A 72,089-nucleotide genomic window follows, 5' to 3' on the forward strand; every position below is an offset into this window, starting at 1 on the left:
ACTCGTGACAGCTTAACTCGACCACGGAGACCCGACCCCCAAGTGCTGCACCAAGTGGAGTGGAGCTTGCCTCCCGTTGACAGCTTATTAAAAATCGATCCATTCCGGGCACGTCGCAGATTGACTTTTTACCACAGTCACACCAACACGTGCGTGCGGGTGGTTGTATGCCATCCATCCACGTCACGTGGTGGTGGTGGTGTTAAGCGGATCAAGCCCCGATACACGAGCAAAGTGACAACACACGACACACAAGACTCTCCTGATAAGCCTCCCGCCCTCGTCAGGGTGGCGAAGATCTGGACCGAGACCGAGGCATCTATGGAGCTGTTCCGGGCCCGGCAAAGCCGGTGTCGGGGCTGACGGGGCTACTTGACACATTTGTCGACTCTCCATCGAAGGCGTTAGTCCGGATACACACTGCACACACAGCCGTCACAGCCATCGGCCATCTTGGCGGGGCGGACGGACGGGTGTGTCGAGCTCTTTTCTTTCGGCCCTCTCCGTAAGCGGGCTTAATTACTCGTACGGCACTAAACTTTCGCCGGCAAAGTCCGGCGCAGGTCCCTCGACCTCGTTAGCTGCAGATGTGACAGTTTGTGGCGCAGGCCGACTTCACTCTGCCAAGTCGACGGCCATCATGAGCCTTCGGACGGACCGTTTTGTCACACGTCGTCGGAGTGGCCTCTATTCGTGCACAGTTACACATAATTATAGCTCACCGTATTTATGATGCCATCCCGACAAGGCCAACGCCTTCGACGCAGTTCATGACATGCCCATTACATTAACCGTGTCCCGGTGGCCCCCCCACAGCCTACAGTGCCAACGGCCACTCGAGTTTTATTGCCGTTTGTCCCACATTGATGGCCAGCTGCAAAACTTTTGATTCAATTGGAATGCCGTTCCCACCTAGCCCCAGCGAATGGATGAGTTCCGGGTCGGGTGGGGACCATTTGGCCGTGTCAAAAAGTTCGTCTCTCCGATTTTGAACCTGCTCCGACCGACCCCGGGGGTTCCCGGGCAAACTTGGGGGCAAACTTGACTGTCCGCCCGTGTGTGCGTTACGATAAACGGCAGATAAAGCGACCGTTTCTAAGGATAAATGGTGGATACGGCCAGCGGGGCCAGCCTGATAGGCGCAAAGTTTGTTTTCCGTTTCGGTCTTTGTCTCTCGGGGTGAAAAAGAAAGTCCACACAAACCGTCACTCGCCGAGTGGACGTTCGTTTCGAGTGGTGACCAGATAAGGACATTACGCGGGGACTAGATTTAGATTATTCCATCAATTGAATCACTTTAGGCAAGCGCCAGGCAACGACCGGAGGGAACCGGGACCGGGACCCGGGGTTCGGGGTATGAAAATCAAACCACATTCCGGAAGCTTGCGCCTTTGATGCGAAACCACATCGAGTGTGAGTGATACAGCTTTCCCGGAAGCCCGCCTCGATCGAGGTCTTTGTCCCGGTAAGGCTTTTCTGCCATGCCCAGGGCTTGCATGACTCTCGGGTGGAGCAATAATGGAGCGAATTGTGGAATGTTTCCTATCGAGCCATCGGGCGCTTTGTTGCTACGAAGCGACGGCATCACAAAGATAGGTTCTGTAAAAGTAACAGGAGAACATGCGCTCGTCAATAATAGGCTAAATTGAGCCTCCTATCAAGCAGCTTTACGCCTGATTATCCCCCCCTCCAACCATGAAACTCAATCACTTGGCTACTCAAACTTGAATGGCAAACTCAACTCACGCTCCTCCAACTCAACGCAAGCTCCGAAGCTAAAAGCTTAAACGTGAAAGCTTGTCAAAGCTCTTTGAGTACGAACTGTCATTCTGGTGCATTTTGTAAGCATCTCTTCCTATTATATTTCTGAAATCTTGAGGATGATTTCCGCGTACTACGTTTCCGATAGCGACAGTGACGGTGAAGGAACTGAAAGGAACAATCACTGTATTTTATATCACTATCTTAATTTTATATCACAAAAATATCACTATCTTGGCACGGCGAATGCCATGAGAACTCGATCAATCGACAGAAAGAGTTCATCCAGCTCGAGTGAACGTTTGAGTGATCGTTTGAGTCCCGTTGATTGGCCCGTAGCCCTCCGCTGCGTGTGACTTTTAGGACGATTGAACGCGAATCAAATCCAGGGGGTCCTGAGTCGGTGGCGTTGATTAGAAGTCGATTAGATAAAAGTGCACCGATTGCCGTGAACCCCGTCATGCCTTTTACCATAAATTACAATCAGTTGGCGCTAATGACACCGCCAGCCCCCAGTGCAAAGTTTCAAAGACCCCTCACAAGCTGTCAGCTGACATAACAGTTCGTTAAGGAGCGAGGAGCAAGTTTTAATATGTTTGGCTGCCTGCCGGAGACGGACCGACTGCTGATTGCTGCGACGTTCTTGACGTTCCGCTAGCACCAGCACGGCTAACGGCCAACCATCTATCTTATGATTAGTGTGTGTGTGTTGGGTGCGCCGACGACCGACCGAACCTCTTCCGCGACTGCCCGAGGTCACAGCCTGAGCTACCGAGCAGGCAGGAACGTCGTCGAGGTTTTGTCGAGGGCGAAAACTACTTATCGTTAACTGATGCACTTGTGGTGTGCCTGCCCGTGTGCTTGTGTGTGCGCAATGTTGGCATGTTCCGTCCCATGCTTTTTGTGCCCACAGCGCGCGCGTTGATCAACTTCCGTGTTCCGGGTCGAGTTTGTTCGCTGCCGACTTCCCGGACTTCCGGCCCGGCGTCCGGGGGTTTTGCTGATCCATCGGCGAAAGTTTTCCACCGAGCGAGCGAGAGATTGAGAGTCTTCGAACTAGGGAGAGTGACTTCGTTTGACTTTCTGGTGGTCTGCGCTTTTTCTGCCGGGGGGGGTCCCATTATGGGGTGGCTTTTATGTGGCGCACTTCATCGTTTATGGGACTTGCTGTAGTTGTCGGCGTGGTGCCCTCCATTACTTTTTGTAGGTGCCAATATCGTGCACACCGAAATGGCAATAAATATAAATTGAACACCAACCCGACACAGAGAGAGAGAGAGAGAGAGAGAGAGAGAGAGATGGGGAGAGAGAGAGAGAGAGAGAGAGAGAGAGATGGGGAGAGGGTTCCGGTAGAGTGACGCTAGGCAAAGGCAGTTAGTTAACAACATGCCGATTAAATTCGGATTACGTACCGTCATTTGTTTCTGTGCCCCGGTTCCGGTTCTTGGGCCAACGGGACAGAGAGACAGACTGAGAGAGAGAGATAGTGGCCCGTTTTAAGCAGGGTCTTTGAAGGAAATCCTCCCACAAATTGAGAAAAAGGACATCACCCCGCCGTCCGACTGTCCTTCCGAAGAAAACGGAGCCTTTGAAGCGACAGAGAACCGGGGAAAAAAAAACCTGGGTTAATAAATTGCGTTACGGTAGACGGCGGTCAGTGACAGAAGGGGGGGCCACGGGTCACAAAATAACGACGCGAATCGGAAAATAACAACCCTCCCGGGCCTGGGATACGGAGATTTTCCGGGGCCATCCTCGGAGAAGAGGATCGTTCGCCATCGTTACGGGTCATCGAATGGAGGGATTAAAGGGGAAGCGGGCTGGCCCGGACGGCCTGGGGTGACGAAGAAAGGAATGCAAATGGATCCCCATTTCTGTCGGATAGCCGGCGGGGGGCATTTATTCTTTTCCTTCGCCCCTTTGCAAAGCTCTCCCCTTCACGGGGTCACACTAGCCACCGATCCAGCAGCTCAGGTGACAAGAACCGCACCCGCATGTGTGTCTCTGTATGTGTGGGGTCCCAAGGCCGGGGGAGGGGGGTGGAATAGTTTCCCATCGTGGGAAACCTCACTTTTCACAATCCGTGTATGTGTTTGTCTACAAACCTTGGGCGTGTTTGGCGCTGACAGGTTGAATGGGTTTACACCTCGCGCCGCTTCGTTCCAGGGGCGAAATGGGTTAAATGTCAGGTTCGGTGTGGAGCTAGGTCCTGTCCACAGGCTATTTATAGGTGTCACCGTGGCCGTCGTCAGTGCCATCGCTGCGCGGAAATGGAACTTCTTCGCTTTATCACTCTTCTCCCGGGCATCGTCCCCGGCAACCGACGACTGATCAGCCCCGACGGCCATCAAAGCAAAGCTCCAGGGCGTAAATTTTATGATTTAGATCAGCCGTGTGTTATGTATGCGCCATCACCATTTGCTTCACACAAGCCCCAAGCACCAGGACACCATCGCCAGAGGAAAACTAATCGCGAACCATTTTTCTCTCCTTCCGGATCTCTTCCGTCCAGCTATTTCCTCGACATACAGCGCCGGGGACACCAGCACCTTGCCCGGGAGTCAGCCAGTCAATATTATTATTATCCAGCGCGCGCGCGCGCCCCTGCAGCGATCATAAACTAATAGCCGATAGCTTGTTGTGTCGGTTTTTTGGCCATCGGACGGTCGGTGAGTTGTCGACGCATAAAATGGCCTCGTCTGCCAAACTACATTACCACCACCGTCATCATCATCATCAATCGTTAATGAACTTGTTTTTCTTTCTTTCCCTCCCCCAGGCGAATCCCCAGAAGTATTAAGGAACGCGGCGGAAACCGCCGAAACTCCTCCATCAAACTGGTGTAATTCTGCATAAAAAATTAGCCCGCCTGCCTTCCGGGGATCGGGGAATTCCGAATCGGGCCGAAAAAAGACGCAGAAAGTTTACCATCTTCTTCAAAAACCGATCATCGGCAACTTTTGGGCCAACCACCGTAACGGCAAACGGAACCAGAGCACAGGCCGCAGAACTTCTGGAGGGCAACATAGGGAAACAACAGGCAAAGCATAGACAACAACAACGCTACAACAAAACAAACAACGGTAAGTCAAAATATTAAGTGTTCAATTTGAGGATGAGTTTAGGATGACTCAGAGCGGGGTCCGGGGACGCTGGGGTCTGGCAGGCGGGCAACATAATGTTATCTCGCGGGACGCTCGCGAAACTTTCTAATGAATTTAACATGAAAGGAAATCAAGTCAACTGTCTCCCGGCTCCGGCGACGGGGGCTGGGCCTCGAGAAACTGGCCGGGCGAGTCGCGCCGTCCCACGTGCTAGGATGGGGCCTTATTTTCCGTTTTCCATTTCTTAATTCATTTTCCAGCGGCACTATGGGTGCCCGAGCTGTTCGACGTAAACTCTTGATTCATTTACTTTTTAGGGGGACCGCTTTTATTTATTTATTACATAAACGGATCCTAATACAATATGAACTTAAAATTATTAGCACAACTAATCTAATTTTACGAGAGAACAGCAAAAGAAGGTATGGAAACTGACAAACGACTACGAACAGTGAACATGAAGGCATGAAAGTATGAACATTATGACACTGATTGAAGGACATCTTAATATATAGAGAATCAACGGCAGACTGACTGTCTGTTTCTGACTCACTGCTTTCAGGGACTATTCCCTCAGTTACATCCTGTGTTTGTGGTTCATCTTCGATTCATGGCCCATGTGCTTCCCTTGCTCTATTTATGGCCTTCGTGGTTCCTCGGTGGATTTGGAATTATGTCGTGTTTGTAACGCTACATTGTTGCACCGAGGCACACCACCGATCTTCGTGCGTCTTTGTTTTCTTACAATGTTGCTGTTAGTTGCTGTGGTTGGGTTCTTTCACAAAAAGCCACAGCAACGCTGGAAAGCAATAGGAAAAAGTCCCCAAGAATTAGTTGATAAGAGTTGATCATTGTTTAACTTGCTCAGTCACTCATCCAAAGCGTGAGTTTAATGAAAGTTCGTGTGGTGGATTCAACCTCGGCTTAAGTTATACAATGTATCCGAGGAGAAGGCGGACCCGAGAAACAATGTAGCAGCGCGCGAACGCTGTCCTTAGAAAAGACAGGCGTTTGGGTAAACAATAAGAACTAATACCGACTGGAACTGAACTGGAACCCGAACTGCATCTTGTGGGTGCCGTGGGTGCACGGCAGAAATTAATGTAAACATTGGGCTCAGCATAAACGGGATCACGCCACCCGGTCGTCGATCGATCGATGCTGAGCATAGCAGAAAGGGTCACGTATGTCAACATAGTTAGGTTAGTTCAGATTCTTCACTCTTCGCATAGCGCTCGATAGGTGCTTGAGTGCTCACGATTGGTATAAGTGAAAAGTTTAACAGAGCAAAAAATATGGAACAAATATTGAACAGAAGCCCTCCAAAGCGACATTCACTTTATAGTTCGGTTCGAATTTAATGTTTTTAATTTGAGCTAAGCTATGCACAATTTTAAGTAGTTCCTAACACTACCGTAAATTGTACCCAACAACCATTCGAGTTGTGTACATTTCACTCAAACTTTCTGCATATTTTTAGACCAAAAACAAATAATGAATAAAGCTTAGTAAAGATTCATAAGATCAGGGTTGAAGCTTTCGAGCACTTCCAGCACTCTACTGAGGCGACCTCTGCGTTTCTGACGAAATTGAAGTAAATTAACTGTCCTTAAATTAAAGTAAAACTATCCAACAACGACCAGTCTGGTCCCTTTTGGCCAACGCTGGCACCATAGTGACAGAGCACCCGCCCACCGAAGCATAATTATTTTAACGTTTTATTTCATGCCACCCACCATCCACCCACCCACCGCCAACACACACACACACCGACACAGACACAGAAATGCGTTTTTGGCAATCGGCTGCGACGATTATGCGGCTTGTTTTCAATTTCTTTCAAATTAGAATTTCGTGCGACAAATTCCGCGTTCGGAGTGGCAGTCGGGAGACCGCGGGATGCGGGCTAATCCTACTTTAAATGGCTTCCCTCAAGTGCAAGTTTAAGCGACGGCCGCCCGACTCCTTTCAAAAATAAAACAATGTAAAATGCGGCCCCAGGACGGCGTATGTACATTAATCCGTGTGGCACCTTCCGCAGTTCGCGGAAGATAAGACGTTTCGCGGAATAAGCGGGAGCCCATTAGGCCCCCTGGTGTGGCACGTGGCACGGATGCGGTGGTCGAGTGAACGAGAACGAGGTCGGCCCAGGACGCTTCCCAGGGACACCTTCCACCGTGGTGGGGTGGTGGGCCCTTCGCTCGTTATCTCCATCGGCGCCCGGCCTGGCACGAAAAGCTTTCTTTTCCGAGAGAAAGGGTTTCTGAGTCTGCCATTTTGTTTCGTGGATTTTTTCGGTCACCATTTCGCCGCCCTTCCCGTGGCGTGAGGGAGGTTTGGGGGAACACGGGAATAAAGATGACAATTTTACAGCACACGGCACGGCACGGCACAGCACGGCACGGTGGCGCCCGGGAGGTTGTGTCTCCATCACCTTTTGCTTAAAAAATGAATATTTATATTCTCGCTTGCCACTTACCGAAACCGGACCACCCCCCCCGGACCGGACAGGTGGACCTCGGCGCGCCCGTGTAGGTGCAATGTTTATTGTCTCTCGTCGGAGTTAAAGTTTCGGGGGCTGAAGACCAAAGGAGGACCAAAAGATGGACTCCTTTCTCTCTCTCTCTCTTTCTGCCGAAACTTGCTGGGCCGGAACTTTAACCAGGGGCCCGAGCACGGCCACTAGGTGTACTTTTTGGGCAAAGTTTTGAATAAATATTGCTATTTTTCATTCCCATGTCCGGGGGCCCCCGCTGGGTGTGTGCGTTTGTGTGGCCGGTGTCCTACCTTTCGCTGTTTGCTTGGTGCTTCTTATTTTCCCCGGTTCTTCTTCCTGTTGCGGGTCTGCTGTTTGTTGCTCCAACGCGCGTAACGACCGGGGCGGAAAGGAGAGAAAAAGAGACCAAATTTATTTTGGTTGGTCCTTTGGGATGTTGTTTTTCGGGCCACTTTTTTGAGTTGTGTACTTTTGTGGGCCGCGCGAACTTTTGGGCGCTGGCCGTACGGGTCGCCGTACACGGCCGGTCGAAAGTGTTCGGACGCGGAGACGCAAAGTAAAGTCGGTTGAAAGTCGTAGATGAAGTGAATTTCCAGGAACTGACATCGCCAACATGTTACAAAGGTGAAAGGGCCTTTGGACCTGAATTTTATTGGACCGGTCGGAACAGATAAATTCCCACTCGGGAGATTGTACGACTCTGTTGATGGAAAAATCAAATGGCCTCTTCCAAGATTTCAATTCTTTACTTTGAGACATTATCGAGTGGAATTATCACACCAAAGGGCTTTTGGGTCCAAATATCAATAGAACCATTTTTTCCTTAAGATTCTTTCTTCTCTGAGCCGCGGAAGGGTATTGAAATGTTAGATTAACTAGGTTTTAAGCTGTGCACATTGGGTAAAAATGAATGTTGCTGTTAAACAAACAAATCCAAACTATGAGAAAACTGGGCCAGTTTTTTCGCTGTGCTGGTGTCCACACTAGCAGCTTCTGGGCGCAAAATCCGTGCGCTCCAGCTGAGTGAAATGACAGTTCGTTTGTTTTTGCTTTGATTTTTCAGTTTCCTTTCCTTCTCCTTCTATGGCCGCCTTTGTCATAATCTGGTTCGCTGTCGAAAAACTGTCCCTTTTTTGGATAGCCAAAAAATCTGGCCGAAATTAGGCTCCAACGGACAAATTGAATAAAATGCGTGAAATATTTCACAAACAGAAGGAGCTCAACAGCAACTCAAAGTAGCTCACGGCACTTCAGAAACAGAGTCACAGTTTCCCAACTATATACGTTACAATTATTGGGTTAATGTTTCGAATGGAATGGTTATCTGCTCAGCTTAATCGTCTGGGAGAAGATTCTAAGATGTTTGTGTGGTGGAACCAGCAGGGTATGGTGTACCATGCGCTACTAAAACAAGGTGAAACGGTGAATACAGATCGCTACCAACAACAAATGATTGATTTAAACTTTGTATGCATGGAAAATACACCAGAATGGGGCCAAAGCCACAGTAAATTGATATTACAGCACGACAAAGCACCGCTGGGGCAGGGAACGATCCTATTTTAATGTTGGTAATGTGGAACCAAATATTGACGCAACAAATAACGGGGAACCGTCCTCAAAGGCCTACGAAAGCCGAACCGAGCTCACGAAGCACCGGCTCCCGGTCCAATACTTTCACCGGGACTTGCCGCATGTGTCATCTTCCAATGTGCCCGGAAGGTGTGCCACGCGTTCCTTTTGGTGTTTGCCATCCTGGGCCCTCACGCGCGGGTGTGAGTCCGTGTCCGCCACGCGTACGGTGCAACGAATTATTAAAACGTACCACCGTACCACGTGTCCCGCCACGACGACGAGGACGAAGATATACGACCTACAACAACATCATCATCATCAAGGCGGTCGCACTGGCGGTCGGGCTCTGTGACCAAAAACGTTGCCTGGCCAAACAACGCATTTTTACGAAACCCTTTCCTTCGAGCTTCGGTTTTTTTTCCTGCTCGTCTTTTTTGATTATTTTCCCCCCACCGGGTCCACGGGGTCACGATACCTGGCACCTGCCACCTTCGTGGCCCTTCCCGGGTCACTTCCGCTCTAGCGCGCGCACGTCCCGAGCGCAAAGAAAAATGGGCCCGCCACGGAAAAACAGGAAACCAAAATGAGGCACCACCGGGGAGCCGCCTGGCCATTATAATCCATCGTTCCAACGCCGCTCGCCACCCCGCCACTCCGGGAGCGGCGAAAAGCGCTTTTCATTTGATTATAATTTATGGGTGGCAAAAGTTTTCTGAAATTGCTTTCGCTCATAAATTGCGCAAAATTACTTTAGAGAGGAGCGCCACGCCACACGATGGAAAGCGAGAGGCCAGGGAACCGTTGGCAAAAAATCTGGCCTCACCTGGCCCTGGGAATAGTGTTTAGAACCGAGAGCGAGAGAGAGGGCAGCCCGAAAAAACCCTTCAAAGTGGCACGCCAAAAATGGCTCAAATAAGAACGCGTCGCCAGCGCCAGCGAGGGAAAAAGGGAAAATCATTTCCTCGCGCAAAGGGGACTCGGGCCGCTCGTTACTCATCATCTGATGAGCGAGCGGCCAAAACACCGAAAAAAGGTGGAAGGAAAACCGAATCAAAAAATGGCCATCGCCGCCAAGTTTGCCGGCGCCGGACCCTCTTCGACGACGCAAAAGGACCTCACGAGGGCGGCGGAGGACGCGCGGACCAGTTAGTTTTGGTCTCGTTTGTGGTACATTGATTACGTTTTGGGGCCGGGAAGAAAACCCGGGGCCACGGGCCCGGCCCGGCTCGTGGAAGATGACAAATGAGGGTGGTAAAAAGTTAAAGTTTTTCACCAACGTCACCGGCGACGGTCCCGGTTCGGACCAACCCCCTTTTGTTCGGGTCCTTCGGCCCTTGATGTGCTGGGTTTGTGCCTTCGTCATGTTCGAGAAGGCTCCCTGGCCACTTGCCCCGCTATCTCTCCTCCGCTATCTATCCCCAGTCCTGTGAGGTCCTTCTTTTTTCTGCTGCTTTTCGGCAAATGTTTGAACGTCTTTTAAGCGAGCGAGCCAGGCCAGCGTCTCGAGTGGCCTTACGATCCTTGCGTGTCCACCGTGGTCCGTTGGCACAAACATTTCCTCTAATTCGATACCGAAGTTTGGCTCCGGACGGTGATGCCCTGGGACCGAAGGACCTGCCGGTCTGCCGCTTATCGAAAGCCAAATAATGAACTTATATGAATTTTTATCCACCGTAAACGCCCGCACACATACACGCACGCACACGCACACAATAGAAAGTTGTGCGGGCGTAAAATTGGTTTTCTGGCTGACCGGCCCCAAAGGACAACCGGGGGCAGGATGGCCCGCACTCTCCAGAGACAGATCGGTTGGGTTGGGCGACAGTTTTCACTTTTGCATAATCAAACTCGGACCCCGGGCCGAGGGTCCTACTTGTGCGTTTGGTTTAAATTGGCGAGCATTATGTTGTGGGTCGTTATCTGTCAGGCGGTCGGTGAGGCGACTTCGGTGTCCTTTCCTCCGTGATCGGCGCTGGGATGCCAAAGATCGATTGGCTCCGGTCCTTGGAGGGCGTGTTGTGGGTCACCTTCTTCAGCTAAATTTGATGACGGGACGAAGACGGGTGTTCCGACGGCACCGAGAGTCGGCAATCTGCCGTAAAGTCCTTTCCGAGTCCTTTCCGAGAGAGGCCGAGCGTCTTCGGCCCAAAAGTGCCGTCGAAGCAATTAGTCCACAGTCCACAGTGTATCTGTCCTGTGTGTTTGGTCAGTCCTTCCTGAATTTTAATTTGCCACCCATCGCCCACCGGGGTGGGGCCGCTCCGGGAGTACCGTTAATGAGGCGGCAGGAATTCTTGTAATTTGTGGGTCGGTTCGGTGTTCCGGTGAAAATGCGCCCACGTCATCACTCCGGCTCTCTCTCTCTTTCTCTGTGTCAATTACGGTCCTGGCCGCGTCATGGCCGAAGCAGACTTTCGGGCGACCCCACCAGCAGGAGTCGAAGCCCAGCGAAGCGAACAACGCGTCCGGGGGTTGGTGCGATTTGGTGAGGAAAATGGAAAACTTCTTCCGTTTCCGACGGTCCTTGGTGCCGGCCAAACACAAAAGAATGGCCAACACAAAGATTCTGGCCAACCGATAGCACCGATAATTCGTGTGGCTGGTCGCCGCCAAGGCTCAGTGAAGCATGGCGCGCACCGGGCGGACTGATGCGTGTCCTTCCGCCCGGACCCCCGACTCGGGGTGGGGTTGCATTTTTCCGACCCCCACCCTGAGATGGGAAGATGGGAATTTGCCAGATCGGGTGCAGTGGGCCGTAAAACCGGCTTACCAGGTCCACCGGTTTGGCCAGGTCCTGGAGCGGGCATCCCAAGCAACCCACCGCCCCAGGCTGGCTGGCTGGTGACGATGACGGTGACAGCGGACGGTCCGGACGCCGGAGTGTCACGGCGCTTTGTTGGATGGTGCCCGGATGGTTATGGTTAGATAACACCTATTCTCTTTATCACTTACAAGCGGCCACCCAGCAGCCCCACGGCGGGTCTTCCTTGGGGCCCTGGGAAATAAAGAAAAGCCCGTCCGCCCGCCGTAGGCTCGGCCGCACTTTGCAAATGTCGTAAGATTTAATCGTGAGCATCTGTTTCGAAGTTCCTCAATCGAGAGTCCGGAGCCGGGTTTCCTTGCATAAGACGTCCAATTCTCGGCTTCGGACTTTTTCCTGGTCTCGGTCTTCCGGCCGCGGCCACGGCCACGGCCTCCGGCTCCCTCTGCTGGCCAAATTATGCCATTTTGCATGAGCCATCAGCTGCCTGCCTGGGGGCCTCGCCGGGGTGGGATTGGAAATTGGATTGGATTTTCTTTCTCCCGCGGCGCAATCGGGCGATTTGGAACTCGGCCAACTGTGTAATCGGGTTGGGCACCAGAGTTTCGTGGCAAGAAGTCCTTCGTGGCTCTATCGGGGGAGGTTTATCTGCAACCGACATGACGGGGACCGCCAGCCCTTGGGAGGTGTCCCACCCACCAGGCCGACCGGAAGTGTCGCTTTCGCAATCGGGACCGGGAAACCGGTGGGGCTCGAAACCAATCCTTCTCGGGCTGCATCTGGGCAAAAGTTATTCCATCGCTCCGGACCATAAAGAGCGGACCAGAGACCTGGCCACTGCTTGATGCGAATAAATTGCGCCTGTGAGTAATATTTATTTCATTTCTTTCTCTCTCTCTCCCGTTCTGTTTGCTTCTTTCTCGAATAAATCCAGGTTTTTGCGCTCTTCTATGAATTGCGGCACGTCGGAACGGCGCACCGTAGCAGTAGTCGCAGCAGCAGCAGCAGCAGCACGAAGGCAACCCCGAAGATGTCCGCTCTGAAGGAACGCAACAAAATGTGCCACTCTAATTTAATATTCATTGTGCTCTTCATTTGTACTGGTAAGTGTCGGGCGTTCCTATTCGTGTCACATGCTGCCGGTGAAAATACAAAACTCAAACTTTTACTAGTAAACTTCGCTCCATCCGGGCATCTGTCCCTCACTCACGCTGAACACGCGGTCCCCTTAGAAATGTCAGTGAAAAGTTAGAAGAAAAGACGAGAAACTTGAAACTGGTTACACTTTGAGCATAATGAGAGGGATGTTCTCATCCGTGAGGGAATTGGACTGCTCACTTCAGCCTAACCATCGTTCGGTCAATGCGTCTACGAACCTAGAAATAGTCTCTGACAGCAACATTGTGATGATTATATAAGACGCTAAGAAACGGGTTCTAATTTGCCATATCTCGGGCAGAATGCTATAGGAACGGGCCACAAACAAAAGATGTACTAAAAATGGTAGGTTGTACTAAAAAGTCCAACGAGAGCAACATTGAATTGCGAACTGTCTTTGTTCCACTAAACTCAAATGATATGGACAAAATGAGCTACTTTAGCATCAATTAAATGTTTTAATCAGATTTTCGATGATTGTAGCAAACTCTTAAAAAAAAAAACATTGTTTTTTGTTCATATCCAACCATCTATAGCGTGATCCATCAAGCGTATTGATTTAATTCTATCAATTTCTTGACTATTAAAACATCAAACTTTATTCTGGAAATCGTTAACATTTAGTAAACGCTTTGAAATTTTCGAACAGGGACATCACGCGTTTGCAGAAAATCAGGAAATATTCAAAACTTATTTCCAAAGTATTGAGTCTTCAACTTAAACTGAAAGAAGTACGTCGTGCAAGAGAAGCCAATGCAACCGCAGCAATTAATTGTTTGGTGTGGATTTTGATCCAATTTGAAGTTTTCGATTTTGCACATCATTTTGCTCGACAATACAGAAACTAGAGCCGATTCGGTTATTTATGAGTAGTGAATGGCGTAATGTTTTATGTATCTTAATACTCCAAAACGTCGAATTAAGGCGTGGAAACGGACGATGAAGAATTCACAAGGCATACTGATAAACCGAACCGAGAGAGAAAGACTAAATGGTGCCAACCATGTGAATGGTGAAAGAATCAATGATATTCGGCAAAAGCGTCCCGTTTATCCTATTAAAGCCCGTCGACGTCGAGCAAATCAACACAAGAGTTGATACCCGTAACATCTCGCCTACAAATCCGCTCTTGCCATCTGCCAAAACTATTCAACAAACCCTTCAATCAATCATCAATCATCACAAGTGCCTGCCATCGGACGTGTAGTCTGCAGGGTGCTAGCAAATCTGGGCCGTTGTTTTCAAAGTTTCCTAACTCTGGTAAGCCAATCTCACTAAAAGGGATGCCATTTTACGATCGTCGCATCGTCTGGAATCTTCCCCGTAGATTCTCGGTAGAGGTGCTCTGGAGTGATAGGTTGTTCGGTAAGACTCCACTAGAGTTATGAAGAGTTGAACTTGCCTCCTCCAGGCAGGTGCTACTTCACCTTCAGGAATCAAACTACAAAGGCGCATTAACGGTCTGCCATTTTCGTTCCACGAAACTCTCCAGCTAGGGACTTTCCACCGGGTCGTGTTGACTCTCGTGAAGGCAAGAAGGACATAGTTACACAACCCAACCCGACGGGTATCATTCCTGGAGACCGCCACACCTTTTCCAACTGAATGGCCATAAAAATCCGGAACGGATTCCTTTCTGGGGCGCCCCCTAATTAAAGCCACAATGTCTCGCCGGAATCGCTGAGCCGGGCCCGTTCCGCTGAAGATGCTAAAATGCGTTTTGCCGAAAGAGGTCCTTCGGGGGTTCTGCGGGGTCGCAGCGTACCGGGAAGTAATTTATCGCTTCAAAAAAGCGCTCGCGCGCGGTTAGACCAACGCGCGGTGATAAGACCGACGGCATTCCAATATTAATTAGGCCCCCGTCCCGGTGCTGCCTTCTGCATCCGACAGCACATTCCTGCCCGATGTCGACTCGATTCGCCGTTGCCAATAATGTCCCGGGACCCCCGAGCGCTCTGTGTGTGGGCGCCAGAGGTTTTCGACACAATATTCGATCTCCGCCTCACCCACCCTCCCCGCCCCCCGGGGGTGACCGCTTCCCACGCCGACTGTCGACGTGGGTTTCGGGGGAGATTCGAACGCAATAATGGAAATATTTTGCCGTGGAAAGTATTTTCCATTAGACTGCGCCGTTGTTTCTGTGTGGCTGTTGGGAGACCTGGGACGGTCTGACGGAGAGAATCAAATATTTGAAAATATAGTTCCCGCGTAGGGGGAGGCGGGTCCCGCCCCCGTAGGGACCCCGTGGTGGTCCACATGCATCGCACGCACGTACGCACGCAGTAACTTTGGCGCGCGTGAAACTTTTGATTTATGTCGTTGGTCTGGCGTCTGGCAGGAGACCTTTCACCTCACACAGGACGACGCACGCTCGCAATTGTGTCCGTGTGCTGGTGGTGTGTAGGTTGAGGTTAGTTCCAGGTCCTTGTTTTTCGCCGAACTTACTCCACCGGTTGAGGCCCAGGCCAGCGGGAGAGAGAGAGAGAGAGCGAGAGAGGCAAAGTCCACCGTCCACCGCCGTGCGCTATCTTCGATAATAACAGCTCATCAGTTTCATCTTCGTCTTCGTCGCCCGGCCTCCCCACGCTCCCTGGTGGCCTGCCCGTGGCCTGCCCGTAAATCATAAATTATGCGAGCCAGGAACGGCCTCGCCGCGAAGCCCGTGGAGTAGTACCTCAAGCGATCCACTCCAGCACCGAGCCAAGGTTCCCGGTGGCCAAGTGTTATTAAAACCAGCCGCTCCCCGTCCCCGTTCCGGCCATGCCGGTGTGTGTGTTGGTGGAATTAGATCAATACAGCGATTCGCGACAGGCGGAGTAAATCAAGTGGGGCGCCCTCGGGAAGGATCGTCCACCCGCGGCCCAGTCCAAATTGAAGTTGTCGTGTCGTGTTGGGCGAGTTACTTTTGGTCCTTCGGCGGCTGCTGCTGTTGCTGGCCTGGAAATAAATCAATACGCGCGAGAACGGTTACTCCGGGAATGCGTTTTGTGTGTTGCGCCTTTTTTCCTGATTCCGCTTTCCGTTGCTGCTCGGCCCCACGCGACGGCGCTGAAAGGTCGACGAAAGGTAAACCCAAGTTTTTCCCGGGTTGTTTGCCAACTTCTTTCGTTCGGCTGCCGGGACCACATCAGTGACGCTAAATGTTTGTCCGATGGGGCGCCCGATCGCTAATGCCTTTGCGTTGCTGGGGCCGAGCCGAAGGAAAAACCTACCGGTTCCGTGGACCCTTTTTTCCCACCGTGCCGTGGGAGTTTCAAATTATTCCTCCTTTTTGTCGGTGTTTAGAGAGTTGGCATTTCCCTTGCGTGAATCACTCACTTGCGTTGAGGGCCGGGGCCACAAGTCCATCAATTCCGTACGATTTTCTTGTTTCATTCTTGGAATTCATTTGAGTTTTTTGATGTTCGTGAGGAATTCGTTTCGCTTTGTCGGGGGGAGGGCCCATCCCGCTGGGATTTGCCGGTTGATCTACTCTAAACTGCGTCCGGTGCGTGCTATCTGTCCAATCTGACGTCCAAATCTCATTACGAACATCATCGGGGCCAGATAGTTTCCAGCTCGGATTATGATCAAATTATTTGTCGATTAGGTACAGAACTCCGTTGCTCCGTCGTTTGTGTTTTATTTTTCTTGTTGCGCACGATGATTGGGTCACGGAACTCACTTCAAAGGGAATTATTAAAATTACCTCATATCTTCGTCGATAACGTGCGCAAAAAAATTTGATGGAATAATTGACTTTTTGTGCACTTTGGTGGGGCAAGAAAAAGTTGCACAGAAAATAGGGACCCCAGGGCGGGGAATCGATCAACGAATCGTTGGCTTCGTAATCTGCTAACTGCTAAAAAAATTATGATTCGATTCGATGGAAATTGTAGCTAATCTGAAACATTTCCCTAAACATGCTAGTCAAATATGATTGAAGGGACCCCAATTTCTAGAACTAAGCAAAATAAATACTGTGTAAGTTATTAAAGGTTTCTACGAAACGAATTCAAACGAATCTCGACAGCAAAGTTACATTAATAAGGCGGGGCTTTCGATTCCAGGTTCTCTCCGCCAAGAGTGACAAGTCTTCCACCCTGGCAATTACCGTCGCCCTCCAGGTTTACAAATTTGGGTCCGAATGTATTTTAGCAAAGTTATCGTTTATTATCCTCATCTACCGTTCCGGAAGTTCCCCGCGTAGAAACCCACCTTTACCGCCTCTGCACTAGCTACCGGCACATTGGACCGAACCGAAAGTGGTCGTTGGGATTGGTCCAATTTTCCAACCTTTAACGGGGCCGGTCTGGGCATTCGATAAGGCGACCTCCGGGTCGCCCTTCACGGTGAAGCCGGTACCACCACGCAGGACAATTTAAAGTTCGGGCGCAAATTATCTTGCACACTGCAGCTAATCAAATATGGCCGACGGCAGCGCCCCGGAGCCCGGGGTCTATCCGGTTCCGGCCGTGGCGAAAATGGCAACATCAGCAGGGAAGCAGTGCCAGGGCCGGGTCCTTTTGATCACGATGCTAATCATACGTATGAATGGGACACGACGACGACAACGGCGTTGCTGGGCGCCGGCGGACCCTTTTGTTGGGCAAATAATGCAAATGAATGTAAATATGTGCTTCCCCGGGCTTTTCGGAGCTTTGGTGGGCTTTTTCGGGAGCAACAACAACAACGTTGATGACCAAACACCGTCGTCGTCGTCGTCGTCATCGTGGTCAGCTGGTTGGCTGACTGACCACTCACCGGAGTGTCCGGTCACAAGAAACCATCGAGGAGGGGAATGCATTCCGTCCCAGGGAAGCCCAGCTGGCAAACACTCCCCCCGCTGGTTCCGCCATCTCCCCCCCCCCCCCCCCCCCCGGGGGGTGTAATTCAATTCGATTAGCTCGACGCCTGACCACAGAAACCATCGAACTGAAATTGCAAAACCTCGACGTCGTCGTCGTCGTCGTCCTGCCGGGGCTCCCGGACCGGAACTGCAGGACGACGAAATCCCGCAAAAGGAAAACGGCACCACGGAAATGACCTCCGGACCACGACGGGGGGGAGGGGGGAGAAGGACGTCACCAGATAATCTAATTAATTTGATGGCAAGCCGGTTGCGGCTGCGGCCGACGGAGATGTGGTCGACGGAGTTGCGGTGATGAAGCGTATAATGAATAAAAGGACACATGACAGTTCATGTGGGCCCCCCTCCCTCTAGCGGTGAGGTTTCTTGATGTCCTCACGTCCCACTCGGTCCAGGGATTAGCTGGGGCTCGCGTGCGCCAGAGCCCTAATGGTGTCCCCGGTCCCCGGAAGTGATGGTTAACGGGAGCATGGAACAATCGAAACGCGCGCGATCCAATCGGCCAACTTGTTGACTATCGATTAAATCAAGATCATGACATCGAGATACGAGCATAATGCTGCTCGCTGCTGCTACTCCCTCGGGTGCCTCTCTGGCTGGCGCGGCCGGCTGCCGACGTTAATGGTGGCGACACACTGCGATGCCCGTGCCGTGAGGACCCTCGGGGAGTGTTATCCTGGGCACGCTCCTAGATAAAGGCCAAGGTCGGGCAGTAAAAAAGCTCTCAGATTATTGGCTTTCGTGTGGGTATTCGCCAAGCTGAGGATGCAATTGAAAAGCACGCTGTCAGCTCGGGAAGAACTTGGTGGAACTTGACCACTTTGTATTTGGGCGTAAAATATGTAGAGTTTTAATATGTAGAGAGTGAATATTTAGAGTTTCAACAAAGAAAAAAATGATTTATGTATGTTTTATGCGTGGTAGAGAGCGTTCAATGCTATCGTTCTCAGTTCGAAGTTAATCGTTCAACTCGGCTAAAGAGAAATCCATTATTATCTCAGTGGATGGCTGTAGTTATCGATATCTCGTAACGTATCGATCAAACAGCTTTTAATTTATGCTCGTTCTAAAGATATTTCACACTAAAAACCATTCTGTTTATATTTGTTCCATTCAGTTGTGAGTTACAAGGTGTTAACAATGGAAGAGATAAAAATCGGTACATTTTACAGTTTTTCTTTGATGAAGGCGAAAATGCAAGCCAAGCCTCTGAAATTGTGCATGGCGTTTATGGTGCCGATACTATAACAGTTAGCTACGTGTAATTCTGGTTTCGTAGAACCGTTTCACTTATTTTTGATGTTGAAGATGCACCTCACCCAGGCAGACCCATCATCGAAATTATCGATATAATCAGAAATAATCTTTACGACTATCAGAATTTGTATTACAGAAATAATCAAAGTTAAACGGCTTGTTAGAAGTATGTTATCGGTATGCCCAGGAGCTAAAGGTCAACCATCAAACAGTTTTATGCCATTTGCGCAAAGCTGGATCGAATTTCTATCGGCAAAGTGTTGGCCAAACGGTATGAAATCGATCCATTTCTTAAACGGATGGTGACTGCAGCTCAAATGGTGTCCAAGCCAGGACTAACCAGGCCAGGAAGGTTCTACTGGGTATACGGTGGGAATTGAATGGAATCATTTATTATAAGTTGCTTTTGTAAGGACAAACACGAAATTCAGATCTGTACTGTCAACAATTGGATTGTTTGAAACTGAAGCTTGTTTGGGAGATTTTAATGCATCTACCGTACAGTACGGATCTTGCACCAAGCGATTATCACATTTTTCGCCCATTGCAGTTTCTTTTGTGATAAGGAATTGAGATCAAAAAGGATTGTGAAAATGGATTGCTGAATGCTGAATGAATCAAGGCTTCTAAAAGAGAGGGATTATGAAGTTTAAAATAGCAACAAATTATACAAAAAATGGGATCAAATGGAACCATCGGAAACATCTTAAGTAAAGTCTTGAATTTCACACAAAAATAATGCATTCCTCTTTAGCCAAACTTATACCTCTTGCTATTTTTAGCTCTTCCACTGATAATGTGTTTCCTCCTATTCCGTACGGTAATGCTTATACTTTTCTCATTTCTCACCGTTACCGACACGACAAACGTTTGAAATGGCTGTTCGCCTTTCGAAAAAGCGCCCACCATTTCGACACTTTTAATGTGCGGTTTTGGGTGCGCTTCGAAAGTTTCCTTCGGCATTCGAAAACAGCTCACGACAAGTCACGACACACGACCCACGACGTCCGTTGGCAGTCATTTGTCATTCGCTTGGCTCACGACTCACGGGCGCTCGTGTGAACTTTGTTAGATCACAAAGTCCACCGACGACGAAGCCGAATTCCGTGTTTTGGCCCCGACCGGCGTGTTTTATGGACCGGCCCACTAATTAAGACTCCGCGCGCCTTTCCGTAGATTGGGTTCCGTGTTTTTTTTTCGCCGGAACTTTGTTTTTCCTCCCTTTGAGAACCCCTAAATAGAGCTCACCCTTTCCCGGTCGGCTCGCCAATGTAAATAATTTGGTCGAAATTTTCTGTCGCTCCTAATCAGATCGGAACGGCCGGCCCGCCGGCCGGCCGGTGTCGTTTCGGGGTCCATAAAAGGCACGCGCATTCGTGTGTGCACCGCGATGACCGTGCTCGGGCCATTTCACGAGCGTCACCGACATACACATGGTGGCCGAAAGCGCGAAATGGCTTTCGAAAACAGCTCAATCAAAAAACCCATTCGACGGGCCCAGTCGGCCCGAATCCGAATCCACTAGTTACGCCACCTTTCCTGGCCAGCCAGCAGGGCCACTGGCGTTGCAAAATGGTGGCCACACCCCGCGGATCCTGATTGCCACTAAGGAAAAACTGTATTTAATTAGGTGGCTCATTAACTTCCGGACCAGTCGGGGGGGGTGAAGCCTGGGCGATGTTTCTACTTTTTTACGACTTTTTTACGAACCAACGTATCGCGCGCGCGCGTCCCACTGGCGGATGGGGCAAATTTGGCGCCTTCGATGCGCCTTCGATAACCTCTAGGGGGGGGAAAGGGGCCATAGCCATAACTTTCCCAACTAGCGTTCTAGTCGCGAACCAACGGCGAACACGTCGTCGGCGAAGGATTTTTACGATGTCTCCCGGAGTCCAGCACACACAGTCGGCGACGCCGTTTCCTTTGGCGACATGTTTTATGATGATGTACTAACAACAACGCGGCAGCTCATCAATAGCGCGAGACGAGCAATCCGAAGCCAGCATAACACGGTGGTCCGTCTGGAATGTCGTCCAAGCTTCAATTTCGCCGAGAAACCAATCAGCCCACATTTATCGGTTCCTTCTTCATTTTCGACGACAAATGGGTCGATGATGCCAGGGCCAGGACAAAATCCACATCAAACAGTCACTCGTTGTGGGGTGTATTGGCTTCCCTTGCACGACGCACTTTTTTCAGATTGAATTGAAGACTTCGAAAATAAGTTTTTAATATTTTTCTATTTTTCTCAAGCGCTTTAACGTTCCATTTCGTTAATGTCAAAGTTTTTACTAAAACTTTACTATTTCCAGAATATAGTTTGACGTTCTAAAAGTCAAGCAATCGTTAGTTTAAAATCCAAACAGTTGATGCATCACCCTATAGAAAACATATACCGGGGCCGACCCGCTTCTAACGCTGTCCGTCTCTGTTGCTCTCCCCCATTTCCGGTTCTGATTTGCAGATTACGTAATGGGCGATACGTTAGCCTTAAAAGCGTTGAACTCCGGTGCAACATTTTTCGCTGGACCATACCTAGACGGGAGCGGCGTTAGCAATGTAACTACACAAATCGGAACACATGCATATCTGCCGTGTAAGGTAAGGTGGCCCCCCTCCGGCAGGATACCTGCCACGTCATCGCCGCCTGCGGGAGGTGTTGAATGGTTTGTCGCTAATGTCCTCTTCTCTCCCTTTCTCTCTCTCTCTCAGGTGAAACAGCTAGGGAACAAATCTGTTTCGTGGGTACGAGTACGGGATGATCACATCCTGACGGTCGACAGGTGAGTACGGTGAGGCGCCCGGCCCCGGTCACACCGACCGGCCAATGATTGATGCGTTTATAATTAGCCCGCAGCGAGCACGGCCGAAAGTGTGTGCGGCATCCCGCAATAGCAATCTTTGCGCCGAGAGCAGCATCCTTTTGTGACACTTCCAAAAATGGCCAAAAGACGCTTCCCCTCTCGAGGACAATTAGCCCAACCCGGCCGCCCGCCGAAATAAGGCTCAAAAATGGGTCCGGGTGTGCGCCAGGATTATTGCCAACGTGTCGCGTAATGTGCGCACGGCACTGTCGCCGCATTCCAACTTCAAAGCACGGTGAAGGCGACGACGACACTCGAGGGGACAGTAGTAATGTTTAGGGAGTGTGGGGCGCGGCGTTCGGGGATAAAGTCGTGCTGTGCGCTCATTAGGGCCACACCGGAGGGCCCATTCTACCCGCTGCACTCTACCACCACAAGCCGACAATTACGGAGGGCCGCGCGTGCGCCGGAACGAGAGGACCTCCCCAGGTGCGAGGAAATGCGGGGCGGTGCGGGTCGGCTCCGCCTCGGTTCAAGTGCACATTATTAGCGACTTGTTGTGTACGGGACGCATTAACGGAATTATCTAACATCAGTTTTAACAACAATGGCCTCAAAGCACCACACCGAGCGCACAGACAGAGGCTAACCCCCGTTCCGTTCGTTACTTCCGACCCGGCTCCCGGGGGTTCTCTAGGCACCCGAACGTAAATTACCTTTCGAGATTGTGTCCCTTGCCGACCGGCCGATCTAGGGTCCTCTAGGGCGATGGTGGGCACCCTCATTAAAGCGTTCGTTCGATTGAGCCCCCATTGAGAGGCGAGTTGAGGTGAGAAACGGCGGAGTCGGAAATACTTTTGGTCAATTTATTTAACGGCTCCAATTCGCGCGGCGGGGGCCGTGGTGACAGTGTAATTTACGAAATTTAAACACGGCAACGGGTTGGCGTCGGGGAAGGTCTCGTTGCGTTTCGCGTGCATTTGGTGCGTTGAGTTGGGACCTCCTTTTCGCGACTGTCAATCGGATTATTCTGAATATCTGTTTCTTTGTGCATGGTTGTTTAGTCTATAGTTTGGATTAACATTTATATGTCTTACTCATGAAACGTTTCGTGCAGCAAACGTGAATCCGTTTGCTTAAGTTTGCCATTTGCTTTGATGAGTTGGTTCGTTCATGGCTCTGCCATTGCCAGTTTGTGATGAAAGCTCTTTCCTTTCCTTTTAATCCTTTAATAATCGTCTTTTTATTTTCAACACTGTGCATCATCTTTTGTTAACTTGATGCTTACATATTTCTTTTTGCAAATAAACTTCGTTTCACAATTTTATTTGTTTCTCAATTTGACCTTTTTGTTACACTTTTTCACCATTCTCTAGTATTTCTTTTTATGCGTTAATGTTTTACTGATTTGAGTCCTTTTCAATCCATTACCAATATTTAAATGCTCTTTTATATCGATTGGGATCCGATTACCGTTACTGCTTTGTTTGCATTTTATTTCACCGATTCGTCTGGCGTTTCTAATTTGTTTTTTAACATCACACTCTGTTTGTATTATAGTGTCAATTCAGTTTATCAATTGGTGTGCCCTTTCAATTTAATTTAATAGTTAATTTGTAACTCTAGGGAATTTTCCCCCTATCTACGTTTCTATGAAACACACACAAAAAAAATCCAATAATTACCGATCGTGGCAAATAATAGATTGTTTTCGATGAACTACATACAAATAAATTCCGATGGCTTAGCAAACACCCCCCCAACCGAACCGCCGTCACCCACAACGAATCCTTTACGAAGGACACATTCCTGCCCTTCCGGGACCGGATCCGGGGACGCCTGCGTGTAACGGAAGTAACGCCGGCGGGCTCGGGGCAATTTTCAATCAGGTTTGCATTGAAATTCAGTTTTAATTGAATTGATAGTTTTTCGAGTGTCATCATCATCATCGTTGTCGTCGTCGTCGTCGTCGTCGCCGCCATCGTGTGTTGTGGTGTTCTGTGGGACTTCCGGACTTCCGGTGGCACTGGATTCTAGTTCCACTCCTACACACACTGTTTGCTTGCCGCATATTAATTCGATTGATGATTTTTACATTTCGTTTCATTGCGCTCCATGTTGGCCGACCCGATCCGATACCGACCCGACCCAACACCGACGACACCTGTTTGCCTGCTGCTGACTCATCCCCACCCTGGGGGATCAATCGCCCGGATTGGTGCGCGCTGTTGACATCATCTCCTGGGGGGCGACGGCCCCGGTGAATGTTATGTTTCTAATGCGAATGCCGGGCCACCCGGGACGTGATCGCCCCCCCTGTGGGACCAACACCACCACACGGGATGGACGGAAACCAATCGACGCGGGCGCCCTGTGGACGAGCAGAATGACATTTATAGCCGACGAGCGCTTTCAATCATTCTACGTCGAGAGCAGCGGCGTCTGGACGCTGCAGATCAAATACGTGCAGGCTCGTGACGCCGGCATCTACGAGTGTCAGGTGTCGACGGAACCGAAAATCAGCGCCCGAGTCCATCTGCATGTCGTTGGTGAGTATACCGGGGGGCAGGGTTGGGTTTTTCCCCTGTTGCGGACACGACAGCGACACGACAGCTCCTGGAGGTGTTGTTGCTGGGTGGCCAACAATGCTACCTCGGGGCGATTAGGATTGACGGTGGGCCGATAAGTTCATTGAAGCAGCGGCAGCTGTTGAGTTGCTGTTTATGGGCTCTGCGTGAGCTCCATTTCTGGGTTTTGTAATTTGGAAAGTAGTGGCCGAGTTCGTAGAAGGTTACGTCCACTGCATTCATATTTGCCCAATTAAAACCTGGAGTGGAGTCCATCTAATTGTATGGGATTGTCCCATCGGTTCCATCCAATTTACCGCATCATCTCCATCCTGATCCCGGCCCTCGGGGATTCTCTCGGTGCTACACAAAGGTATTAATTATTTTTCTTTTCGAAAAATCTGGAAACCTGGTCCCCGGTCCGTTTGCTGCCGCAAACTAATCAATCTCTACCGCCTGCGAGATCCTCGTCTGATCGATGGCAAATATTGGTCCTGTCCCGGTGCTGGACCACCGGAAACGATGTTTGTTTCTCCGGGGGTGTCGCCTCACCTGGCCGGACACACCGCAACACTGGCACTCACGTGCCCACTGGCTTACTGGATTTAATTAAATTTGGTGTCCATAGCCGATCCGGGCAGTGCGACCGACCGGAGTTGTCTCTTCAAATTTCATTTTCTTGCAGCTTGATTACTTTCAATTCGCAAACAACTTTTGCATTAATCTCTCACTCTCTCTCGCTCTCGCTCTCTCTGGTGGTCTACCACACGGGACCAGAGACCGGTCCGGATGCACGGGAAGTTGATTGGACGATTGATCTGTGCAAACATCTTGGTCGGTTGTCCGACTCCCAGTCTTCGTATGTAGATATTTGTCCAACTCCTTACCGGGATGCGATGTGGCCCGTGAGCCACTCCGGACTCGATTTCGCTGAAGTCGCTCCGGGCCGTATCTGGCCTTTAACTCTGGAAACTCTGCGCGGTTCTCTATATCCCGGTCTCGGTAGTGCGTGGATTTTTCCGACAGGCCTGGTCCGCGAAAGGTTCATTGGCTTCGCGCGTACTGGCCGGGAGGCCCGCCTATCCAATATTCATCGTCCTACACACGCGGGACCAACAAAGACAGGATCGGATGCTCCCAGGACGGTCGGTCGGTCGGTCGGGGTGCACTCGTCAAAAAGTAATACGGTACGCTGTCCAAAACAGTTACGGGCAACTTTTCCCCCGGATGCACACACGGGGCCCCGGCACGTGCACGGACGAGATTACGGGACGAGCCGGCGCCCGGTTCCCGGAGCGTTCTGCATCGGTCCCGCCGTCGGTTCAAACCCCCTTAATCCGCCGGTACGTGGCTAAATGTTCCGTACAATCTGCCGGTCTGGACTGGGCAGTAAAGCAGTCTAATCGACATTTGAAGCCAGCATGATATACGGGCCAGCGTACCTGACCGTGGCTCTACAATGTCCGTTCGTCCGTGTCCCGACTGGTCCCGATGATGGTGCCCAGGAATGCCGGGAGAAGGTTATAAATCGATCCGGGGTACTCGTCGTGTGCTTCATAATGGGGACCCCCATTGCTGCGGCTGCGGCCCATGATTAGCAGCACTGCGGTCGGGATCCGTATCCGGATCCGCCTTCCTTTTGCCTGTTGACCGGCGGCGCTCCCAAATACCTACACGCCGCTCGACGGCGATAACTTTTATTTTCGGCCGGCGGTACAAAACTTCCCGGCCCGGCTCTTAATTAAATGCCAACAGTTGCAGGCCGGTGGCCCGTGGGGTGAAAGGTCCGTGGGGGCTCCACATGGAAACCCCTTTCCGCGCGGCGCTGCGGGCTGCGGGATCCGGATCTTATGTTCTGATTTCTCCTGTGACCATCATTAGTGATTCGAGGCACGAAGTAAATAACTACCGTACTGGCCGGCCGGATGTGCACCACCATTCGGGGCGGCCTTCATGGCGAATTCATGCCCATCTTTCCCTCCCGGGGTGGCTTACACCGGTGGCCGGTACGTGGTTTCGGGCCCTCGGTCCCGGGTTTTCGGTGCTCATCCAACGTGCTGGTGGTGGACGGAAAAAAGCTCTCCAATGGCACGGCAGCCGCATGATGGTCTTCCCTGGTGGCCTCATCTTCTCTTCATCGTTGCGTCGGTGCGCCGGGCGCTCGAGCATCGATCCGGTGTCCGGAGTTATGGCAGTTATTAGACCGATCGGTTCCTGGCCGGCCTGTCGATGATTGTCCGGCCAGCGCCATCCGGCAGCTTCCTAAGGCTTCTGCTGCTGCTGCCGACATTAAGCCACAAATTATTGACCCAATGTTCGCCGGGCACACCACCGCGGAATGCCAGGCCGGGGCCGTGGCACCCGGGGAAAGCAATAAACATGAGTTTTCTTTGTCCCAATCATCCACGCGGGAGACTTTCCGGGCCCGGACCCGGACGGAAGCGCACGTTCGTTCGCCTGGCACCACAAAAAACCTCGAGCCTCGGAGCTCGGAAGGATTTTCGGAGGACGACCGTCCTCCGGATGTTGGCGAAATTTGCAAAGCCCACACGCACGGTCTGTGTTGTAATCCGTTCGCCATCGGTATCCGAGTGGCCATCGTCGGCTCCGGCCATTTAAGTGTACGAGGAGTTCCATTTGTAGGTTCGAATGTCAGAGCAAAACTGCAATCACAATAAGCCGCTAAGGTCCTGCGAGTTTGAATCAGAGCTGTGAGAGCTACGTGTTGAACCTATAAGTTCAAATTATTAATTACGTAATTTATACTCTCTAATCGCAGCGGATTAAACTAATTGGCGAACTGCTCGATTAACGCCTCCACAGGTCTCCAATTAACGCGTGCTTTAAGTAATCCGATATCCTTGAACCGTACAAGAAACTCATCCTGCACCGCGCGTCCGGTCCATCCCGCTTTCGATTGAGTTTGGCCGAATTTAAACAAATCGCGATCAATTTCGCCAAAAGGGGGGGCCGGAAGTTTCGTTGCAGTCGCCCTTTTTTCCGTGCAAGACTCCCGCGAAAAACTCCGGGAGAACGTCCCGGCCAAAACCAATTACCTCGGCGCAACAAAGGGCGAAATTCGGGCGTGCTTTGAAGACTCGACACGCGAGTGGCCGGCCGGCCGGCGCAACTTGCTCGGGCATTTATCGGAAGTGCCGGGCGCGCCGAAAGTTTAGCTTTATTCAAATTCAAACGTTGCGCCGGAATAATTTCGCTCTCTCTCGCTCGGTCTGCGGGTCGGTCTCTAAGTACGTCAAAACTCGAAAATTGTTCCCGGAACCTTCAGCCGAAACTTCAAAAGCCCAACCAAGGGCCGAGTGTTCCGCGCGGAATTCCACGGGCCACCGCCCGTCCGAACTTTACAATCTTCCGCTGCTGCTCCCGGCTGGGCAGGGAGTAACTTTCGGGCTTACGGGCTAAAGTTTCGTGGGCATGGCGATTGGCGGCCAAAGTTTCCGGCCAAACCCGTGGCCGGTTCCGGTGGGCTGCCATGGTTACCGCACGGGGCTGCTGCATGCACACGACGGGCTTTATGTGGCCCCTTTTTGGTGTTGATGTACGCTTTCGTGACTTCCTGACAACGGGCCCAGCCGGGTTCCCTTTTTTTATTCGCCCCACGGAAGCTGGTTTGGTCAAGTATTCATCATAATGTTGGTATCCTCTCGTTAACCAGGAGCGCAGTGCAGCGTTGGTTGGTATCCGTTTTTTCATTGGCGAGGGAATTTTGAATTACAACACGGCGCAAAAGGCGCACATTCGAACAATGTTTGAAGAATTATTATACTTTCGACCGCTCAACTTAGCGGTCGGCACTCGCTTCGTTGTTTAAAATTTCGAGAAACTTTTGCTTTTGGATTGTGTTCCTTTCCCATTCCCAGGCGCGTCGGGCAGTTAAAAGTTCTGCATTCGAGCAGTTTCGAGCAGTTTCGAGCAGTTTCGAGCAGTGTTACAGATCAATTCGCCTTTGCATTCGAACACCATTTGGCTCTTCTTTTCTGATTTCGGCCATCATTTCGAGTGGCCATTGTTGGTCGCTGTTAAATATTAAGCACATGAATATTACTTTCTAATTTCGCAACCCGCGCACGGCAATGGCGAAAAACCAATTAAAATCCGTAACCCAAAGCCGAACGATGCCAGCGGCGCCAGAATGGGAATCGTACAGTTAAATGGATATTATGTTCTCTCTCTCTCTCAACATGATGTTTTATGTTTGTAAATGGGCCGCGCTGAGCATCCTTATTGGAGCCGTGGAATGCGTCCGGCCATATGCATATTCGGTGGAGAAATCACCAGTAAACCGGGAATGGGTGGCCCAAACAGCCTCTAGATCCTTGACGGCCCTCGCCGATTCCATCGGCAAAACCGGCCAGCGCTCCGAATCCGTAGTTGGCAGTGGAATAAAACAATTTCGCCGCTCTTACCCCGCGGACATCCCAGGACCCCCGGATCGAAGAGTGCCCGATTATGCTAAGTTGTCCGTCCGTGTCGTTATGAGAGGCTTACATCGGACCGGCCCGGCCTCATCCCGACTCATTTATGTTATTTTTCGCGCGCGTGTTTTTACTTCCCGCTTCAGTGTGTGCGTGGAAGTGGCCACGCAAAAGGGCTCATAAAAGGGATCCACACTGTGCTGGGCGAACGATGTGATAAAAGCGTGATTTTTTCGTGTTGTTGTGCCCCGGGACTTGGGAGAAGGGCCCTTCCGGTGGGGTTCGAATTCGCGCGATAATTTGCTGAACGTGGACGCGTTTCGCCGTTTCCGCTTTGCATATCGTGAAGGGTGCCGACCGGGTATCTCTCGGACGCCGCCCGTCGATGTCGACCAGCCGACTTCCGACTGGCTGGTCCGTTCTTTTCGTTCGGCACTGAAGAGGCGCCGCTCGTGAACGCGTAAAACAGGCGCTTAAATGGATGTAAAATCCACTCGGGAGGGTCTCTTCTCGACCAGGCACCACTTTACAGCAACGACGACGACGACAACGATTGCTGCAACTTTTACGAGCCGCTAGGCCAGCGCAGTCACGCTGCGGCCGCGAGAATCGCCGTGCTTCGGGTGGATGATTTATTCAGGTAGATTATGCTGTGTATTAATGGCCACGAGGTACCGCATTTACTGCTTTTCGACCGGATCGCGAATCGGATTGGTACACGGCCCGGGCCCGGATGCCGTGCCCCGAATAACAAATCGAAGCGGAGCCCGAACCTGTTGTTGCCGCATCGATGCGGCCGCGCCGCCGATTGACGATAAATAAAAGTGTCCGGGCAATCCGGGATCCGGGTCTCTCTCGCTCTCTCTCGCTCGCTCTCTGTCCGGGATTAGCGGAGGCTTTTACAGTAAATTTAGAGCCATTAAACAGGACAAGCGTGCTCCGACCCGTGGAGAACACACGGAAAGGCTTGAACACGGTCGACCGAAGGACTCTCGGGGAGAAGTCACGAAGGAGTTTCAGAGAGAGAAAGAGCGGGAACTGGTGGCAAAAACAATGCCATGCGAGGACACGACGTCCTCGGCGACGGTGACGACGAAGTTGAGGTTATGGTTCAACGCCATGCGCTGTCGATCGGTGGGGTGGTCGTAACGGCAAACGGCTCGAGACTGGCTTAAAAGTGCCATAAATTTCGAAGCCAACAGTCAGTTTTATTTCGCCATTCGCCGGAGCGCTCCCCTGGCCTGGCCGGGCCACCGTTTTTTCTTCACGTGTTCGGGTATGTCTTTTTCCCGGTTAAGCTCCGTGATCCGAGACGGAAAGGCACGGGAAGGTTAAGCCGCGCCGCGCGGCGTGGCAATTTCGGGGTCGGAAAATTTGTCGAAAATTGACACAACTTTGGATCGGGCCTCGGAATTGAGTGGAATGAAAATTTACTGCCCCGTGCCATGTGGCCAGGATATTAGTTGTGTGTAGTTTTTCTGCTACTCTTCGCCGGACGGTCCGGTCGTTTTGGGCGAGTCGTTTGTCGTCGATCGAGCGATACCCACTTCCGGTTATGTGACTTAATTTGTCGCCGATGCCGATAACGCTCGATTTCTTCTCGTTCGCTCTCTTCGGTCCAGTGCCAAGAACCGAGCTTATAGGGGACTCCGATCGCTACGTCAAGGCGGGCAGTGCCGTCATCCTGCGGTGCGTGGTCCGCGGGGCCCTCGAGCCACCGTCCTACATCATCTGGTACCACGGTACGCAGCAGATCTTCACCGAGAGCCGGCGCGGCTGGAAGACGCAGCTAGACCGCGGCGCCCCGGACCTGGACGGTGACATCCACAGCACGGTAAGCCGAACCCCCCGTCGGATCCTTTCTTTCTTCCTTTTTTGTTTAGCGACGATAATAAATCCATTGCCCGCATTGAACCGACGTCGCTTCTATCTACCCCCCCAGATTGGTTCGCTGATCATCGAATCGACGCGAAAGAAGGATTCCGGAAATTACTCCTGCAGCCCCTCCAACAGTCCACCGATCACCGTCTCGCTGCACGTCATCAACGGTAAGTATCCTGGCGTCCTCTCCCCGAAACCGATATCTGACCCGGATCTGTTATTTGCGATTTCGTTCCGTTCGCCTTCCCTCGCCGGGCCCTCCAGGAGAGTCGTCTGCATCCGCTGTCACGTCATCGGCACGATCGCTGTTTGATGGTAAGCATAATCGAATTCTCATTACACCGCCAGCCGCCAGCTCGCCAGCCGTGCCGCATGGCTCTGGCGCTTACAGGGGAATTAATCATGGCGCACTGACTCTGGCACTGCCATTGACAGACAGCTTGGCGGCTGGCAGCTGCTGTTGTCGACTGCACAGCGAACTGCATTATTGCTGGTCGGCCGGCCGGGCGGGAGCGGGAGTTCCGATCCGATAACCGACGACACATCAACTCATTCCTCGGACATTCCACGGGTTTGGTGTGTTCAGAATTGACGTGTAAAATATTTAACCATCATTCCAGGGGCAATTGGTTCTCTAGCGGCTTATCGATCGATCGCAGTTCGGGTGTGAATGACACACCAGAGATGTGTCTGGGGGGGGGCCAGAGCCCGGGCGGCCATTTTGTCTGCAAACATATGGCACCAGGGCTAGTGGCCCAACTTGGAGCCTCAGGCAAGGGAATAAAAAAATTATGAGACGGGGACACGCCATGACGTTCAACTTAACTCTCCGGCCAACTCTTTATTTTCGCGTTCCTCATTTATGCTAAAATGCCGATTTCGATCCACGAACTCTTATAATCCAGCATTTGCCTCCTTTTTACCATCCTTTGCCCGTTATTCGTCTCCGCCGTAATGTGGAAAGTTCGGCCATTTTTCGAGTCTTTCTTGTACCAGGTCCAAAACGTAAAAGCGATTTTTTTTTCAAAGAAATCAAATATTTATTACATTGAAGCGAAAAATTCGCTAGCTATACATTTCTCATTGAAGCAAACCAATTAGTCATCCAATTTCGACTTCCTCGTAGGAATCGGATGCATGTCCCATCGATGAAAATGAATTATAATCTAAAAGAACCGAGTCTGGTGAATGATCATTTGATCATTTGCTGGCGCTAGCGATCACTATTAACGGTTTCAACAGGTTTTAAGGAGCTTGTGACACGCCACACCTTTCTAGTCCCATCAGAAAGTCCTTTATGGAAGCTTCTTGAAGTCCTCAAAAAAATAATGATCCTCGGGAAACACCAACACCAAGTTCAGATTTTCAACGGGAAACCCTTGCAAAGATCGATTGCAAACTACATTAATTTTTTTTTCGAGCCGAAATCCTTTGGCTTTGGCATCCTTTTGTCAAAACAAGGTAATGTAGCCGAAAAAGCTGAATGAGGAGAACAAAATTGAAAGGTAGAGCACTCAGTTTACAATTTCGAGTTTTAGAACTGCTATTTCGACTCATTTCCGTGTATGGATTTTCCAACAGAACAAGCCGCCTTCGATAGCCTTCGTTGCATATGTTTTTATTGCAACCCATGGCTTTGAGCAACCCATGGCAACCCATGGCCTGTTGCTATCTGATATCGTTTTCCTTTCGAGGAGAAGGCGGTTTTTACCGGACTTCGTTCTCATACTGCCCCATACTTTGTCCTGTTCGTGGTTTGTGCAAGCCCGATGGTCTCTGCGCCTTTTTGGGGCTTCAAGTTAAAACAAATTGAATATAACATCAGTCATTCAGCCCTCGTATATCGCTTTCTGTTCCCTCTTTTCTCTCCACAGACAGCATATCGATGTTCAAAAAGCGTAACCTACAGATTCTGCTCCGGCATAGGACATTTGTTATGCTACTTGTATTGGTTATCTACGGTCAGCTAAGCTGTCTTGTGAACTATAGACTTTAAGTATAAAATTAGTGCATAAAGTATCGAGAGCGAGAGCGAGAGAGAGCAAGGGAGAGAAAGAGAGAGCAAACACACGCCCCAGCGAGCAGGCGGCAGATAAAGGAGTAAAGTAAACCCAAAAACTTATCCAGTTTGAAAACAAACAAACAACAAAGTAAAAGCAGCGTAACATTCTACACACAAAAATCAAAAAGGGCGTGCGCCTGCGGCACGTATACCGCGCGCGCGCAACACGCGCAACTAAGATGGGTAAGACAAACCCGCAAAAAAAACAAAGAAAAACACGAAAGTAAAACGCGCATAATGAAAATAATTCGAAAATCATCCACGTCCATTATTCTATCGCTAAAAACAACAGACGCGCACATACACGTAAACGCGGAAACACAAACACATTGAACTAAACGGGGGTTTGCCCCGGGAAATAAGGGTACCGGGGCGAGGCGAGGCCAACAAAAACAGTCGCAAAAAAGAAGGTACTAAAATACTTGCTCATCTACAAACAAAACACGAAACAAACACAAACAAACACAGAACACACTGATAACAACGACGTACCTTTTGCGATAAATGAAAACATAACACGAGGCTCACTCACCGACTGATAGAAAGATGAGATGGGAAAAAAGACAAGCGAAGAGCACAACACGCGAACAAAAAAGGGCTGGCAAAGTAAAGAAACGCCAAAGTTTTCGGTAAAGTTTAGTTCGCTTGTGGGTCGTTTTGTGTGTATGTGTGTTTTTTTGGCCTCCCTTTTCTCGACTCCTTGCCGTCGCCACGGGTCCGAGCCGTAGGAAAAAACGAACTCGTTAGGACTGAACAGTTAAACACACATTCCTAGCAGGGGCCGCTGCTGGACCTGCTGCTGGACCCGAGGTTCCGAGCCGAGCCGGGCCCGCTGAAGACGATGTTAAGTAGGTGGCCTGCCAGCCGCTTCGAGCAGGTTTTTATGGTCCGGCCCCACTAGTTGGCCCACTGTTGTCCTTCTGCTCGTATTGCGTTGCGTGCCTTTTCGTTAACCGAATGTATTAACCGACTATATAGAGCGATGGCCGAGGCTCCACATCACCACACCAAAAACACACCTGAAATCCTTTTACCTGGCCCGACAACGACACCGGTCCCCAGGGCTGGTTCCCTCCAATTTCGTTAAACGAGTCACTGAACTTTTACTCCATCAATGTCAGGTTTGGCTCCACGGCAGTTCGCGGAGACGTTTTTGCTGGCCACTTGGTTGCTGGTTGCTTTGTGTTGATTATTGATCACGGCTCGGCCGCTCGGTTGGTTGGCTGGCCAACAAAAACGCCCAAGGACGCTCCGAGCTCGCACTGGAGCTGGAACAACATTTCGGGCCGAGTTTGTGATTCAGTTTCAGGTTTTTGTTTTAGTGCCCACTGCTCATACGTGTGTTTTGCTGGCAAAAAGCACCAGAAATTCGGTCCGTGATTGGGGCTTGGTGTGATTCGTTGATTCGTTGTGCGAGAAAAAAAAGTCGAATCGAATCAGAAGCCAGCGGGAACAGTAACAGGTTGATAAGATCACCTTTACCGGTTGCCGGTGCTGTGCGAAACGAAAACGATTGCGTCCTGCCAATGTGAAGAGAGAAACTATCGAACGGTAGCCCCCCCAGAGAGCAACAATATGACACTCGGAGTAGCCACTAGACTTGCCTAAGCAAAGTGAAACCGAGAACACAGAACAAAGCAAACAGAAACCAATCATCCGCCAGACACACACTCACGTTCCCATTTCATATAAATAATCATTTTATTGGAGAAAAGAAACAAACAAACCCGAAACCCGAAAGCAAACAAAAAACAAGCAAAGCAAAACGGAAAACGGTGGCAAATCAACGAAACCGGTAAAAGAATTGGGCAAGAAGGAGAAAACAATCTAAATTAAGAAGCAAACAGACAGCAAACCGAGTGGGTGAAGGAAAAAAAACACAACCAAACAGAAAGCAGAAACCTACATCACTCAAGTTAGTCACTCTACGGGAGCGAGCGAGGTCGCGGCACTGTTGGCGCGATAACAGTAATAAAAGTTTAATTGAAAGAGATAAAAAGGAAGCGCGGGAGCGGGAGGAGACCCGACGCAGAAACCAAAAACAAATAAGCATACAAGCAAAACTTATCCATACCAACCACGACGGCGAGCGACGGCGCGACGTTCTCGCTCATCGAATGTAAAATGTTATAACTTTACTTATACTACTACACGCGACAGCCGGGGGGCCGGTGAGAGAATGGACGAGGCGCTTGCAGTTTACAGACACCCGCACACACTGGACACTGGACACTGGAACACAACAGATAGGGCCAGAGGCGGTCAAAGGATGAAGCAATCAATTTCAATCCCCGAGCCCGATCGAGCGGCCGTCCGAAGGCGAGTTGATGCAGTTCGAGCGCACGGAACGAAAAGGACATTCTTCCCAGAAAACGGCCCAAAATCCCGGGTTGTAATTAAAGTAAAAGCTCGGACTACCGAAAAAGCAGGACACACAATTAGCCGACCGACAGAAACACATCACGCAAGCAGCAGGAACGCCACGGGACGCGGGCACCGGCACCGGCACGGGATCGGGATAAAGCGAGCGAAAAGCGTGACCGGCGCCGGCGGCCACGGGAAGACAGTGAAGGAGAGGGAGGGAAAAAGATATTGTAGTTATATATTAGTTAGGTAATTCATGAAAAATTATATTGTACATATTTTTATATTTTAATCCTCAGTTGAATAAAACAAACCAAACATATTTTTTTTAATGAAAACCGACCGACCGACCAACCGAAGCGCGGTGGCTTTTCGGCGTCCTCGACACGCCGTCGGAGACACGCCGCCTAAGAGGTGTGAAGAAAGAAAACGCTGTGGAGGAATCGACCGGTGGCCAGTCAGAGAGCGGTGGTAAGTGTGAATGGTCCATATTTGCATGCTTATAATTATGTCCGCGTGGGGGATACGGTTTAGGCACACGATGCTGTAATTATTTATTGTTATGCCCCGGTGTCCTGCACGTTGTCCGATCGCTCCGGTTTCTTGAGGTCCGCCCCGGCCCTCGAGCTCGGTTGATTTGCACTAATTGCCAGCTGTGCGACGCGCAACGCCGTAAAGAGACCCCAAAAGTGGAGGCTGCTGATTTATGTTTCTCTGCAGCGGGCTCATGCGAAAAGTGAGTGCATCGTGGCCGCTGCTGCTTGGCGTGAGTGATGGTCGTGCAAAAATCGAGAAACCCGTGACCATTTCCTTTTCCGCCGCAGCGGCCACAATTTTCGGGGCGTCATTTGCTTTCTCGCAATGTACTAGGCTGTTCAATAAGTTTTGCGGTTCGATAGGAAAAACACATTTTATGGTCTCAAAATTTGCTTTATTATTCATTGTGGTTTCCCTGAACATCAATACACCGCGTTCCAAGGAGATTCCTATTTATGAATTCCACAGCTGTTAAGACCTCATCGTTTGAGGAAAAACGCTTTCCACGTATAGATTTTCTGGAAACGGATAAACGGATGGAAATCACAATTCGAATTTTAGTTCATGGTTTTTTGCCATAATCCAATTGCCTTCAGCCCATTGTCCTGAAGAAAAAGGACTGTTTTCTTTTCCAAGCCGGGATTTTTTCACGAATTTTCGTTTTCAATTTGTCTAAAAGGCCACAATAATATTTATCTTTTATTGTTCTACCAGTTTGCAAGAAGTCGCTGAAAAAATACATTTCGCATCCCAAAAACTGTACATTTTTTGAACATTTTCTTGGCAGATTTCTGGCCACGAACTAGTTTTGGAACTGAAGAACAAGGTTCTCTTGTATTGATTCAGGATCATGGTGATAGACCCAAGTCTCGACCATATTGATGATTCGATGCACCAAATCCAATTTATCCTTTCGAAAAAGCTGAAAATGTTGACGAGAAAGTTGCATTCGAATGTATCTGTATTTTTTCTACGTTTTCAGGTGTTGTTGCTACTTTTGGACATCCTTGGCGTGGATCGTCTCCATCGTTCTACTGTACTAATTGAAGACAAATAGTCCTTATTCATAGCTCTTATTCAAGACCTCTGTTATTGAACCGCACAACTTATTGATCAACCCAGCAAAGCTCCCCGTTTTTTTTCTCGTCGCTCTCGCAATACGACAGCATCTTTTTTGCGCCTCGGCAGTGCCCGGGAAGGCACCGGAAGTTGACACACTTTTTGTTGTCGCTGGGCCACTTTTCATCCGACTTTTCCAGCCATTACACGGTGTGCGGTGTTTTGCGCAGCATTCAGTCGCAAAAAAGCGGTGCGTCACCGCAAGGATAAAGGACACACAAAACAGGGTCCATCCCCGCCGTCCCCGGGTGCTTCATAATTATCGCGCGCGACAACTCGGTCACTCAACATATTCGAAATGATTCTTCCATTTGGCGGGTTTTTGCTCGTCCCGAAGCGAGGACAGGCAGGCAAATGTGTCCAGGAAGGCGAGAGAATAAAAATAAGCGACATTGCCCGGCTGGCCGCCGGCCCCGGGCCCGGCCGGTCCGGGCCGGGCTGTGTCTTCGTTTCCGCCCGGGACAATTTGTTCTCGTAAATGAACCACCCAATGGGAGGCCCGGGAGTTGATGCGCGTTGTTGACGTTGACTCCCATTTCGGTGCTTTTGGGAGGCCCAACATGGCCCCGTTCACCGCGCTTATTTATGGTATCATTTACCTCGAGCCGAGCCGCGTCCCGTTGGACGGCACTTCGGCTTCTATTGTGTCGCTGGCAGCGCCGCCATTGAAGTGTTTTCAATTTTTCTTCACTCACTTTCGTGACACTCGGAGGGCGAAAGAGTGTCAAAGTTGGGCGCGCCGCATTTTGCGTCACGACAAACGACACTTGGATGACGGGAACACCCCGTGGCCGCTTTGGCGCGGGAAAGGATCTTCTTCGAACACACAATAAACTCGGGGTGGGGGGGGCAGGAATGATAAACTGGAGTAATCTGGCAGAGATTACTTCCTATTTGATTTCGCTCATCCGGGTTGTCACACGCGGGTCTTACAAAATCTCGGGCTGCTCACGTAACGGCTCCTCGGGGACGGGATTTAACGTTAATTGAAGCAAAGTGTGGCGCAAGAAGCGCCTAACCTGGGGCCCTGATGAATGCGATCCTTAAGTGGCCGCACTTCCTGTGACCACTTTTTCTTTCGTGGCTCCTTGTTCGGGAAGAGATTAAACGTTTGGCCAAAGCGGCGTGCTGGTTTTAAAATAATTATTTTACCGCGTCGTTGATCGGAAGGAAGGGACGAAAGCGTATTCGTATCGGGTTCGTGGAAGTGGAACCAATCAACGCATCAATCATTGGCCTGACACATCCAATCAAAGACGCGCCTCGTAAGGCCCTCGTTTTGAGGCGGCGAAATCGGTGGCCCCTCTTCAGTCTCTGTCTCGTCAGCTTTGTGCGTGCCTTGCCGTCGATCGTTAATTTCACCCAAAACATCCTTAGAAACAGCTGTTTGAAGGAATGTAACAAAAAGGAAATCTATTGTTGTCTCGTCATTCTCATGACATGACCAGCACACCGGCGCCTGGCGAGGTGTATACGCCGTACGACAGTGGGGCCATCGTACAGCGCGTAAGGTCGCCGTTGTAGCGGTTTCTGCAGCTTCAAACATTTGACGGACAAACAATCATTTTCTTATGTATAGATGAAAGAATACAAGGTGCGTTAGCGTCTAAATCTTTTCGACATTTTCAATAGGGCTGCATGCAGTACTGCGGAGATAGCCTAAATTTCGTTGACTAGCACGAGAACTGGTTGTCCTCCAGCTCCACAGCTGGAGCAGCGCTCGAAAAACCGGACGACGAGTATCGAGAGCCTAGATTCCGGATGAATACTCCGGCAGTCGCTCGCTTCAACCGGCAGCGAATGTGCACTTTCCCTGCGAGATAATGTCCTACGAGAGAAGAAGAGAATGAGAAAAGAGATAAGAGAAAAGAGAAAAGAGAAACAAGCCAAGAGAAATGAGAAAAAAGAACAGAAAAAAATTAAAATAGAAAATAGAAAAAGGGAAATGAAACACATGGAAAATGGAAAATAGCAAAAAGAAAAACGAAAATAGAAAATGAAAGGAAAAGGAGAGAAAAGGAATAGAAGGAAGGAAAACAGAAAGGATTTAAACCATAAAATTGAGTTTTTCTTGTTGAGGCTTGAAACTTATTGAACAACCTAGCACGGATAGATAATATGGCAAGGTCAACATAAATGAAAAATGCAGATGATGAGAGCTTCCATCAGTCACACAGCGAGCTCGATCACCAATCAGAACCCAGGACATTAAGGCTCCCTTAAGCCCCCTTACAATCAGCCTCCGAGTACCAAGTAGCAGTGTGCTACATTACTTTCGGATCAACCCAATCGTTTTGCAATCTCGCCACTTTCCGATCAATAATCAATTTCAGTTGTGTTTCCGAGCGTTTCCACTAAACTGCGACGGTCCGTGCGTTTTTATTGCCTAATCCCGGCCGTAAATTTTGCACGAAAACGGCATTACACAATAGCATAATTACGGCGCGCCGGCCCGGCCCGGCCCGGAACTCCCGTATTAATGGCCCTCCTGGTGGTACCTGGTGGCGCCCGGTGACCTCTACCGCCGGTCCCGGTCATCTCGCACCGCCCGCCCGAGCCACCCAAGCCCGAGATGACGGAACGATGTAGCGGTCCGTCGTAAAAGAAAAACAGAACCGGAAAGGAAGCATAAAATAACGGCACGTGCACTGAATACACTTCGAGAACTTTTTTACATCCATTCCGAGACTACCGATGAAATAGTATCACCGTGACGCCCCGGAGGAACCGGGCGACCGGAACTTGCAAAATCAGGAGCAAAGCACGCCGGAAAACGAAAAGTCCACGATGACGAAGAAAGAAAATGGCGAAAAGCGGAGACGCTTGCGCTTGTTTGAACACCGGACCCGCGATGAAAATCAAAATTTGACTTGGGGAAATTTGGCCGTGCTCTCGGGCCGCGCACGATCGATTAGCCCGGTTCCCGGAAGTTCGCGCCGGCGACGTCGACGTCGGGAAAATCCGCTGCCGCACCGAAAGTTCGGCGCAAACCGCGAAAGTTCGCGCGCGCTCGTGGGCCAAGGATTTAGGGGTCCCTTTCCGTCGGGATTTCGTTGATTTTTTTGGCAGTTTTCCCGGCAGATCCACCCCGCTGGCGGGCGGTCGGAAAAGATAAGCCAAACCCGCGGCGCGTGATTGTAATGAACAGATTGGTACGGTAAATTTTATTTCACGCTCCGCTGCCCCCCGTACCTTGGGCCGCGCGAGCTCGACGGGATTAAATTGCGATTTATGCTCGGCAGGACTTTTTCCTGTGCCGAGTGTGCCTTAGTTTTAATGCCCATCCCCATCCGGCACACTCGGCGAGCGCTAATTTCTTCGCCGCGTTGGCCGTGGCCTAATTATTTTAAAGCTCGCCAACGGGTGCCGATCAAAAGGATCCTCCGTTCCCGTTTGATCCTCGACGCGTAAGGCGTATGGATCCGATTTGGCACAGTATGCCGTGTCGGGGGGGACCGATTGTTAATTCGATAGAACTTTCGGGGCCAATCCCCGAGAAGACTCATTAACCGTATTAGCTAGAGAGTGTGTGTATCTGCGCTGGTGCGAGATGCGTGATGAATGCTTCGTTGGCTTCTGACAGTACCTCTGCAGCCTGCGACCGCCGCGGGTTTCTGGAGCACACGTGTTCCGGGAATCCAGCATTATAATGTAATTGCCATCGGGAGAGCCTCGTTTTCGATGCTCGTTGTTGGCTGCGGCTCCGTTCTAATCTTGTTCGGCCCTAAGCTAAACAGCTTCGCACGCTGATGAGTTGAGCTTTGGGCGCCTATTTTCCATTTCTACAAAAAAAAAAACACAAACAAAATGAGATGCTGCCTCCTCAGCCGGACCGACCAAATGGTGCCACCGTTTTTTTATTGACCCCCGGAGCTGCATAAAAAGGGCGTAGGGTTCCGCCGTCTCGCAAACGGCGATTTGAGTGCCGATTTAATTGCACAATTACTTGTCGTCTACTTTGCGTCTCCGCAGGCGGCAATCACCGGGTGAAGCTTTCCGTTTTATTGCAACGAGACTGTTTAGTTTAGTACTTTTATGGCTCCCAACTTTTATGCCACACCCAGGTTTGCCAGGTTGTGCCCCATTGCAAAAAGAAAATCCTTTTGGCAATCGCAAACACTTATTTCTCGATTTTGAATCGGCTGCGCAATCACTGGGACTCGGTCGCTCCATGAATCCATAAAACGGTGAGCAACGGTGATCAGCATCCGCACAGGAATCGATTGAGTTATACTTTTATTTTGCATCTCGCTCCGTGTTCAAAATTCTTGGCCCCATTTCTGGGGGCCCACACCACACTCAACAAAATCATAAACCTGGATTTCCGAGCAACCTCCTGGGACCCCATCGAACGCGCTTCGTGCGCGGCCTTCGCAATCGCAAAATGTAAATGAGACCGGTCGGCCGTAAAATGGGCAATGGGAAAATTGAAATGCTCGCCGCGATATTTTTACGCGACAGGACCAGGACCGGATCTTCGAGAAAAACAAAACGGGACACTAAGGGACACGCCGCACCGATCCGGAAGACTCGGCAGCGTTTAATCAACTCTCGGGCGGCTCCGCAGCCAAGTTCAATAATACTTTCAATATTGACTCAACCCCAATCCGATGGAGCTGTTGCTCCCGTTCGGCCATCCAAACAGTCTGCAAACTGCCGAGCCGCGACGGATTTTCCCGCACGGTCGCCCTGGCCCGGTCCTTTCTTTTCCACCTCATTGCGCCAAAGTAATAGTTACGCTCCAAGAAAAGCTCCTCAGCAAAGAGGGGGAGATAAGGGGAGCGGCCACACGGACGGGCGGCCAATGAAGCTACTAAGCGCCCGATTCTAATCTAATATTGATTCATTGCTTTATTGCTTGACACTTTCATCGCGCCGATCGCGTCATCGTCACCGTTGTCAATGTCATTGCGCCGACGACATTAGGGCACCCGGCGAAAGGACTCTTATCCTGCCGTCCAGCACCCTCAGGGTTCCGGGCTTTGGCCTTTTTTTGTTGTTTCGTGTGCCATTTCGATTGCATTCCGGCTTTTCCGTCGCGTGAGATTGGCCTTGGTTGCCGTCGAGTCGGAAAGGACCCTGTTTTAACGATAACAATAACCGCCCCACCGAGAACGAAGCGGGACGCCCGGTTGGGTCCGCGACCCGCTTTACTTGACTTAAGCCGCTTTGCTTGCTAACCGTTTGGCCACCGCCGTCAACGGCGGGAACCATCATCATCAGCAGCAGCAACGGAACGTCGTCAACCACGAACGGGGCCAACCCACCCGGAGGTCCTTTCTCTGTGCGGTGCTGCGGATGAAACTGAAAGGGTGTGGTTTACGAGAAATGGTGATTGTTTAAGATTGATTCGTTCGTTGTTTGGTTTCTCCACGGAACACGCCGCCCCAGGGGTGGTGATGATAATGTTTCGATTTTTTTATGACCCCAGCAGATTATGTTGCTAAACTTGTTTTCCGGTTCGTCCACTAACTTTCGGCCTCGTTCAAACTGTCTAGCTCTTGTGCACTGTCTAAATTGTTTTTTTTTGTGAAAGGCTGAGATGTTTACTTCTTTTTGCCTCATTTCATATTGGTTATCATCAAGTTATCAATCGTCACGAAATTTTGGGGTAACAACCGAATATTTCATTTTATAGAAAACATTTTTAGAGGTTAATAATTTTGAACATAATATGGCCAAAGCATTGCTTGTAATGGATCAATTGTTGTCGATGGTGTTGTCCTCCAATAATTTCATCAGATTCTTAAAGCTCAAAGTACACCACACCTCTCATATCCCACCATACGAACAGCATAGCCAGGCCTTTTTGCGTTTAGGATTCTTGTAATAACTCCTCTTTTCATCACCAGTGACGATTCAGTACAAGAACCCTTCCTTTAATGCCATGCAAGCAGAAATTCCCAAATGGCTTTCCTTCTTTGAATGTCTTTACCTTTCAATTCATGTGGAAACCATAAAACATGGTTCTAATCATTCCCATGGCAGTCAGACGATAGGAAACTGTTGTATGGCTAAGTCCTAATATTTCTGCAAGCTCTGCGCAAGCTCTTCAAAATCATCACTTTACACCAAAATTGTAGTGAGTAATGTCATCTGTTGTAAAACCGCATGAACTATTTCATAGTTCCAATAGTTAACAAATGGATTTACAAAAAGGCGTCTATGTAAAACTTCTTCTCCGTTGCTCACTCGTATCGGAACGCGCATAGTTCCGACGTTTGCCTATAGTTTATTCACTCAGTTTACGATCTTTTAACCGGATGGAAAGCAACGCTCGTCACGTTCACAGCGCACCACCAGCAGCAGCCAGTTACTGCGATAAGTGGCCAAAAGCATAATACATACTTGAGCGTGCCTGCACCACGCCTGGGATCCGCTCCGTTCCGTGCTCCGTCGCTTCGGCGGCGGCACAAAAGGACTCACGCACCCTCCCGGAATGAAAGCGCATAATGTCTTTCTAATAACGTGATCGTGAACAGGTGAATACCGGCGGCCCGGAAAGCCGGAACCATTGCGGTGTTGGTTCGGGAAAATAAGCCCACCGAAGCCGGAAGCGAAAGGATGCGAACGACAACGGCCCGCTGTCGCTGCTCGGGGTTGGCCTTCGTCCGAAAAAAAAAATCGGAGCCATTCGTTTTTATCGGTTCTTTAACACAGTCATCCTGGCCGGGGCCGGCTTCCCTTTTTATTGATACACTTAGACGAATATCATTGCCGGTGGCCGACCGATTTGGCTTGCTTGTTGTGTTTCCTTCTGGCCTTCTTCTGGCAGAATGGAAAATAAGGACAACGCCCCAACGTACTGGCGGTGTAAGGATGCTCCCAGAAATGGCACAAATGGAACCGAGAAGCCCTTGAGTTCCCGAATCCTCTGACCATCTTCTTTTTTTTTTTTGGTGTTGCATCCTCCGGCCACGTGAGGCCGTTCCTCCCGGATCTCCTTGACAGCGTTTATCAAAGGGATGGCCATTACGAAGAAAATAACGTTGCAATGCCCGGGCAATAATTATTATTAGTCAGAAATTGTTATTCTCCTCACACAACCCCGCTAGAACCCTGCCCCGCCCGGGCCAATGGACAGCGAGAGAGAGAGAGAGAAACAAAGTTGCTGATTCATTTCAAGTGGCACCGGCGTTCCGAGTTGGATGGACCCTTTTGCGGACTGTTCGGGAAAGTTTATTTATACTTCATTTAGAAGCAACGAACCAGAGCTAATCAGGCCAACGGATAAATCACTCGACGGTTTTCGGGAACTGGCCCCCTTTCTTCCTGAACCGTGTAATTTAATAGTATCGGTTGCCCTCCCGAGGTGGCACGTCCCGTGCGAAAGGTTGGTGCCGCTCCGTTTTTTTTTTCGAATCCTTCAACTGTCTACTGACCTACGAAATGTGTTATCATTTTTAATCGTTTTAAGGAAAATTGCGAAACGTTGTTAGAGGTCCCAAGAAAAAGGGCAACCCAGAAAGTGTCGCCATTTCGGGGCTCCATTTTGACCCTGAAAAGATTTACACCAAATACAAATGATCCGGGTTCGGGCTTCAACGTGGCGTAAAAATTGACAAAACTTAATTAACTCCACATTCAGCCGCGTCGGAAATGGAGCTCCTGACACGACTCACCCATGAAATGTTGTACATTTCAAAGTGGCCCCGGGAAGCACGGAAAAAACAACAACCAAAACTCGGAAATAATACTAAAGATTGAGATCATTGAAATGAAAGTCTTTTGAAAGCGATCGGAGCAATGGCTGGCTGCCGCTCCGAACGGTGGCCCTCCCCGGCAGCGCCAGCCAGAAGTCATTTACACGATTTCCCCAGACACGCGTCGACCGCAAAGGGCACTTCCCAGCGAGGTGAGGTGAGGCCGCACTTTTCACTTTTCATTCTCGCCCCTTTTTCCCGGATCCGTGGCGGCATCGAAAAGGCGGCAACGCCACCGGTGCTCTCCACCGACGGTGGAATCCCTTCCGTTGCCGCAATGGCGCCCGTTCTGTAGGATGATGGGGACCAAAAAAATGTATGCGTATTTTTCACCGCATTCCCGAGCTCCCGTGGCGGCTTCCACCGACGACGACGACGACAACGAAATTGGAAAAGTATCGATTTTTTTCGTGTCGCGCATACGCAACTTCCCGGAAATTCCTGCCGGTGGTCTGCCCGGGGACGATTTGCATCCTGATCGTGGAGTGGAGTTCCACCGGTTTCTTTTGTTGCGGTCGAAAGGGACTCGGCCGTGGAATGGTCGCCGGGCCCAAGGGAAAAAGGAACCACGTCCCAAGCAAAAAGGATCCATCGGAAAAGGGAATCATTTCCATAAACGGTCCGGGGTGGTCCGGGTGCTCCCGGTGGACCAGGGCCCCCCTCCCAAAAAGGCTGACCAGCGCTGGTGCCCGGTGGAGAACTTCCACAATTAACACGCAGCCAGCCCCACACGGCGACCATCCGCTTCGTCCTGATTAATTCCGTCCACGAGGGATTGGCCGGGACTTTTCTCCGTTCTCCGAGTTTTTTTTTCGAGCGGGTGATGAATTAAGAAATCGAGCACCTAATTCTACATACCTAATGAGCTACGGAACAAGACGATTAGCGTAGGTACCGCGATACCGACACAGGAACAGGGTCCGTCCCCGAAAAAATTGGGGACCGCGACTGCGTGCGTGCCGCCCTCGAGGACGAAATGAATCAATTTAGATTAGACCACTGGCTACTGGGTCGGGATAGGTTTCCTATTTTCTTGCCGTAGAGCAAGAACAATATTTGTCGACCTCTTGCTCTCTCTCTCTCTCACTGTGCTTCTCTTCACACGGCCCACTTTGGTCCATTGGGGTTCCGAGCGGCGACTCGTCCTGATTTATGTAGCCGCGTGTTACGAGACCTTCACGCAACGTGATTGCGAGAGGCCCCGACTGCGAGAGCGTGTAGGGCCCCAAAAACGGATCTCCCAGGTCTGGAGCTGATTGGAGTTCGTTTCTATTGTTTTTTCCAACACCTCAAAACACGCGGTTTACTCCCGGTGCGCTGGGTACAGGAAATTATAACATTGTAGCCGGCTACGGTGAGGCATTGATTGATACCTCCGGGCCGCCGGATGTCGGAGGTCGCCGGTCGGGGACCATAGTTCCGGTTCGACTGTAATGGATGATGTGGGGGAAAAACTGGAGCATGTGAGAGCACGCGCCAGCCATTTCGCCAGGACATTAAGGGGGTTTGATTCATATGGCTGACTCACTTTGAACACTTTGGACCTTTTAGATTGTTTTATGATACGTGTAATGTTTTATATGTTTTATGAATAGTCTATTTATTTTTTTTTTTCAACGCTTGGATGTGACAAAAGAAAAAATTTAACAGTTTAATATAGAGTTTACTTGCGAAAGAGTTTAAACGTAAAATCGTAAACATGATATTACAATAAAACAAAAAAGCCACGTCAGAAACCGAAAACCGAATCAAGAATAGGTCAAGACTCGAGAGCGATTGATTAGAGTAGACATTCAACTCCAACATAAGACGCCTTCCTTTACCCCACTCAAGTGCAGGAAACATTGGCCAGCACAGCATATTATCGGCCAGGGTACCAATCACCTTCCACCCCGAAGTGCTACTCGTCCCTACCGTCCCCTAAAACTCATTAAGATCAATTTTGGAAATTGATATTCCCCGAACTCTTACTCAAACCCCGAGGCGGCCCCGTCGATGTGGTCACGAAACCGTCGAGTTCGCTCTACTTCTTATTCTAATTCATGAACATTGTGCCGTGGCCGTGTGGCTTAATGAGTAAAGCCAACATATAATAATACGGTATAAATCAGCACACGGAGGTCCCACAGACGTTTCATATTACATAATTTCCACCCAATCTGTAACGCCGCCCCGGTCGGGGTACAGATGTTTTCGCTGTCCCAGCCCCATTGGCCCATTGGTAAGGTTAACTCAACTCCGCGAGGCCTAGCCACGGGTGGGCCACCTGACATGATACATGTTTTGCAATCATCGACGGAAAATAAACATTGATATGAACGCCACGCACCGCCTCAGCGGCAGCCAGGACTTGTTTGACTTTGAACTTCATTTGCGTCGTCCCCGGCCCGGGGGTCCCAGGGCTGGACGAGAGACCCCGCGGTCGGGAGAGGTTGCGACAGCGTTGCAATACATCATGCAAAACACAAAGTGTTTGATGTGGTTTGATTTGCCATCTACATTTTACTGCCTCAATTAGATGCGATGACAGGCTAATCGATAGTGTGCATAAATTTACATAAGCTGATTATGCTCCCTGGTGCACCTTCTGCCGAGGCCAGCGAGCCAGGCAACCGGGCTGCAACAACGTGTTTATGTCCGACACCGGATTATGCGCCACTTGCACCGGTCGCGTCTTCCGGGGTGACCGGGGGGCGGGTTCAAGCGGTTCTGTCAACAGCAGTGAGAGAGACTTGGGCCCTTCGGAACGGCTCCAAGGCTCATGAGATAATGTTTGCCAACTCGGGAGGGGGGGCTGCCATTTGCCACAAATTGCCCCGTTGGTTAATTGATAAATGTAACGCAGTGAATAATTTTAATGAGTAACATAATTTGAAACTTAACATCCCGTTCTCACGAGATTATGTTGAGATTTGTGAGTTATGTAACCTTCAATGAAACAATTTTAACAATAGAAGAAATGGAAACCCCGTTGAAACTGTTAGCGTTATCTCGAGGACACTTGCAGGTGTCTCCGTTAAAGTCGGGGCGTCGCGTACCTCGAGTTCCACTTTGTGGAGCTCAGTCAAAATACCGGAACGCGAACGGAACAAACTGTACATGCATCGCACCCGTTCCGAGTGGGAAACTTTCGTGCATCCGGCTCTGCTCGGGGATTCACAAATATTGTTGGATTCCCTGCCGGGTCCGGGTCCTTCTCGGGACCACGGACACGGGCAGCGAAGAATAAAATATGCCACCGGCGCGCCACTCGGTGGTGATGAAAATCTTTCAACGTAAAATTTTCCCGGCCACCGTGCATTTCGTATGCATCCTGCGCCCGGACGACGACGACGACGACGCGGACGACGCTTATTAGAGCCCTTACCGAAGCGAGTGAGTGAGGGATGAAGTGAAAAATTGACTTCCTGAATATCATTATTTTCCTGCGGCGAAGGCGAGGCGATCAACTGGCACTCGCTCTATTCGCCTCTCGCTCTCCCGCTGGGCTGCCGCTTTTCCGATCGCATCACGTCCGCATAAATGCATTCTGGCACGACGCTAACGCTGACGCCGGGAGACAGAACGGAATTCATCGTTCGTCTCCGAAGGATGGGCTGGGCCGTCCCATCCCACCCGGGCCCACCTCGGGCCGAGAATCGGGAGTCAGAAATCATCAGCAACCACAGTGCGGCACCGAGGCACGATTCAATCCACAACCGGCAGCGGTTTGTGCGCTTCACTTCGGCGACTCCCGTTTTTTTTCTCGCCGACGACTCATTCCCGTCGTCGTCGGCACTTTCCACATTTTCCTAGCCCAGCGCATGTCGGATTGTGCCAACCACCGCCAGGAGGAGCGCCATCGAGGACGCCGCGGCGAGGCCAATTAAAAAATCCATCCAGAATGGCGCAGCTACGGTAAAGAAAAAAAAGTGTAACGACACGGCAATTGCCGCGCGAACGAAACTTGTGTTGATTACAACACAACTTTTTAGCTTGCAATTTGCACGACGACTCAGGCTCCGACGTAGAGTACGAAATGGTACAGCGGAGGAAGCACAATTCACCGGAATAACTCTGGCCGCGCCGAGATGACGGCCGTCAAACGCCCGACACTGAACCGGGGCGATTGAAAGTTGGTTTTCGAGCACACTGCCTGAAAGACAGCAGAATGCAGACGGCGCCGCAGCAGCAGCAGCCGGGCACATTCCGGGGTTCCGTGCCCGAGACCGAGGAAGCTGGCAGACACGCGCTCATGACACTTCGGTAAGTATGAGTTCCTGCCCGTTCCAGGGGATTCCACTCGAGGAACACCCGGCAGACCCCCTTAACTTAAGAATGGACACAATTAGTTTTATTTCGTTACACACTTTCCGTCCGCCAGCAAAAAAAAACACGAACCAACCAAATGTTAGCTTACAAATAGGGCCGCGGACCACTTGAGTTTGAGTGGTCAACATTTGATGCATAATTATGAACCACGAAACCATGATGAATACGAAAAAGAGGTCTTAATTTAATTGAAAGTGATGTTATACGCCCGGAATTTTGTTCATCTCTCTAGGTGCGTGGTAATCAGCGATCCTCTGATCATCTGGGAGCCAGACAGCGATCTGCCTGCCAGGGTCAGGCAGCTCACCATTTTTTCATTATTCGTATAAAATTAGTTTTATAAATAATAATTAATCAACCACCCGTCTTCCGATCGGGTGAGTGTTTGAATAATCAAGGCAAACACACCCAAACGCCTTTTCACTTTGAACCGCTTTCCGCCCTACTAAAGTTTGTCCTTATCTTTGTGTTTGCTTTTGTTGCTCAGTTTAAAACTCAGTTTGTCGACGACGTGGCCGATGGCCAAATGTTTGTTTGTCCTTCGGAACAAAAAACATTTTGATTGATCGATAGAGCTGCACGTTACACGAACCTTTTTCGTCACAGTTTCGCAACCTCGGCCAACGGACACTGATGCCGATTCGATAGGAATTTATCAACGCCAGTGCTGGCCGGGCCGGGTGTCAACCGATGGCACGGAGCACAATGGCGACATGTGGTGGCTAAAATTTAATTAAACGAAATAGTAATTTTCTTTTTCAAAGGGACTTAGAACGAATAGAGTTGTATTGAGCATCATCCGGAAGTTTTGCTCTCCAGTTGATTCACTACCGGGATACGAATCAAAAAGATTGGAGGACAGGGTTGTGTTCGTTCGTGGTTCAGATTAGTGTCTGGATCTTTCGTATGCAGTTTATGAAGCTGGGTTCAGGTGAAGAGCCCCAACTTGGGATCTCAATTTATAAAAAATATGAACCCAAGCTGGGGCTCTTCATTATGGTGACAGCGGTGGGATAAGCTACCCAGGATCGTAGAATTTACCGGTGGGAAATCAACCAAATCCACTCAAGTGATCTAAGTCCAAAGAAGACAACAGAGACTCATCCACGGATCAACGCGAGTAAGAGTGCAGCTGAGAGGAATGCAGCAGAATGCAGGAACGCAATGGGTCAAAGAGATAGCAACTTAGGGAGCAGAAATAACCAGATCGCAAGTTAGCGAACATCAGTTTCGTTTCATTAGATTGAGCATCAACTATAGGAATTAAACAAAACTTTCACTGAGAGCGCCATCACAACACGTATTGATAATTTCAGTCCGAGTCTGAATATCTGGTTCCAAACATTCCATGTCCACAACAGAACGTCGCCCGATCCAGTCGAGGGCCCGTGCTCGAGAAATGCGTCCAAAGTGCTCAGGAATCGGAGACCGTCGAAATCGATGTCCGCCGCACGGAGCGACGCGAGCAACGGATCCAAGGGATCCTTTTTCGCATGTTTCGATGCGTAGGCAACAGCATTTTTGACGACCTCTTATCGGGCACACCCTCCTCAGGTTTTTTTCTGGCCGCCTACAAGGGCGATGATCACTGGTCGATCCGCCATCGGCAGCCCACCAGCAACTTTCTCTGATTTTGTACACCAGCATTTTTTTTTATACCGGTGTCCAACTGTGGCCCCCGTTCCGTCAAACGGCCCATTTACATGAGCCATCAAAATACAGACTCTCCCGACAGCCCAACGCGATTCCAACGGACGCAACCCTTTTCGGCTCACTTTCACCGGCACCGGCGGTCCCGGAATGTGCCGGTTTTTCCCCCTTTGCTTTCGCATCCTTTTCGCCCGGGCCCGGCCACAGCAACACTTTATTTGGCAATCCAATTTCCTGAGCCCGGGGTGCTTGGCCAAAGCCGGCGCCAAAGGTGAACATTTCGATTTTCCGATGGAATTTCCGCTGACGGCCGATGTGGGCCGCTGGGTTAGCTGGGTGGCGGCCCCGCTTTGAGGGGGCAACTGACTTCTTGAAGGGACGGAAAAGCGAAGAAGCAAAAGAACTGTTAGAATGTTGTCGTAACTCCGGATCGGGAGCGCCCGTTTGCATGCAGATCAGATCCGAGGCGGGCGCGCTGGGCAAGTTGACGCCTTGGACTCCGGGATCCGGACCACCCCTCCGCCCGGGCTGGCCACAGCAACCCGATCAACCTCGGAAGGCTCTCGGATTCAATTCCAGGCCTTCAATCAAGCCTCCCATTCAATTTCGGTTTCTGGGAAGCTCGGCGGCCCGCCGGGCAAAACCGGCAGCAGCCGTGCACCCCGAAATGTTGTACACGAACCACCGCCCACCACCACCCTCCCCGGTCCGAGTGGGTGGCGAAGGTGGGAAGAAATGGCTGCTCGTGATGGTTTCTGATTTTGACATCAATTGCAGAGGCCGTCGGTGTGAGCTCTCAGCCTCGCTCAGCTTCGGTCACGTTCCCGCGCGACTCACGGTGCGGTGGGTTTTTGGCCCGGGAGACGCAGCATCCGGTTGCGCCGGCCGAAGATTACGTGAGACACGGATGGGAAGGTCCCATTGGGCCGCTCAATCTGGTCGGTTTCAATCACGACACTCACCGTGCTCCGAGTCCTGCTCATGGGAACCGATTTGACTTCCCGTTTTTTTCCCCGGACGCGAAGAGGCGCGTTGGCCTGCTGGCCACCCACTGTGACCGTCCCCCACCCCGCGGGAGCTAAAAACGAAATAAAAACCGGGAGAATATGAACCCACCCGGAACGTCGTAATGCTGCAACCCGTAAATGGGCGCAAATCGTTGTTTGGGAGGTGTCCACGGATCGGCTTCCGAAGGGTCGGGTCGGGGAGGGGGCAAACGAAATAACGCACAAATGATGCCATTTTCGGATGCCGGCTGTCGGAAGTACGTGAAGAAATTTGCACCCTCCGACGCGCAGGCCACGGGGCAGATCAACCCCCATCGATACGGTTATGATAGTCACATCAAGCTCGCCGAACGGCACCGAATGTCATTTTCCGGCTCCGGGCCGGCCCGGCAGTGCGGGTCAGCTACCTAACGGCCCTCCGCCCCTTCCCCGTATGCTGGCGCACACATATGCCACGCATAAAATGGCGCAATGGCACCGTGGGGATTTCGCAAATCCGACCACACCCCGGTCGGCTGGCCGTCCGTTTTGCGCCTCTCTATCTCTCTCTCTGCGCCACTCTGTGTGGTTACAGAGCCTTGATTAGGTTTTCGGCCACACACCGGGGGACGGCGGTCGGGCGGACCAAACGAGTGTCCCAAAATATGGCACGTACGGGAAAATGTTATTCTAAAACATACGTGAGCCTTGCGAACGTGGGTCCCACCCGTTTCCCCTGGGGGGTGGCTTCCGGTCCGGTTCGCTTCGTCGAGCCCGGCCCGGCCCGTTCGTTCACTAATTGTTTTCCGAATTTTTTGCTCCCCGTTTGAGTTGGAACTGGGTAACGGGTGCTGTAAGGGTCTAGAAGGGACGGAGGACACCTGAGCTCCCGGCGGGCCGCGGGGGGCCCTTTGTTCGCTACGTTACAGATTGGATGGGAACATTTGCCTTTTATCAGCCTTCAATGAGCATCTTTCCGTTCTTTAGTGCGATGCTTTGAAATGTTTCCGATGAGGTTAGGAATGCTACTCAATAGGAATAAAATAGTAATTGTAGCACTTTGGAACATTGAAATATTCTGCGAATGAAATTCGATGGCAGCAAATTACCTTACGATTAGCAAATTCCGATTCCCGGGGGTAAAACTCGTAATAGGGGAGCAGCATTTGCAAAGGCATCGCAAACATACTTCCTGAGAAGCTTTTCGATAATACGGAAAAGCTAACGCCAGAAAAAGTTTGGCGAAAAGATTCACTGAAATATTTCAATAGAAATATTTCCATATGGAGCATGAAGCGTTTCTGCGTTACCTTCGTTTAGTGGCCCAATCATGTGTTCCTATTACATTTTCATCCCAAAATCTTGATTCGAATGCGTATTCTCAATCCATTGAGGCAGCAGAAGGCAACAGGTTCACCTTTCTAAACAACTCGAAATAAATGACCTCACCAAGGAAATGTGAGAAATAGAGAGAAACATACCGCGCAATGCGAACGATGATTGACTAACGATTCAGGTCTATCACAACAGAACTATAATTTAAACCACCTGCCTAAACATCCGTTATCCGTTCCATCCGGCTTCGACCGTCTTCGGTTAATAACAGTTTACTAGATTAATGATTCAATTCGCTATGATAAATTGCGTTTATTAAATCATAAACACCTTCCGCCATCGGGGGCATCGGCCGCGAGTGCGTACGCAGTCCGACTGTACGACCTTGGCTCAACTTCTTACAGACGGTCCCCGGATTCGTAGCCCGAGGTGCCCCCGATCCCACTCATCGCTGCATAGCTTCGGTTTTCGCGTTCCATCTCTGCCGATTTATTAGCCGATGATGGCTTACTTCCTCCCCCCGAGGAAGGAAAAATCCTGCAGCGAAGCTCCTAGAGAATTTATGGTCCGGGTTTTTTTTTCTTTCGTGTGTTCGTTTTAATCTACCTGCAAAAGGCTAACGAGCGGCTGACGGACGACCGGAACCTTCCGGAAGACATTCTGCGACTCTTGGAAGCCAGACTGTGGAGCACGGAACCACGCCATCAACAATGCAACGGTGGTGGGTTCCGGGTGAGCCGGGTGCCGCAAAGGACATCCTGTGTAAGCCCGCCTAATGTGCATTACTAGGTAGAGACGGGTAGAGACGCATTTGGGTAGAGATTTATTTATCCCAACCCGGGCGCTACGCTACCGTATCGATTTACCGCTCCACGAAGGTCCTGTGACGTGCGAGTGTCCGCCTGTCCCTCTCTCTCTCTCTCTCCGTCGTCCCCCCAAACGGGAGAGGTATCGAATGAATATTGAATACTGTTTCTCTCTCTCTCTCTCGCGCGCGCGCTCTCTGCGTTTCGCCTCGTGTGGCCGGAAATTGCGAAAGGATGTTTCGTCGTGCATTTGACATTATGCTTAAAATCCCCACTGATGATATTTATTGTCATCCCGGTCGTTGCGGGACGTCCTCGGCGTTGAGTCGATCGAGAAATGTCACAAAGGTGTCGTCACACGAGCCACGGGCGCCCCCGTCAAATGGCCCCGATGGTGCACCGAGGTGCCCAGGGTGTCCTTCAAATCTTGCAGCGCTCGCGTGCACGGACGCCCGAGGACGCCCGAGTGCACTAAACGCTGCACTTTAGTGGCTGTTAAATTAAATCATTTCCAATCCATCCGACCCAGCTCGTGGAGGGCGCACTGAGCCGAGGGCCACGGGCATTAGGAAACCACTTGCACGGCTAACAGCGCCATCTTCCCGCCACCAGGACCACGGGGGGCCAGCAGGACGTTGGCGCAGTGTGAGGCAAAAAACAAACAACATTTGCGAACCCATTGCCTCTCTCTCTCTCGATCGGTCCCCCGGGAGGGCCGTTTTATGTTTTATGTTGCTTGCTTCCCTTTTTTTGCCGCTTTTCCTATTTGGCTTTCCTCGCTCGCTGTGTGCTGCGCTGAATGAGTTATAGAAGGGCACCGGGTTCGTTTCCGGGCTGCTCCCCTTTTGTACAGTAATATTAAATTCATCGCATCATATAAAACCGGCTTATGGATTCATCCCCGACGGACGGACGGCCGGGACGGCCAGCCAGCCGGTCGGATGCTGCGTTTAGTTTGCGAAGGGCCCGATGCTTCATCGTCTAACCGCTCTCATTTGAATAAATGCGGCCACCCAGGCAACGGTTGCCCGCTTTTTTTTTGCCATGGGCGCGCCCGTTTCAATAACCGTCCCTGAGCTGCCCCAATCTCGAAGATGCTTTGGCTCCGTTTTGTTGTCCTGCACCCGCTTTCTTTGCGCGTTTTTGCGCCATCCTTCGCCCACACAACGCAACCACGAAGTAAACAGTATTGCTTTCGTTTCACTATGCTCTTCTCGTTTCCCGGTCCCTTTCTGTGTGTGTTTGTTGCCCGGGCCGGGTGTGGTTCCTTTTTATGCGCACAGAAGAAGAGACGAGCACCTTCGGCAGCTCGTAAAACGGTTGGAATTTCGCAGATTTCGCTCCGCTTAGTAATGGGGCTTTCCTGTGGCGGGCGGCGCCGGAGAGTGCAATAGTTGCACAGCTCGAAGCTGTGCGGAAATCGGATTGGACGTACTACATTTTAGCTTCGTGTTGTTGCCGTGCGGAATGCCAGCCACGGGGCCACGGGGCCACGGGGCGAAAGCAGCCGGTTTCTGCGGTAGTTTCTAATGCTGTCGTGTCGTGCGCGGGGCCAATGCTTTCTAAATGTCATTTCGCTCTTCGCCTTACCCACTTTAATCGCTTTAGTTGGGTGTACTTTTCGTTTTCATTCTGCAAAGTGCCCATCGTTTCGAGTTCCAATAACAGGGAGCTGAATAATAGGATTATTGCTTGAGCAAAAAAAAAACACTCTTTAACTTCTAAGCATAGCTTACATTTACATTGCGTTCCAATGTATCATAATAACACCTTTGGTTTGGATGGATTACTCGTAGTCTTAAAGGTGGTTGCTGCTCAAATGAACTGGTTTTGTTCCAAAATCGTCTCCTTCAAGGGTTTTTATTCTGGGCAGACTCTAGACTGATCAGTTGTGGGTAAAACTCAACTAAAGTGATGATGAGTTGTAAGTTGATGTAAGGAAATTCGGGAGTTCCTGAAGAGGAACGTCTCATTAGTCAACCCCGAGTTTTTCATTCAAGGTTTTCATTCCAAGCCAGCGCCTCGACGATGATGAAGGTCTCAGACCGGCCATCGATTAGTTAAAACAATCTGGTCAATAATAATACCTAAAGACCAATTTACCACATGACAAAACCATCGACGCGGGTTATAAACTATGGGCGATGGGCAAAATCTCAATCAATTTGGTGTTTTACCGTACAGTAACTCGCCCAGGCACACGAAATATGCTGCTGAATGGGGTATGAAATATATTGTTTTGAATGATTTTCAGATCATTACTACTAGGGTAGTTCATAAGTAATGCAACAATGAGTGTAGAAGACGAACGAAAACCAATAGCAAGATTGGCTGGAAAACAAATTGAAGTACAAATCTTGGCCTTCAAAAACAATTACTTATTTTCCAACATAAGGCCCTATTATGAAACTCAAATCGAGAACTCGAACGTTCGAGTGAACACAATAAGAGAGAAAGCAGAATATAGCAAGAGAGAAGGCAGAAAGAGAAAGCTATAATACATCACTCAATAAGTCCCGAGACTAGCGTAGAGATGGCGCTAATAATGCCATTTATATAGAAGTACCAACCTTAGTTATTTCATTTATTTCATAGTTTTTCATAGTTTTCATTTCAAACATTTCATAGTTAGTTCCGGGACTCATTGAACGACGTGTTAGCAAAATAAACTCAAATGAACGTTCGAGTTCTCGACTCAAGTTTCTTAATAAGGCCCATAGTCAACATAGTTATAATCATTATCTATTTCTCGCAACGTAATACAAGGTTTTCCGTTCAGCAACTGAGAGATTCTTCCAACTCTTCTCAAGCCCAAAAATTAAAATCACAAAGCTCAAGGTGGTCAGAATACGGAAGGTGTGGAATTGGCCTCAACTTCAGGTTTCAAAGAGATTGTCCTTCTGCCAGATTAATTGGCCATTGGCCATTCTCAATCAAATCTTCGACAAGTTTGTGATGATTATCGCATGAAGCAGTGTGTTTCTGTCGTAACAGTGACGGCTTTTCCAAGGAGGAAATTTTACTACCCATCGATTATTACAGTAGATCTATCGACCTTCCAAAACAATTGTTTGCTCATCTCTTCTCATCCCGTGGCCCTAACTAGTGACACAAAACAAACTATAAACCTTTTAGCACTTCGCGACGAAGGAACCGAAATTAGGAGGCATTATATTTGGGGATTAAATTTTAATGGCCACCACACACCCAAAACAGCCCACAATGGCCGGGCTCACACCCATCGTTCGATCGATTTATGAGTCACACATACACACCGGGCACACCCAAACACACGGCCAACGGGCCGCGCCGACACATCTAGCGGGTTGCCAATTTGTTTGAATTAAAATTTTAAATTCGCCTCAATGGATTACATTCGCTTCGCGGTGCTACACAATCATAACGGCCCCGGCGCCCTTCCGGTCGGTGTGGCGCTGGGCCGCACCAACGTAAATATGCGGCCCGATATCCCGGGTAAACAGTTTTACAGACCACGGTGCTCTGGGAGAGAGAGAGAGAGAGGGAGTCCCTGGTGCAACATTTGGGCGGAATGGTACGGAATTAATTCAAAAATCGTTTAATGGACTAGCAAATGAATATTTAATTTTACATATATTTATCATAGCCCCGGCCCATGCATGCCCAGGAACTGGTCCCACACTATCAAGATTGCCAAAGGTGTCTCCCCCCGCCGAGTGTGGGTCTGGCATGGCACAAGGACGCATAAGCGGAAGGCCGAGAAACAAATGGTGGGCATCGTCGTCGTTGTAACGAGAGGACCTTAACCTATAAATCGAACCGGGCGGGCGGTCGGAATTTACGACGGAATCCCTTTTTTATTTCACAGATGGTGACCGACGGAAAGTATGTTTTCCTTCGCGCAAACGATAACGCAGTTTAATGATGTTTGCACTTAAACCCCCGAACGGGTTGCCCGAGGCCGCGAAAGAAAGGCTGGCCGCTCGCTCTGTCCCGCCCGGTTATTGAAGCACGAGAAAACTGTCAAAAAAATATTAATATGGTTCACACAAAAAGTCAACGGAACAAGGACAGCTGCTGCTGCTGCTGCTGCTGGTGCCATCGTAAAATCCGCTTTCCCAATTAATCGTCGTCGTGGTCGATGTTGCGCGATTTTTATCGGACCGGTCCCGGACCCGGAACATAAACCAACGTTCGACGGTGGCGTTCCGGATTCAATTAAAGTGTATCCATTGCTCAATCCCGAAGCCCGAATTCCGTCTTCAGCGGCATTCAAGCTGAGCGCGCTCAACCGCGAACCGCAATCGCCAAGCCACGTCGTGTCGTGTTACTTTCTTGCCAGGACCGATCTTTCCCTGTGTGTATCTGTGTGTCTGTTACACACAAACGTGCTCATCCGCCGCCACCGCCGGGCCACCGCCGGGCCACCGCCGGGCCACCGCCCGGAGCTCCACATAAATTACGTTAATTTCCACTGGCAACGCGAAACCAATCGTTGTCTTCGGAGCGCAACCCGAAAATGTGTGTTGTCAACGGTGTAGAAAGATAGTTCGTTAGTTAGTTTCATCACGTGCGGGATTTGTTTCTCACCCGAGACCTCCGCCTCACCACCCCCGTGGGTGGGGCTGGGAATTCCCACCCAGCCCCCGAGAGACCCCACGCCTTTCTGTGGGGTTTTGTCATCATGGCTGCGGTTCTTGACACGATGCCAATGCGCCGTACCACCGTCACCACCGTCGCCGCTTCCGGTTAGTTCCGTGAAACCAAACCCGGAATCCATGGCGCATCAGCCCCGGGAATGATAAATGTCGCCGTCGTCGTCGTCGTCGTACTCGTTGCTCTCCTAATGAGTTGGTTGGGTAGGGCAGGACGACAGGGCTGTGCGGTGCGGTGCGGTAAGTTTACCTTGACGTCGGAATACAAATTGCTGCGAATGCAGCAATTTTGATTTCAACCCGCCCGGGTCCGCCTGAGACTCCGGATGGGTAAACGGAGACCGACCGACTGAACCTTTAAATGCAACACCATCGATTACATGCACTGCAGTCTTTGCAGTGGCCCAGACTGCCCCGGGTAGGTCTTGGAATTCGTTTGAATTTGTTTCTCGTCAGTCCTTTTTGGCAACACGAAACACGGCTGAGGTCCTGCTCGAAAGAAGCGTTACCAGCCACAAAATTTAAGCTCTCTGTGGGGAGGCCAACAACAAGCATAAAATAAATCAATTGTCTGCACTTTTCAAGCAAACTTTTACTGCTGGGACCCTTCAACACGACGGTTGCCAATTAGAACCGGCGTAATGTATGAACAATGAAATGGTGTGTGAATGGCATCAATTTCGCCCGGAAAGGTTCGACCAATCCGGTGAGTTAAAGTTTTCCAAAAGTCAGTTCTCCATCGAACGAAATCGAACGGACGGTAGTGCGACGGGACGACCCGGGAAACCCTTTCGCAACAACTTTCCCTACCCCGCACACTAATTCATTATTATAGATTGACGAAAGTTCCGTCCGTAAAGCCATTCCCCTGGTTGGCGGTTACCATTTCAGTTCATTTTTCTGTTTTCATTCTATTTGGCTCCTTCTCGGTTCCCTAAATAAACCCGATCGGCGTCGTCACCCTGGCCCCCCGCCGGACAACTTCCGGTCCCAGGGGACTAATAGATGCAAATTGCAAAAGCAAATTTAACTCGAGCAAACTTACCTAGTTCCGTCCGACCCCTTCCGTGCCCGGCTGCCAACTATCGCGTTACCGCAAAGCGCAAATTGTAATGCAGTCCCGTCTCTAGTCGGGGCCACTCGATGCGCTTTGCAGCAGGAGCAGCATAGCGAAGCCCGGAGCCAACATTCGGGCCAGTGATTGAATTGGTACAATTGATTTTTGACCAACTTTTGGGAGTCGGAAGCAGCGACTCGTAATTGTTCCGAACGTTCCGAACAAAAATACCACGAAAAACGAACGAAGTCCGTAATTTAAGCTCCCGGGGACTGCTGCAGCAGTGTTATTTGCTTCTATTGATTTTTTGGTCAAACAGAAGAGTCGGAACCGCAGCGCAGCGAACGCCGACGGAGAGTCCCCTGAAATTACACAGTTTTTGCCAGCGTGAAATGCCATCCCGTTTGAATTATATTACACTAACTTGCCTATGGACACCATTCGCGTACTCCAAATGGTTACTCGTTCCGCTGAAGCCGCTAACCATTTTAACCTCCAATTAACCAGAAATGTAAAACAGAGCTAGTAACTGATTAACAAATTACAGTTTGTCCCCTCCCCGGCTCGGCTCGCTAATTGCGTGTTAAGATAGTTTTCCGACTTCATTTAGCGACCCACGCCAGTTTCCGGTCGGAGATATTTATTGTGCAATTTGGAACATTCATTGAATTTTCTCAATCATTTCACGGAAGCAATCATGCCGGCCCATTAAACGGTGGCCACCACAAACCCCGGGTTTAGCTCGTGTTGTTGATAAAAATAATTTATGTCATTCCAGCTGGGCCAGCCACGGCGCGGTTCGTCCTTAGCGAGCGAGCGAGTCCTTTATTTTTATATCATTATTTAGAACGAGAGCCGCGTGGCGTTAAACGCGTTGCGCGCGGTCCGCCCATTATCGTCCGATAATCACGGCGTTCCACTCTCTGGCCCGGTTGGCAGGGGGTCCGTTTTTCCGCCGCTTTTCCCCGGTGTTTACATGCGACGACGTCGATTGGCACATTGCGACACGCACCAATCCCGCATCATCTCGTTACTCACTCTCTCTCTCTCTCTCTCTTGGGTGTTACAAAAACCGGCCGACGATTGTTTCAAAATTCCATATCGTACATCCCCCGGGTACGGGACGTGTCAGAATGCTGTCAGAACGCACTTTAAATGATACAATTCTCCGTCGGAAGAAAAAAAACCCGGAACATTCATCCGGCGACGGATTCACGGACCAGTCCGTCGCGCTCTTTGGTTTTATTCAATTAGCTTCGTTAGGGCTCCCGCCCATCGTTAGGGCATCGTCGTGTCGGGCGAGGACTCTCGTAACGCGCTGCCCCAGAAACAATATCCTGGGAAGTAATGTAACGTCATAAGAACGGCGTCATTTCCGCGTCCACAATGAAGCCATCGTAGTGTGCGTTGTGTCAGAACAAACGGAGCCTTTAAATCAGCATTCGCTCTCGCGCTCTCTCTCGCTCATCACCGCGTCTCGTGTTCCGCGAGGATCCAGTTACCTGTGGTTACTGATGCATAGCAACACATTTCCCGACCACTTCCATTCGGTAATTGAACGGAAAACGCTAAATGACAGATGCATCGAGAGGGAAAGAAAGGGAATAAAAACTGTTCGACACTTCCGATGCCGTCTCTCTCACACACTCGCTGGGGCTTTACTTTTGTATCGGATTGCATCGCCTTGGCACGTTGGTGTTGATCCTTGAGAAGATTACAAAATGTCATCCGCAGGTTCTTGTCAACGTTTTCCCCTGCAAACTCGGTCGGATATGCAAAACATCAAACTAGTGTTTTTGCGCTCCACACTTTCTTTCGCTTTCGGACGGTGTCAGACCCCGACAGAGCATCGATGGGATACGGTTAAATAAAGAATAGGGACTCAAATTTTTTTCCCGAGATTTGTAGGGAGATTTTCTGTGAATCCCGGTGAAAAAGACGAAATGGATACTCGGTGCACTCGAAGCGCGTTCGTTCGTTCACACTCACTTCCACTTTGCTTCCTTTCGACTCTTCAAACTGGGTCTGTGAATGGGAAGCAGATTCATGAACGGCTCCTGAAAGAAAGGGTTTCATCATTTCACCACGAACAGATAGTTCCACAGGACTGTGGAACTATCAGCTGCCAAAATCGACAGCTCAAATTTGGCAGCGGCTGAAGAAAGCTACAAAATATTTAGGTACTTCTCCTTACTTCTTACATCTTCTTCTCTCACTGCACTGCCTTTCGTTCTATGTTTTGCCGTTCTATGTTCTATGTCTATGTAGGTCGACTTATGTCAAGGACAGAGCTTTGTTCATTTCCCGTTCGTTCAGTTTCTCGTAACTGTTTTTATATACATTTTAATGAAAATATCTTTCTCTTTCATTTAAAAGTGGAACGAAACTAATGCAAGTTACGGTCGTACCTCAAATTTTTTAAGCTTGCCATTTAGTGTCAAAAAAGTGTTTTTATTTATTTGTTGTCATTATAGAATTAACAGAGCCGTATTAAGCCAATAAGTAATAAGTAATAAGTTGATGTACTGTCAGGCTAAATTTAAAACAAGACCCAACAGGATCTGTAGTGTTATTTGGAAGGAAATCTAACTTGGGTTTATCCAATCCAATCTCCATGTTCTTCGATTAGTTTGCGTTCGATGCTCTCTGCGCTTCGCTTAGTGTCTTTTTCGAATAAACATCGGAAACGGCAAATAAAACGCAACCCGCATAAAGGCTTTTTGGAGGGCCAGTTGACCGCTGTGCTGAACCACGAGTCGATATCAGCATACAAGCAAACAGCGAGCTTCTTGTCGACATCTAGAAGGCATCCCGTTCCCGGATTGCCACACGTGGCAGGACCGAGGCCGATGAGCGTGTGCAGTCTGATTGCTTCTTTGTGTAAACGAAATTGGATTTCATTCAACAGATTGCAATGCACCGAGGAACGAGCAGTGCGTCGAAGAAATGCACCACACGGCCAGTCGTGGGAAGGTCGTGAAATTGGAACCCACCCAACCGTGGAGCCCGCCGGGGCCGCTTTTCGTCAGCCGGCTTGTGAATATTTTGTTCCTTGGCGCGCCCGCGCGCCGATAATCAGTGGAAATCGAAGCGAAAAAAGGACCAACCCGGGCAGAAACCAATGCGGAAAGAAAAATCTCGCACAACTCCGGACCGCCCTCCCGCCCGAAGCTATTAGGACACGAAGTATCGCGTAATGAGTGATGACATTAGAAAAGGTTTCCATGTCCTGATTTTCTTTCCTCCTCCAGCGAGCGCGGCGCGGCGGGTGAGGGTCCGTGCACTGCAGTAGATCTGATTACCTGGCGTCCCTGGCGTGGGCCACACCACACGCGGGCACATTAACCGACCCGAACCGGAAGTAAAAGTTGGCAACACTTTACCAAAGTATCGTAATTTCCTGTCCACGGGTCCACGGTCCACGAATCGAAGAAGCGGAACGTCGTCGTCATAGACGGCCACTTTCCGGGGGGAGTGGCGTGGGTGGGTGAGTAGCCGAAGGGCTGCAAAGGGCACCACTGTTTCCGCTCGCCACGCCGGAAGGCAATGTGTTAGAAACTTTTGCCCACGTCCGGTTCGCCTGACGCTCGACTGCAGCAGCGATGTTGCCGCTGCAGCAGCAACGTCCCGGCGAGCGCGTGCAGCATAATGTGTAGGTGTGAACCCAGGAGTGGGCAGGCTGGGCTGGAGAGAAGAATTAGTGCTGAAGAGGGTTCTTTTTGCGCACGTCGTCTTCTTTTCCGTTCCCATGACTTTTTGCCGTTGCTTCAATCATTTACCCGGTCGGGTCCCGTGTAAGATGGGGTCGGGATCCTTTTGCTGGTAACGGCCGTGCCGGACTGGGGCAACAGGAGGGCGAAGGATAATAATGTCCTGGAAACATGGAAACTTTGCTGCTTCACGGCACCACCACGGGGCCCAGTTGGTCGAGGTGTTAAAATTGATTTTCACTTCACGCCATGCACGTCACGGCACCCGGAGGTGGCCATTCCGTTGAGCAGGAAGTCGGGGCATTTAACAGCGGCAGCGAACCTCGCCGCGGCGAACCTCGCCGCCCTCTAATGAGGAGGGTCGTCAGGATGGTGGGGCGCATCGATAAAGTTTATTTCTGCATACGGCGCCCGACGATGATTGCAATAATTGGAATCCAGTTTTCTTCCGTCGCCGTGCCAGTGACTTCGGCACGTAGCCAGCGATAGATCGTTCCAGCGACGCGCCAATGCAAAGCCACACAATCCGATCCGATCCGACCCGTGGCAGCGCGTTTGTAGTGATTTAAGTGGAAAAGTCGGGGCCGTTAAAAGCGGCCCAACGGCTCTGGGACAATTAGTGGGAAGCGCAAACCGGGGAATGCTTTCGCGGCAAAGCACACGAAACAAGGTGCGAGTATGTTCGTTGTGCTAATATAACTACTTTGCAACATGAATGGTTATGAAGAAGGGGGTTCATTATACAAAAGACTGACTCAATGTTAGGTCCTTAACAACTGGCCGAATGCCAACTTTGCCAACAATTCTCCAGGCATCAGGCATCATTTCGGTCATTTGAATGAATTTTTAACTCGGATGCATGTCATAGGGGACTCGGTATTCTTTTATCCTTATCAAGTGTTCCTTTTGGCACCTCATTTCAAGCCATTGAGAGATGTGCCTTTGGCACAAACTTTGATTATGGCATTCTACAGGGTGTTCCATCACGACCCATACTATTGAAATGTTAAATACTCCGCCATTTTTCAATCGATTTTGTCAAATCAGCCAGATTTTGAAACGTTAGCTTATGCGTTAGTTAAATAGTAAAAACTGTGAAAACTGTGGGTGCCTATTAATGCCAAATTTCTTCTGACTTTTTTCTGTGGAGCTATTTGAAGGGAAAGATTTATGTCAGCCAACCGAAGACCATTGAAGATGTGAAAGCCACCATGTGACCATTCAACGTTGTCCATTACCGAAATGTTGTCAAATACAATGAAAAAATAGCAAAAAAGATCCACTTTTTGTGTGTCTAATAGGGGCGGTCATTTATATTGTATTCTGAGCGAATTGTTAATAAACGGCATTCTATACCCGAAATAAATTTTGTTCACTTGCTGAAATCGACTTACGGAGTTATTTAACATTTATTAAAAATTAATTATTAAATAATAAATTAAATTAATAAATGATTTTTGTTTGGTAAATAGTATGGGTCGCGATAGAACACCCTGTAGAATCCATTTAAGTATGACGGATAGATCGGTTCGGTTTAAGAATTCGCATCCGGAAGGACACCTTTCTCATGTGCTTCTTTCCGACATTAGCGAATGCCTTTCGTTACTTAGTGCTAGCTGTTGCTGAATCTGAGCAGCCCTTGGTTTCTGCAGTTACTACGAAAAAAATGCAGTGATCTTTTAACATTTAATCGCATTAGAAATTTCATAGGGGCTTTTATTACATTAGGTACTGCATTTCTATTAGAGCCTATAATAATACGTTCGCTCTGACAAAAGTTTCGTTATAATCGCCTAATAAACAAAATAAACAGTTTTATATATTTCGCAAAATGGCAGCAAAATCCAAACACAAAAGGTGTTTAGTCATCAACGGCTTACAATCGAACTTTGCCCAAGCTAATCACATTAGTGACGTCTTTTTCCGCCGCGTTCAACTGGAAAACTCACCCACGTCAGCGGCCATTTCGCGCTTGGTCGGCAAGAAAAACAACAACTCCCGATACCGATATCGATGGGCCGAAATTATGCACCACCGCAAACGATTGTCGGTCGGATTGAAATAGCAATACACATGTGTTCGATTCTGGGCTCTGTTTCACATACACAGCGGCCGCCCCCCGAAAAAGGACACCGCCACCGGACAGCACCCCGGATAAGACCCCGGGTCCTTCGGTCCCGTGCGGTCGAAGGGTCGCCGATCCCGCGGCGGGTGATTATTTATCAAGCCCCGGCAACGGACGGCGGACCCCAGGCCGGTGATAAGCCGATAGCGTGATAGTGACGCTGATGATGGCGATAATGATGATGCTGCTGATGATTATGGTGATTATTATTGTTATTATTGTCCTGCCGGACCAGTGATCCCCCGCCCTCGGGGCCCCCGGGCGAACGTGATTAGAGAATGACGAACCTAACCGAGCGTGTTGATAAAGCCAAGAGGATGATCCTAATTCATTTCGAATCGCCATTAGCGGGCCAACCCCTTAATGAGCCGAACACAACCCGGCGTCCGTGGAACCCAAAACCGGGGGGTCCTTTTTGGAAACTTTCGAACCCCGAATGGGGGCATTAAAACTGAGGGCTCCACACCAAATCGTTTCACGACGCGCTGAAGCTCCCGTGAGCTACCGAGAACTGGCTTCTGGCACAGGTAAAAAAGAGCGGCGAGCGAACCAAAATTGAGGAATTTATTAAATCGCTGTTCGCGCTTTCTTCACGCAGCGCACCCTGACGGCCAATTATTGAACCGAAAAAAAAGGGACCCGACCGGGAAAGCTTCGAAGGGTTCGGACGGCTCGGGGTATAAATCCTGATCGGCAGGGCTGCACCGCCGGGGGGTGGGCCGATAACGATCCGGGGCGCCCCGTCAACTATTCTCGATAACGGGATTCATTATTTATGATCACCGGGATTAATATTGGGCAATCAGGGTCAGCGGCACGCACTACGGGTGGCACCGAAAATAACAAACAGCGGCTTAGGCTGCCCGGGCAATTAGCTCCGGACAGTTCGATCCGACCGCCAAAAACAGGGGCGCGTAAAGTGAATTTAATGCTCCCCTTACTTTATACCCCAAAGGGTGCTGAACTCCTTTCGATGGGCCACCACCACAGCCGGTGGCCGCCGGTTCTTTTCAGTGGCCGCAAAATTATTCAAACAAAAAAACCCGTTTCTTGCTGTTCGGAGAGTTCGAGGGCGGACGATAAAAAGGACCTCACTGTGTGTACTCGGTCGCCGGTGTCACGAAACGATGGCCAATTATAATGACATAAACATATAATTACCGAGCGCGAGTCCCTTTCGGGTGGCCACCAACCGACTGGCGACCCTCAACACCCAAAACGCTGCATCCGAGTTTAGTTCAGAATTTGGTGCAACAAGCATTATCGGCACCGGCACCGGTTTTATCGCACACCAGCACTGGCCCATTTCAGTCGCCGGGTTCGAAAGTCGACGTTCCCCGAATTCTCGGCCCCCCGTCGGAAGCGATGATGCTGCCAATTAAACATATTGGAGTTGGTAATTCAAATTACGCTTTCTCGTGCGCATCAATGCGCACAAATAGGATTTGGAATTTTTGCATCCGTGGAGTCGGTGGCCGACTCGGCGAGAGCGGCGCCAATAAATTACAGCTGATTTTCCCCGAGATCGAAACCGGGACCGGGCCCGTGTGTGTTACTGGCACCCGACCGCAAAGGCCGATAGTGCGGGCTGCTATTTCAGTAACGGAATTAGTAATGGCTTTTTGATTCGGTTGAAAGGGCGGTCCTTTGAAATGGCTTCTCCAGGAATCGGGAATTTAATATGTTCACAAATAGCAACAAATGCCAGAATACTGTCCCGCTCTGCGTGTCACAATGCGTTGAACCATCAAAATCAAACTTTAAGCGATGCCTTGGCATTATTAAAACGAAAATGGATCTAAAACGTATCAGGGGGAGCAAAAAGGGGGAGACCCCGTTTCAAAACAACACCCAACCCAACTCAACGTTTTGTGAGACAACTTTCGCCATTATTTGCACGTGATTGGAAAGGAAGCGATCGGTTTTACGGCCAAATAGCGCGCGCGCGCTCTCGAACCCCAAAAGTTGCCCCATCTGGGAGCCGGCCCCGTTCCGCTTGAGTGGTGCTCGATTTGACCATTTTTCAAACTAACATTTTGATGACGGTGGCCAGGGCAAATCTGCCTTGCCTTCATCGCGATGGGATGCAAAGTTAAGCCCATCCGAGAGGTACTCCGAGAAACGGATTTAAAGCGGCATCATCGTTTAGTGGCATTGAATAATTTCGCAGTCGGAGGAGGTTACTGCCAATCTCGTGTCGTGCGATCGATAATGATGGTCGCATCGCCACCAATTAATTTACATCGCCAATTTGGTGACGGGCGTGTCTCCGCATTTAATTTATTGTCGGGCTCGATTCGAAGCGCACATTAGGCCGGCTCGTCGAGGCAAAAAATAGCACCGAGCCCCGGGTAACATCATCAACAAGTCAGCTACCGGCCCCGTTCGTAGCTCATCAATAATTCGATCAATCGAACCGACAACTGATGTTTATCTTCATTATCGCTGCAAATCGGTGACCACCGGGCACCAGGCGCCTCCATCGCGAGTCCCGAGCAGGGCGTCCCGTTGCAAAATCGTCCGAGGTATGCACGGAACGCAATTATGGCCGCGTGTCCGCGTGGAACGTGAAAGTGGTACTTTATTTACGCCATTACGCCAGAAAACGCCCCACGCTGGCTGGCTGGCCGGCCGGCGTGTAGTAATTAGTGGATGGCACTGGAATGCAAATCATGCTGGTGAACCGCAGTGCTGCGCAGAAACTCGGGCGCCTTTCTTTTCGGGGCCAACCCACTCGTTGTGTCATCTTTAATAATTCTGCCAAGATCGCTGCCGCTACCGCAAGCATCAATATTTATGAAAAAAGCCACCGCAGAGAGAAGGTTGATTGGTTTACGCGCGGCAGTGTCACCGTAATGTACGCCGGATAAACGAATATCCTTACGACCACCGAACTCCATCGGAATGCGGAACAAATGAACGATGATGTGGCCGGACCGTGAATCCTTTTTCTGGCACCACAAAACGGAACCATTTAAAGACAGGGCCACCGACCTCCGGGCCAGGCTCGCGGGCATAAATAAGCCCGGCCAGGGCTCGGTGGCCCGAGTCGGTGGGAGTAAAATTAGATTGCATATTTCATCACTCGGGGGACGCGACGAACCGAACGGAACCGGGCGTTGGTGGCGCGCGCGCGCCAATGTAACTCCTTACGCAGGCGGTAAGGTCCCTGCTACCACGAACCCGACCCCGGGTTACCCCGAAACATATTTATCACCTAATTATTAAAGGATGACATTATTCGACACTCGACGCGTTCGGCGAAAGCTCGCCTTCGCGGGATCGGCATCGTAGCCGGCGGCCGTGTCGAGCAAATCAAACAACACTCACCGAACCGGGAAACCCGGCTGTCACCGGGGATCCTCGAATATTGCCGCGTCACCCCAGAGCCTGGTACTGTGTACCGAAGGATATTTGAATATCCGGCGCCAGGAAGCAGCGCCACGGCCCCGGCCACCGTGCCGCAATTAGCCCACCGTTCGGCAGTTGATCGAATTGATTAAACAACCGTCTTGTGGCGGTTAATTTTTCAGATCACATAGAGCCGATGGCGTGAACGTGACGTAGAGCCTTCACCGACGGATTACGACGCCCGAGAGTCGTTCCTTTTTCCGGCCATTCCATCGCGGCGACGATCAGCTTGCGTGTCACTCGCGATAGGCACTGTTAACTGCAAAGCGCATTATTTATAATCCTTCCAGCTAATCACACGAAATCTGCCGGCTGCGATATTTTTGGGAACCAAAACTAGGCCCCGGCGTAAATTAATAACGGACGCGCTTCAAGCTCGGCCGGATTACTAGGGCTTTTAATTGCTCGAAGAAGTTGAGCTAAGAGTTGAGTTTAAAAACTTAGAAAAAACCGAGACGCTTCTTGACCACGCTCGGACCAAGCAGACAATTATGGCTGAAGAAACATGTAAATTTAACGATGCAACTGTCCAAACACGCCCGAGACGCTGCCTAATTATAACCCTAGGGCCGTCGGGTCATTGCCACCGCCCCGGGTCTGCTTTGTGCTCTCCGCCGGACCAGCCGGACCGGAGCATCCAGTGTCCTTGCACTTTCAGGCGACTTCAAATCAAATGTCAGACCAGGCTGATGGTCTCGGTCAGTTGCGTCTACTCAGCGCTAAGTGCTGTTCTGAGAGGCTTGTTATTGATACCCCTTTAAAAAGGGGTCGATAAGTTTCTTATCAAATTTATATAAAATCGCCTGGGGAGAGCGAGCCTTCTCAGGATCGCAGCGCACCCGACAAAGTCCTGACGGCCCGTCAACCGACCGACCGAGACCGAGCGGCATGTCAACCGCAGACTCCGCAAACAGTTGGCCAGGGCGACGAGTGTGTGACGCCGACGAGAGCCCGACCGAGCCCGTAATGGATCACACGGAATGTGAGTCTCGCAGGACGCCCAGGAGACCGAGATGGATGCTTCAGTCGAGTTCGAGTCTCTTTTTCTTGGAACTTGCTCTAAACAAACGATGTAAACGGCACACCCCGGGCCGAGTTTCGAAATATAATCGGGTGGATTAGTAAAGACGGCGACAAGGAGTGGAATGTGGCACCCTACGCCTTCCGGTGCCAGGGCCGTTTCCGTTTGGGGTTAAATTTTGAGAACCCATTAGAGGCAATGGTCGGGTCCGTCTCCGGCGAAGCGGCTTAGCGGCGTGTGTGACACATAATCCAGTATTTATTGCCAACCCTGCAAGCTACAGCTATTTACGGAGCTCGTTTTTCGGCTATTTTAAGCACCATTTCCGTTTCGATTGTGTCCCCATCAATCACACCAATAGCAGCGAATCTCAGTGTCCCCTGACTCGAGAGCCTTAATTTCGAAATAAATTCAATTACGATACGAGTGCCATCTCATGGCACGCGGAAAGCCAGACTAAGCACCCGGCTGATGCAGCTGGGTGGCCAAATGGAGTGTACCGTAAATCCTTCCCACTTTTCTCGCCCACCGTACGCCATGCTCGATGCTTAATCCGCAAGGATAACACATTCGCAGATAATCCCGGTACACGGGTTTCGGGCTACGCAGCTCTGCTCTAATTATTCCCACTTCCCGGAATCGGACCGACGGACCCAACGGCACTGCTTGGAAGACACCAAAGCCCCGTCCCACGCATGCCCCGAGTGTCATCGTTTTTACTATTTAATACCCTCGATCATTGAATGTTGATTCCACAGGCCGCAGCCGGATTCGGGGTCGGGGAAAAAGCGAAAACACACGGCGGTTGTTTCGACTTTACGCTCGATTCGGTGTAACTCTCGGCAACAGGGATTTACGATGGCGATGGCGAGAGCGAACGAGTGCCGGACACCACCGACGAGAGGACGGCGAAAGCTTACGTGAGATTTCGGCGACAACTCGTAAACCACCGAAACCGAAGCTAGGGGGCAGGCAGATTTGGCAGATGGTAAGAAGCTTATTTTAAGGATGCACATCACGACGATGGGGCTGTGTCACACTCCATGCCTTGGCCCTGGACAGTGTTTCACTTACACCAATCAATGTTAATCTCGCCGCCGGGGCGTGACACCAAAGGGGCTGAGGAATTCGAGTTAGATTGGTGGAGAGGTCGATAGTGGAATGCAATGGAATGCAATGGTCCAACTCGAATCCTGCAAGGGGAGCGCATTGAATCGGATTAGCTGACGTCAAGTTCTACCAAATGATTCGGCTCGGCTCTTCAAAGGGAACAACAAACGATTAGTTTAAAAATATTGCAACTCTATTCTTTCCCTTTTTTGGGGGTAAATTATGTTGAGGACTCGTGCAACAACACACGCCAACCCGAGGATGGCCTCTTCTGATTTATGTTCCGCATCCGCATACTAACCTGTCGGTCGGCATTAGTAAATCACTTGCAGCAGCACCAAACTAAATCCCTGCGCGCTTGCGCTCGGAAATCTCAAATCCATAAGTTTAGTCGTGTCCTGTCCGTGTCCGGATTGCATATTCATGACAGCTCTCGGCCCCCGGCGCACCATGCAAATGATGCGCGCCACAATGCGTGGCGGTGCTTAATAAATTAAAATCAACAAAGCTGAAACAACCTCGCGCACGACGAGCCCCAGCTCGATTTGGACCGCCGGATAAGGTCGTCGCCGGGTGCGCCACTCGGCGAGCCGTGCCGGTGATTTCTTTTCGATTTTTGCCACTTCCTGTTATGCTCGGTGGACACTTTTTTGCCCGAGCAGCCCTGTGTGTGACACGGCCATGCCATGCCATGCTATGCTGCACCTTCTATCAGTGGCCTGCCAGCCTGTACGGACGGACCGGGAAAAAAAAATCGAATCCTCATCCGTTCACACCCCAAAAACACTCGGCTCGGCATCCTGCAGTGTCCAGCGCCGGCCGTCGGATCGGACCAACCAAAAACCGAATCGAACGCATAATAATGAGCCGGCAACATTTGGTCAGATTTTTCCATTTTTAATTTCTATCACCTTCCTTCGTACAGGGGCGATAGGGGATCGGGGATCCTTTAATGGATCGTCGAATGGCCACCCCGTCACGCCAGCCAAATTGAATTCGTTGCGTTTCGTGCGATTGTATAATTTTCGTGACTTTTCGCGCTGCCATTTTGTCCCTTCTGAGGACCGACGAGGCTGTTACAAAAGCGCCATGTGAACAAAAGGGATTTTCCCGAAAGAACACATTAAAACGTACATGGCCTATATTTTGGTCATCGCAATGCTGTACTCGGAGGTAAAAAAGCTAGCAACCACCATACGGCGGCAGACCGCAAAATCGATCTAAAGATAACCAAGCTAATTAGCAATAAATACCTGATTGTACTTGAACAAAGCAACAACATTGTATAGAAAATGTTGATCTGTCACCCCAAAGCGAATGTAGAACTATATAGAGTTGGGTAAATGCCCCAATGCCATTTTATAAATGTGTAGAGTTGCCACACCTCTGCTACTCTGCCCCAGCATGCAACAGAGCCCTGATCAGTTTACACAGCCGCTGGCAGCTGAACAAAAAATCCTATCTGTCGGCGCTACACGATGCACGAATCAGTTTTCTGGCA

General features: G+C 50.2%; 1 protein-coding gene across 1 annotated transcript; it reads left to right on the forward strand.

Annotated features, from left to right (window-relative positions):
- The first annotated feature begins 4,781 nt into the window (after positions 1 to 4,781).
- LOC131216616 (zwei Ig domain protein zig-8-like) lies at positions 4,782 to 32,643 on the forward strand. Its single transcript, XM_058211152.1, has 9 exons — positions 4,782 to 4,844; positions 12,633 to 12,801; positions 21,427 to 21,563; positions 21,675 to 21,745; positions 24,152 to 24,315; positions 30,389 to 30,600; positions 30,709 to 30,814; positions 30,912 to 30,962; positions 32,522 to 32,643. Exons 2-9 carry the CDS (start codon positions 12,729 to 12,731, stop codon positions 32,641 to 32,643), a joined length of 936 nt encoding a protein of 311 aa, XP_058067135.1. The 5' UTR covers positions 4,782 to 4,844; positions 12,633 to 12,728.
- Positions 32,644 to 72,089: the final 39,446 nt, after the last annotated feature.

The sequence above is a fragment of the Anopheles bellator genome, chromosome 1 (genome assembly GCF_943735745.2).
Source record: "Anopheles bellator chromosome 1, idAnoBellAS_SP24_06.2, whole genome shotgun sequence".
Taxonomy (NCBI): Eukaryota; Metazoa; Arthropoda; class Insecta; order Diptera; family Culicidae; genus Anopheles; species Anopheles bellator.

What these genes read in the sequence shown, in the direction of transcription:
- LOC131216616 (XM_058211152.1), top strand. Translation starts at nt 12,729, where the DNA reads ATGTCCGCTCTGAAGGAACGCAACAAAATGTGCCACTCTAATTTAATA. An exon ending in ATGCATATCTGCCGTGTAAG is followed by an intron (nt 21,564 to 21,674) that starts GTAAGGTGGCCC and finishes TCTCTCTCTCAG; the next exon opens with GTGAAACAGCTAGGGAACAA. An exon ending in GGCACGATCGCTGTTTGATG is followed by an intron (nt 30,963 to 32,521) that starts GTAAGCATAATC and finishes TTCTCTCCACAG; the next exon opens with ACAGCATATCGATGTTCAAA.